This window comes from Lontra canadensis, unplaced genomic scaffold, assembly GCF_010015895.1.
Source record: "Lontra canadensis isolate GAN:19392208 unplaced genomic scaffold, GSC_riverotter_1.0 scaffold2, whole genome shotgun sequence".
Classification (NCBI taxonomy): domain Eukaryota; kingdom Metazoa; phylum Chordata; class Mammalia; order Carnivora; family Mustelidae; genus Lontra; species Lontra canadensis.
The window spans coordinates 60,554,550-60,623,232 of record NW_022630996.1 but is presented as its reverse complement, the minus strand read 5'-3'; the positions used below and the strand labels follow the sequence as shown (position 1 = coordinate 60,623,232).

Here is a 68,683-nt window from a genome sequence, read left to right as displayed (position 1 = left end):
TTGAGTTCAACTGAGTAAATACTGTTTAGGGAAAAGAATTTGCCAGACCTGGAAATATTAAGACAAGAAAAACTGGACTCTGACTTATGGGACGCATGATTACAGCATGAATACATAATTATAGCATGAATAACAATGCCTACCACCTACACAGCACCTACCATGGGCCTTGCATTGTGCTTAGTACTTTGCCTAGGTTAACTCTCTTCTAATTCTCAGAACCACCTCTGAGGCAGTTAACATTATCCCAGTTTTATAGGTGAGAAAAACTGCGGCACAGAGTGGCTGTGTAACTTCCCCTAGGTCACACAGGTGGTGAGTGGCAGGTCAGGGCGTGGGCTCCAGAGCCTCTGCCTTCACCATACTGCTTCTGTGAGGGCTGGGCAGGAAGGAAAGCTGTACTCAAGGAGCGCTGTAACATCTAGAGTTGTACTGAAAATTATTTTTAAGATGACTAATTCTAAGAATTCAAACAGGAAGAATTGAATGCTGTTTTCATAAGGCTTCCAGAAGAGAGAGATGAAGAAAGGAACCTTGCCAAAGGTGAAGGGTCCATACATGTGGTACAGGCTTGCATGCAGGGCCTGGGGCTCAAGCTGCCTGGGTTTGGATCCAGCAAGCCTTAGGTGCCCAGCTAACTTGTTTATGCTTCAGATTCCTCTTTGGTAGAAGAATATCTGCCTCATAGGTAGCTTAAAGCCAAATGTCATGATGAGTGCAAAGTGCCTAACACTATACGTTGTGAGGAGTCAATAAGCATTGACCATCAATTAAATCTGAGCCTCCACGTGAGAGCGTTGGCTCAGATCCCGGTCCCATTGATCACTGGGTCTTCCAGTGCCGGGCACAGAACTGTGTACTTAATAGATGCTCTATAAAATTGATTAGATGGATGAGTGCAAGATGTTGGACTTGGCGTAAGGAAAAATTGGGAACAGAGATACTGAGTGCATGATGAAATAGTAATAATACGTGCTACATATTTTTGCATGTTTTCTCATATTCCTTCTTGCCATCCTCGCTTTATGAATAAGTAAAGTGAGGCCTAGAGACTGAGTAATAACTTGCTTACATAACTAAGAAGTGTCAGGTACCCCATTTGGACTCAGGTCAAGAGACTCTAGAGTACACGTTCCTTATCAGTGTGTTCCCTGCCTCATAACATAGCAGGAAAGCAGGGACAAGGGAAGAGGCAGATTCTTGGGCAATGTATTGCAGCTGTTGTGTCATCTATAACCTGGTTTAACATTCTTCACTTTAGGTAGAGGTAAGGATGTGTATGCGTGTGTGTGTGCACATGTACATACATAATTTTAAACCTTAGAGGTGGTTAGTTATCATTTGAAAACCATAATCAGTAATTCAAATCCCCAACCCTGGTAGTTAGCATTAAAAGATTCCCAACTTTGGAGACCACTGTATCAAGCATCACCATTTAAATCTGCACCTGGAGAGTTCACTCATTAGCTCAAGATACTAGAGATAATTATTCATGGGGAAGCCACTTAGCAAGACATAGTATATAAGCAGCTCCTGCTCTGTGTAGAGTAAGAATGAGAACAAGGTTCTCATACCAGTGGCGTGGGTTTTGGCTATCTTAGTCCACTCGAGTAGCTGTAACAAAAAAGCATGAGCTAAATGGCTTATAAACAACAGACTTTTTTATTTCTCATAGTTCTGAAGTCCAAGATCAAGGTGCCAGCAGATTCACTGTCAGGTAAGAGCCCACCACCCAGACACACCTTTGCTGTGTCCTAACCTGGCGGAGGGGGCAAGAGAGTTCTAGGGGGCCTTTCTGTAAGGGAGCCAGTTCCATTCATGAAGGCTGTACCCTCATAACCTAATCACCTCTCAAAGCCCCAACTTCTAATACCATCTCCTTTGGGGTTAGGCTTTCAACATAGGAAGTTTGGGGAGACACAAATGTTAAGACCATAGTGGCGACTCTAGAACACTCTTGTGTGCTGTGTCCACCTATTGACAAGGAATATTCTGCTTTTTGATCCAAGGTGAACTGAATCCTCCTTTCGAAACTTTGTCTCAGACCAAGGCTTTTCGTCACATGCCTGTTGAAATAGCTCGTTGAAATACGAAGGACAGAGCTAGATCTTCATTGAGTTTCCAGAACAATAGATCCTAGGACGATTTTCATACCTCCTCGGAAATAGACATTTGTGTGTGATGGATTTGGGTTTAAGCCTTGTGTTCACTGGACCCCTCTACTTAGCAGTGAGTGGGATTGACTGCATGACCAGAAGTGGATTTAATCAGGCAGAAGGAGTGTTGGTGAGGCCCAGAGAAAGGCAGCCTGGTTTCTGCACAGTCCTGGGGAATTAAAACCAGAATGAAGTAAGTCCGGTAAGGACAGAGCAGGAGTTCCCAAACCACGTGATAAGAATCACTTGGAAGACTTTTTAAAACACAGACTGCTAAACTTTAACCCCAGAGTTTGTGATTTGTTAGATTTGGGGTAGGTCTTGAGAATTTGCCTTGAATTTGTAATGTTGTTGGTACTGGTCCAGGAACCACACTTTGAGGACCACTGGGCTAGAGCATAAAAGACTATGAGGAAGATGGTGAGAATTGAATCCAGAGAGGCTGGTAGGGCCTTGTAGGCCAAGTGAGAAAAGTTGAATTATATCCCAGGGGTTCATGGGAAACCAAAGGAGTGACATGACCCAGCAGATGCTTTAGAAACATCACTCTGCAGTAAGAATGGATTAAGGAGGGGCTAGGGAGCTTGCCTCTCCCGGAGATGGGCAGAATGGTTGGTGGCCTTGGGGAACTAATTGGAGAAGCAATGGGGATTAATTAGTTCCTAACATCCTTAGAACTGAATGGCTTTGAGAAATATTTGGGAAGGGGGCTGATAGTTATCTGCAACTGGTCGGATGTGGACAGAGGAACAGCATAGAACAGGGACAAATTAAGGAAGGTGCTTAGGTGTGGAGAATCTGGTGGAGAGGGTTACCTATTCATGGATCTGGGGACCAGAGGGCAAGGAGCAATAGATAGAAAAGCAGGGGGTTCATTGAAAGCTCTGATTTCCATTAGGATATTTTTGGAAAAATCTTCATGTTTTCTTCAAAGTGGAACAACAAAAGTCACATTATCATGATCATCGCTTTCAGGCTCTGAACTGAGTCCACACAATAAATTTGTTATTGGCTTATTGTTAAAATAAATTTGTTTATTGTTACATTAGCTCTTTCTGGAGAAAAATCTGAGTAATGTCTCCTGCAGCTCAATACTGTGAGGGATGGGATAGCTGGCTTCCATGATTTTGGAGCTTGAAAACTGTGTACTGCTTTCTGCTCTAATAAGAAACATCATTTTCTTGTGCTTCCAAACCCTATCAAGAATTGCATAACTGATGATTTACAGTTATGAACTGGAAAAATAATTCCATCCTTTACACATGAAGAGCTCCTAGGAACTGATCTAAAAAAAAAGAAGCCAACATCCTCAAAGTTAAAAAAATAAAATTAAATTAAAAAGACAAGGAAGTTCACAGAAAAATAACCACAAATCTCTTTGAATATCTGAAAGTGTGCTTAAACACGGCTGTACTAACCGAAGGAAAGATAAAACACATTGGGATATCATGTTTGCAAACAAGTGAGAATTGAACAACAAAACCTGTTGGTGATGCTTTGGGGAATTCTTACCCATTGCAAAATGTTACAACTCCTGTAGTGAGTTATGACGTATCTGTCAAACATTCAAGTGAAATTACCTTGGACCCAGATTGAACCCCTTTTGATTCACTTCCAGGAATTTATCCCATAGATACACCTGCAAATATACAAAACAAGGTATGCACACAACTACTCACTGCAGCACTGTTTGTAACAGCGAGTAATTGGACTGGTTAAATAAACTAGGGCATCCTAGGCAGGTATAAAATAAGATTAGTGAAGATCTCTTTGTAATGATACAAAAACATGTCCACACATTATCCTTAGGTAAAGGGAATATGTGGAACTCTATGTAGTCTGCTACCTTCTGTGACATAACGGGAGAAAAGAAGCATATATATTCGTATCAGCTTGTTTTTATATACAAATATTGGAAAGAGGGGTGCCTGGCTGGCGCAGTTGGTGGAGTGTGCAACTGTTGATCTCGGGTTGTGAGTTTGAGCCCCACATGGGGTGTAGAGATTACTTAACAATAAAATCTTTAAAAAAGTTGAGAAGATATACACAAGAAACTAACAAACTAGTTTCCTATAAATAGGGCAAATGGAACAGGAGGAGACTTATTATAACAGGAGGAGACCTTATTATATCAGTGTGATCTTTGGAACATGTAAGAAGACATGCCTATGAAAACAATGACTCACATGGCGGATGAAAGTGCATAAATTCACACACACGATGTGGAGATGCTGCTGCTCTTGCTTCATGCGTCAGTGGGAACACTTGTTTCAAAGAACAACAGACTGCATGTAACACTTATGCTGTGGCAAGATACCAGATGTGATCACATCCCCTCACTAGACCCTGTGTTCTGGAACAGTGTGCGATGGGGCCGTGGGAAATGGAGGCGAGGGAAGGAACATTCCTTGTTGTTCACATTTAGTCATATCAGATGAGCACGGACAACTGCTTACTTGGCACGGAAGACCCATTACCAACAAGATACCCTCACCTTTAAGGAGCTTCCGTTTGGGGTGGGAGGGAGATATAGTTTTAGGAGGGGAAGGAAGGAGGACAGAAAAGAAGGAGATGAGGAAGGGAAAGAAAGACAGAGTAAACAAATTGTCTGCATTCTTTTATGGAGTGGTCAATCAGTTGTGGCCGCAAGAGAAGACAGAGAGGCTCTAGAAGAAACAGAGCCAGGACATGCAACATCCAGGTGGCTAGGGAGAAGAGTGGTGCCAGATGAAGTTGGAGAGGGAAGCAGAGCCCAGATCACACAACACTTTGCAGGCCTTCTCAAACAGATGGGATGAGCACAAAGGTTTCAAGCGGGCCATGATGTGATCTGAGTACTTTGCTACCAAGTAGGAAGTGGCTTAGAGAGGGCAAATCCCGGAAGAGAGGAGCCCACTAGAACACTTCCGGGTCAGAGGTAATGGAGGGCTCAGCCACAGAGCTGCTGGTGGAGTTGGCACAGAATGGATTGGAAACATCACTTGGAGCTAGAATGAGGTAGAGCCTCTGACGGCTAAGGACAAGGACAGAGTCAAGATGAAGGCAAAGTTCAAGCTGGCAATGTTAATTACGGGGCAATCAGTGCTCAGGTGGTATGTCAACCGATGGAATGAATGAGAAGAGATGAATGAGGACGAGCAACTGATTCTGGACCCTACGGAACCACTACACTTCTATTCTGAATGAGGTGCGGGAACCAGCAAAGGAGGCTGTTAAAAAAGAAACAACAGACCCTAAATTGAGTCATTTGTGCTAAGCGCACATGACCAGAGACCTCATACCTAACCTAACTGCCTCTCCCAGGAAAGTAATCTCAATCAGTCAGTCTGGAATTAACTAGTCAGCATGAGCAAGGTCATAGGCCTGGTAGACAACTGCCTTCCCCCAGAGAAAGGTGACCTTGCCTGAAAAATAGTCTCTTTGCTAGGATAACTTTCTGGTTCCACTGCCTTCTGCCTATCAAAGTCTTTCATTTCGTACAGCTCATGGGATCTGCTTTCTGTTTGCTAGATGGGATGCTGCCCACTTCATGATTCATTGAACAACTAAGCACATCTTTAAAATGTACTTAGTTGAATTTTGTTTTTTTAGCAAGACAAAAAAATTATTATATCCTTTAAATTCTTACAGAACGAGTATTATCCTGACTTTAGAGATAAAAGTGAAGACAGAAATCTGTGACAAAGAATAAACAGTATCTCTGTGATCTGTCAGCAAACGATTTCCAGAAAAAAAGAGAGACAATGCAGAAAAGTGCAAGTGGGAGACCAGAGCAGAGAATATTTTTAACAGACTGTAGCCTACCAATATCAGCACTAGCAATGATAGGAAAATCACCACTGTGCAACTCCGATATAATAATCATCCAGGCAAGAATCATTATTGGATGCTTCAACCGAACAGAGGAAATGTTTTAGGGACCAGAATATTCACATGGATTTACACATGGCGGGAAAAGATAACTAGGTAATCTGGTGGTCACCACCGGAGTCAGTTATTCATATCCAGCATCACAACCAGTGGAACGACCTGTCCGTATATTCCGATATACTGCAATGTGAAAAACACATTACTTGTTAAATATTCTTGTCAAAGTTGCTTAAATGAATCTAATCGAGCCTTGAGTAATTTTACAGGAAACTTCACAGGAAATACAAGTGATATTGACTGAATTAAGCCAAAGACTCCAGGGAGAAACAATCAAATAAATTCAGAATACAGGGCATTCCAGAGGATCTTGCCCGCACTGGAAACAAGTGTCATGAAGGAAGAAACAAGTGTCATGAAGGAACAAACAAGTGACAGAGCAATGGTTTCAGATTAAAAGGCAGCTAAGAGACGCAACAAGCAAATGAGAACCTTGACTGGATCCGATTGGGGGTGGGGTTGGGAGGGAAAGCAAGTATTAAAGGTATCTGGATTATGTACAGATAAGCAACTATTAAAGGAGATTTGAATTTGGATCAGACAGCAGGTGGCATGACAAATGCATCACTAATACTCTTAGGTGTGTGTCCGGATTACACAGTGGTTACGGAGGAGAATGGCCTCGTGTTGAAAGGAGGCGAGCTAAAACGGGCAGAGGTGAGGGTTTATCGTATCTCCAACCGGCTTTCAAACAGATTTGGAAAGATAGAGCAAATGTGGCAAAAAGGTCATTTGTGAACAAAACTGAAGGACATACATTAGGTCACCGAACTACTCTTTCGACTTTTCTCCACTTGTCAAAAGTTGTGTGTGGCAGGGGGAAAGTAGGTTTCTCCAAATTATTCCCTGACCACATTTCTTTGTTGAGTTCCTTCTAATCACTCCATCTATCTCTCTATCTATCACCTAGCTAGCTGGCTAGTAATTTTCTCATTTGCTGAATCTCCCACTAGAATACAGGCATTATGTCTAGTTCACGGCTGTATCATAATTCCTAGCTCAAGGCTGGCCACAGAAAAGTCCTTCAGTGTCCTTAAACTTTTTTTTAAGTGAACTGGAAGTTATTCTCTTTGCAATAATAAAAATTAGATGAGGCTCCCCCCTGCCCTTCTCTGCCTTCTGCTTTATGGAATAAAAATCCTGAAAACCAGGATCAGAAAACTAAGAGAGCTGTTGGGGTTCTCTCGACCCTGCTCCTTACACACTCAGGAATCCATTTGTGAAAAGGCAACTGAATAATGAAAATTATGAGTAGCCTAAGAGAAGTGGCTACTTCTCTTAAGTGGTATGGTAGTGGGTACTGTTTTAAGTCTTCATTGTTTTGCCAGGGAGACACTCACCAGCCTGGTTAAGTCTGAATCCAGAACAGGATTCCAAGTGAGCAGATCGAAATTAGTTTAGAAAAAGGATCAGCCTCAGAGTAGTTATCATTAATAATTAATCCACATACAAAATAAGAAAAAAATATTGTATTACAGCTTATATTTAATTTTCCTTATTCCATGTATTAGGAACTCATGTTCTCATTTAGCTGTTGTAAAAGAGCTGAGGTTTTGTGAAGAACCAAAAGTGTATTCAGATAAACCTACTGTCACTGAACAGGAAGTCAGGTTAAAAAGCAAGAAAACACTCACACCCTTGTGGGACCTGTATCCACCTAGTGGTGACATATCCCAATTGCAGTTTTAGTCCTTGAGTGACTTGACTTCCTAATAACCAACAATAAAACTCAATATTTGATCAAAATAAGATCATAATGTATAAATGCAGTCCTTATGCTTAGAGAAAACAAAATCCCTGACCCAGTGAGGCCAAAAGTATTTTAAAAATTCTTTTTGTATTTCTAAGATAACTAATACCTGAGCTCATTAAAATCATACTTACTTTTGTTCAAATAAAATTTCGAATAAATGCAATAGAAAACAAGTTTACTTTATACCTTCTGTATTCTGCTACTTTTCATGAATGTAGGTCTTTAGATAGTCACTATTATCATCCATTATCTAATACGCTTCTTGGATTTGGATCTCGGTGACTAATATTTAATCTTGCTTTATTCGTCTGTGACATATTTTTTCCTATGGACAAGGAAAACAGCAAAAAACAGTAATTATTTTAGCATGAAAGAGCTCCAATAGACATTAGTCAGAGACTATTTTAAAATGTAAATAAAAACACAAGTCAAGTAGACAGTGGCCAAGGTGAAGAACCATTCTTCAGTTTACATTTAAAAATCATTAAAGGATTCATTGGAAGAAGGAACTTAAATTGATACCTAAGAAAACTCTACAGTACGTAAACTAGTAAATAAGGAGACCTCATTAACTACACGGCAGTGCCTTCATGGGGGTGAACTTTCAGCCCATGGCATCAGAACTAGGTGGGGAGCCCCACTAGGTGTGACCTTGAACATCTGTGAAATGTTAACAGTTTGTACTATCAATACCTACTCCCTCAGGATTGTAATTAGGACTCCATGAGATAATGAATGTGCCATTTTTCATGCATTAACTGGCAAATTTAAGGAACTGGCAAATATTGTCCTGATGATGCCGAAAATGGAAAAAAAAAAAGTAGAAGAAGTGGAATGCCTTGGTAAGTTACAATGGAGAGAAACACATGCAAGCCTTTCCTCAGGGCTTCAGATGATTTTACAGGACATTTAATGAGTGGAAAGAACTCTCCTATGGGAGGCAGACACCTTTCACCATGATCCCAGCATTGCTAGGACTAACCCTACTGGATAGCTGACTTCATTTCTCCCGATGAAGTTCATGGTTGTGTTCAATGGGGAGGTGGCACGACCCGCCAGGTCCAACCTTTTATCTCCTCTTGGTAGGCAAGGTGGGCTGCCATTAAGAAAGAGAGCTGAAGGGAACACTCCATACTCACTGAGAACTGGAGTTGCTGTATTTAGCTGATGCTTTGTTCCATTTTATTCAAATAAAGAGCGCATTTACATTTAGCATTCAGTGAAAGAAATTAAGGTTCTCCTGCCTGCCTATCCCAAGGAGAACCCCATGAGGAAGGGGCCTGCTTTCCCATTCCCCTCCTGAGGGCATGCCTTGAGAATGAAGCGACAGGCCAAATTTGGATTTTTAGTTAGCCTTTAATAGAACTCCAACATATTAACAGTAAACAAAGATGTAAGTACAAAACATCCACATGTTACCTATCAGTAGTTCTGAACACACACAGTGGTCACACTGTTGGAGCTGAGGTCACTCACATTTTCAGGAAATGCAGCCTACCCTGTTTCAGTGGAATGCACGCTCTGGCAGTTGGAAGGCAGAGATGAGTTCCTTGTGTTCAGTGAATCCGCTTTACTGGAGGCAGCTGTCTTCTCTCTCCTTCATGCCACATATTTTAAAAACTGTCCCTTTGCCTTTTATGTTAAAAGTGCTATCAGAAAGGGCTTTTCCTTACTGAAATAAAATTAACTACACAGGTCCTACATTCCTGGGCCCATTTTGCCGGTTAAATTCCCACACAATTAGCAATTCGTAGAAAAGTAAGTGTTAAAAGAAGTTAGCACACTTGCATCCCAGAAGTACAATTCAGAGTTCACAATACAGGGCTCTGTGATATAGAGTGCCTATGAGCAGCTTCCTGTCATACACTGAGGCTACAGAACTTCCCTGGAGAACAGATCCGTTGTTGGCGTAAACTGTAGTCACAGTCGGCTTCTCAGACAGAATATTCTGGATGCGGAGAACCTATTCAGGGAATACAAAAGATTAACACCGAACCACCATACACCCATGTCACTCATTCACCAATATAATCCCTGCCTTCCACAACGACGCAATGATTCAGAGGACATGCTGTTGAAAACAGCAGTTACCAATCTTTTTAATGTTTAAATGAAAGTACTTTTTTAAGCCTTCAAAGAAAGTACTTTCTTCAACCATCTAGCTACTACTGCATGCCAACCCAGGATTTCGGGTTATTATAGTAATTGAGCATTAATGGAAATACTTCCACACTATGCTAGCATGAACAGAAGTCATGTCATGTAGGGAGCTGACAATAAGCCAGGTATTTAAAAACATTGCCAGTCTACCACACAAGGAGGGCACACGTCTTTATAGAAAATGCCTTTTGACTAGTTTCCACCGTAATTTAATATATCAAAAGATTATCTTTCTAAAAGTATTTGAATGAGTGAAATTCTGCCAATTATTGGCTTAAAGCACTTACAAAATCACTGCATAAGTTTATCGCATTGTTGGTTTAAAATGACTAAACAAACCATCCCTGTGACAGTTTACTGTGTTTTTAGTTCAAAAGGACTTGAACAATTAAAGTTGAAAAATGAAGGCTTAAAAAAAAAAACAAAACAGAAAAACCTCTGATGATGGAGGATTGTTCGGGTCATAAATGAAGAGCTTCTGGCCATTAGGATGACAGCCTACCAAGATGTCCCCCGAGGAAGGATCGATAGACAAATTGTCCACCAGTGTATCCAACTTGAGTACCTTCCAAATGAAAAAATGTCAATATCTAAATGACTTGAGAAACTTGATTAAATAATTTAGGACTAAGCATTCTTGCCTCTCAACACATGGGAAAATTACACACAGCTCCCGGCTTCCACCCTTTTAACACCAATATGGTGTAAACTAAATTTAATAAACTGGGTTAGGGCCACTTTTCATCTTCCCTGAAATTAAGAGAGTTAGGGTGATGATCAATGTCTCTAAAAAATGAACTCCTTTTCCTTTAAAAGATGCACAATGATCAGTTAGCTCAAGGAACTCATTTGAAGCAAAATAGGAAATTCTTAATCAATCTAAAATATGTGTTGTCAAGCAGGAAAAAAATAATAATGGTGTGGAACCCAATTTCTACCTTCATTTATTATTGAAAGAGCTGACAATGTGCATAAATCTTCATTTCAGAATTCATCTATTAGTCTTTTCAATTGTGAAAATTCCTATTGGAATTCATTGGGTACCATCAGTACGTCATGGAATGGGCTCTAAATCTGATGCAAATATCACTCCCAGCCCTTTGCTGTATGTCATCAGTCAGTCCTCATGAAGACTGGGGACAGGAGGCTTAGCCTGTTGTAGAGAGGTGATATTTAAAAACGCAGAATAGCAACCCTGGCATCATATTCTGTTCTAAGGGAGGTACTGTGGTGATAGAGTGTAACTACAAAATTACCAAGTTTAATACGTTAAGGTCTACTTGATATAAGAAAATAAGTATTTTACCTTCAACTGAGTTAAATTCATATTAGGGTGTCTTTCCAAAACATGAATTTCGTGAGCCAGGATATCAGCAACATAGATGTACCTTCACAGAAAGGACACACTGGTTAGAGCTCCACGCCAACATAAAGCTTCATTAATACCATATGGAAGAATAAGTCTTAATAACCTGCCAAGAAGTTAATCAATGATGGGCCCTCAAGGAATGCTTGATAAAGGTCAATTTTTATTTAAAAAGCAAGCTTTCAAAATCAATTCATTGTTGCTACAAATAATCACGGAATTGTTAAATGATTTCTCAAGAGGTTTGTAAGGAGGAAAGTAATATAGAACATTATTTTGAACATAAAGTCTGTGATATTTGCCACCGAAAGGACAAAACAAATGTCTGGCTTCCAAAAAAAAGTTTACATATCCCACGATATAATTTGATATTTCTATGTATCATGTTCACACAGAAATACAAAGTAGCAAACAGAACACACTTTATTATTTATTAATAATCATTCATTCTTAATAAAATTTTATTACCATATTGAGAATTTTCAGAGTAAGAGATAAGAATCTATTTAGAACAATCTGCCTACATCTAAGCAGGGTGAATTAATGGACTGCTTTACGGTAATTTTACTCATTGAATTGACCATTCCATGGCAACAGTTCTATTGAGCAATTATCACGTGTGAAGCCATGAGCTCAGTATTGTGACGGACATAAAGAAGAGAAAGCCTTCTCCTACAGAGTTTCTGGTGCGTTGGGATGATCAGACTGGTTTGTACACATGAAACAAATAATACAGCATGATTGGTTACACGAGAAAGAGTTTAGGCCTAGAGACTGAAGAAATACCTAACTCCTGAGAACACAGAAGGCTTCACAAAGGAAGGGCATCTGCTGCGGCTATGGAAGGAGAGACTGCATTTGAGGAAATGAGGACAAAGCACCTTCTAGGCAGAAAAAAACTTGTAAGCAAAGGCACAGGGGCAAGAATGAGAGAGGCATATTTGCAAAATAATGAGTTCTTTGTCTAAAGCAGGGAAAGTATGAAAAGGGTCAAAAAGGGAGGTTGAAGCTCCCCTATTAAAGCAAGTCCAACCCTTTAGCTTGCCCTGATTTGATAAGCAATTGGGTCCCACTGAATTTGCAGAATAACAAAGTGGCATAATAACAAACGGCCAGTTCCATTCAACAAGTCCTGAGCATTTGCTTTTGCACCAGGAAGGGCTCAGCAGGAGGAGTCCAAGAAGAAGCTGGCCGGGCCCCCTCTTTCAGAGAGCCTTAAGGGCTCATGGAATACAGAAAGACAGAACTGGCAACAAGGCAAAAAATGTCAGCAGACTGAAAACAAGTTGGCTACTACCGGCTACTACTCTAGCCAGAGAGGGTGAGAACCTAAAGCGGGCAGGCGTCAGTGGGAAAGGAAAGGGGGGCGAGGATGGCTTGCTCCTGGGGTGGCCGGGGAGGGCAAAAGAGGAGTTAGAGCTGAATCCTCTCTCATTATTCTTGTTTGCAGCTCAGGTGCTGGAAAGTTTGAGTCTCATAATTGAAAGATGAGAGTTGGGGGAGAAAAACAGATTTGGCAGGAGAGTTACAGACAATTTAAATGATTCTACATTCGTCTTCTATAATCAACAAGAAAGAAGAAATTGTGTCATGAAAAAAGACATTGAGTTGTCAAGGAATGCCAAATTTATTTCACGTTATGTTTGCAGGAGTTTAAATTGTTCAATGTGCTAAGGTAGTATAAAGGGAAGTTAATAAAATTTAATTTCCTTTCTATATGCTATGGTTGGATGTAGAGAAACAGTGGGATAATTTAGGAGGGGCGTCACTGGGCAATATCTATTAAAGTTACCATTTAAAGGAGTCACTCTTCAAGTAAGTGGTTCTACTTTGAGGGATCTGTTCTATAGAAACAGTTGTACAAACGTGCAGATAGGGCTCAGAGCATCACTGTCAACCCGCGCCCAGGTGGCATTCACACCCAGGTCTGTCTTATCATCCCGAAACCTGAAGATGGATTACACTGCAATGCTCCCTTCAGGAGCTATTCCTTAAAAATATCTGGAGAAGCTTCAGTGGTAAATGAAAAATACATTTTTTATATTAAAAAAATATATATGTGTGTGTATATATATATATATATATATATATATATATATATGAAAACCAACCTATGCATCCATTAACAGAGAATTGTTTAAATTACTTTAAGATCATCCCTATCATAGAATAATATGCAGCCAATGAAACAAAGATATCTTTATTTAAAAGGAAACACCTACCTCACCCTTTAATAGGTATATGTAAATAACCCAGTTCATAAAAATTCACATTTACAAAATTAAATTCTACAATGATATTTAGATATATGTAAATATATATATGTGCTTAGTATATATTAAATATTACATATAAACATATATATTTAATACAAATATAGCAATGTATATATTTTACATATGTGTGTGTGTGTGTGTGTGTATACACATATATATATATATATATCATAGACAAAAACATATCAAGGAAGCTTTTTACATTGGAAAAAACCAGCAAAGTGAGGAATCTGACCCAGCACCACTACTAAGGAGAAGAGAAGATACTCTTATGAGGAGTCATACTTTTTATCAGGTGAAATATTGATCCCATTTGCTGCATCAAATCCTTCTGCTACCACTTTGACTTCATTTGGACTGTAGTAAACAACATTTGCCCAGTGTAAGTTCAAGTATGTTTCCAAATACTTTAAGAAAGGATCAGAGAAATAGTGGTCGTTGGTCGCGTAGAAATGTGCTGGTCCCACAGCTATGATATCGTTCACACTGAAAGAGAAAAAATAATCCATGAGAGAAAAGAAGCAGCCAGCGTCTCCATATTAAAGATTAAGTCTCTGGAAGGACGGCATATACAATCTGTGCTTTACATTTTTGGTACGAGGTTTCCCAGGAAAAGCTCAGCTGAAAGTCACACGGCTATGGTCATAGGTAATCTACTATAATATCGTTTTTCAGAGAACAATTTTGCAAGATAACGGGTAATCCGAAGACAGGTCATTTAGCAATTACGGCAGGTCTATTATAAAAGAAAAAAAGAACTTCATGCCAACAGGCTATGTTTTTTGACAGCCAGAAATGTCGGGTTTAACAAAACATGAAAGGGTACGACAGAGCTGGCTAGAGCCGCACTGGCTGCTGAGCCGGTCAGGCCGTCAATAACATTTATCTAGCCTTCATTTACTCAGTTGCCAGATTTTCCCAAGTTCCTCTGGTTGGTTATTAGTCAAACTAAGGTTGCCTGTTCAATTTCTACCTGACTCACAAAGACGACCTGCCGAGAATGAATGGGCGCTCCACAGACACGTGCAGAGAGATGGATGATGAAATTGCCATAGTGCAATGATTCAGATGAGAGATTTATATGCTGAAAACAATTACATTTTTAAAACCAGTTAGGCAAGGGCGTTATTAAATTTAAATTCCAATTACCCTATGCAACACTTTCTGAAAGAGCTGCTTTCTTCTTTGTTCAGTGAAAAACAGAGCTACGGGGAAGGTGGGTCCCCTCTTTCTGAAAGGGACCATGATGCAGAGGCTGCCTGGACGGTATTTATGCTCCTATTTATTATGAAGTGCATTTTTTGGGAAGAACAATTGGAAGTTACATGCGGAAGCCCTAGATAGGGATGGAGAAATTAAAAATATTCATCAAAGTTCAAACTTAAAAGAAGCAGTAGGCTAACGCAAGCGGAGCCAGGGAGATACACATGAGTCTCCTTTAGCCACATTATCAACGGCGGCATGTTCTGGAAGGAAGAGTGACCAGCTTCCAGTCTGAATCCCTCCAACTCTGTGTGGCCATCAGCCCCCAGCTACCAGGACCCCAGTGGAAGCACTCTGTAGTAGTCCCACACAAAGCACACCAGCATCATTTAAAGGAGGCTACTCTTCCTTGGCAGGACAAAGTATTATGGTTCGGGTGATGAGTCATCTGAGATGGAAGGTGACAGCAGGAAAAACAGGGAGGCTTGTCTCCTGTTCCCTAGATGGACCTGAGGAGCAACGCCCCTGTAATCCAGTGTTTTATCATTTCTCAGGGGAGTCCTCAGAGAACACTGGTTTTATTATGAATGACATTGACTTTCCCTGCTCTACAAGGAAACCACACACACACACACACACACACACTCACACACACGCGCGCGCGTTTTTACATATGTGTCTACATACGCGTATTTCAGCTCTTATCGAAGCTGAGAGGACCATCATGGGGAATACATGGAAACGCCAGAGACAGACTGGAGAATGAACAAAAGGGCTGAGTACCTTGGAAGAAGTTCATGTTTGATTGTTTTTAGATGCAAAAGGGAATTTTCTTCTTCTTCAAATTTAAAAATTTCCACTGTATTCTTGAATTCTGGGTGGTTTACAACGAAGAGATAAACTGTGTCGTCTAAAGAATTGAAAGAACAGAGTTAATTTACAAGACAGAACCACAGGACCTCTGAGCAGACACTGACATTTAAATACCACAGGCGGGGAAAGGTTGAATGTATGAGCTGTTAGGCGACCTAACAGCTCATTCTTCTTCCCCGTCTTTCCCATCACTGTCTGGCTGGCATCATTTCTGATCATCGGTCCGCTGACCTTTAAGAAAGAGTGTTTTCCACTCCATATACAGAATTCATGAATAATCTGTTTATAGTTTAATTCAGAACCACAGCTCTTTTTTAATGCAATAATCATAGGTATATGAAAAAAGGTTATGAAATCTAAACATTCTCCCAGGTATTATTACCTGTTAGAAATTCCAAATGTGGCCTAAGTTGCTGCTAGCTGGAGTGGCAAGTGATCAACTTATTTGTATGAAGAATACAGTAATAATTCATGAGTTAATTGTTCTTCTGTTACTATAGATATGATCCAAATCTGTTTTCCACAGTCATTTGCAAACCATGAGAAGCTTCTCCATGTGAAGAGCTAGCTCATCAGCCCTTACCGTTGTCTATGAAGGTGCTGATACCATGTGGATTGAATGAAGCCAAATTGAACCCACGGCTGATTCTTAATTCCAGGGCCCTCGGGTTTTCTTTTTTTAGATCCATCATTAGTATCCCGCCAGGCTTATCTGGGGAAAAGCTGTGGAGTCCTGGACATTTCAAACCCTTTTCAAAACAGAGGAAAGAGTTAAATATAGAGGCTTCCAGGTGTTTATGGGCTAAAATGGGCTGTATAAATAAATGATAAATAGACTTTGGTTAAAGGCGGCAGCATTACAGCTACAAACAGCAAGAAAGCAGAGAGGAGAGGATGGAAAAAAAATAGGAATTGGGGGCTGGAGAGCTTCGAGATGAACGGGAACGGATTCTTCTGAGTCGAAGCACAAGCCTAGGGGTGTGGTCTCTTAAGGGGCTAACCAGAAGGTTGGTGGATGGGGAGATACCAAGCAGAGTTGGGGGATGGGAAGAAGTGAAGTTTACACGTGGGCTGTTGACCCTCAAGCTCTTGGCTTGCCCTTCGCTCGTACAGAGCTCAAAATCTTGGTGAACAGTATTAAGTCAAGACTCCCCTCCTTGCCTCACTCCCCAGATCCAATCCACCAGCAAATCCTGTTGACTTGACCTTGAAAAATATATCCCTTCATAAGGATGTGAACCTTTCTCACCACTTTGGCCATGACTGCCCTGACCCAAACCACACCCCCAATGACGGCAACGGCTCACAACTAACTGTCCTTTTTATTTTTTCTGGCCTTTCCCTATGGAAGACTGGTCTCCCACCAGCGTCCAAATTAAGTCAGATGATGTCACGCCTCTGGATCAAAACTCCATCTCGCTCAGATTATGAAGTGAAAGTTCTTCGGGTTCCCCGTATGGTCTGCCCTGCTCACCCTCCTGCACCTTCCCCACCCCAAACACTCCAGATCTCGGCCCTCATCTCCTACTGGCCACATGGCTTCCTAAAGCTCTTCAAACATACCAGGCACATTCTCACCTCAGCACCTTTATACACACTGTTCCCTCTGCCTAGGAATGCTCCCCACCCCACCCCACCCTGCCCCAAGATCTAGGGCTCCCAGATGCTTTGTATCTGTGTCAAATGGCACTTATCGCCATTTGGCACAGATGCATACGTAGACATACAGAAATGGAAGCCTGACCACACCCTCAGCACAGCTCTCCCGAGTCTCCACTGCCCTACCTTTCTTTACTTCTCATTAAAGTGCTGCAAGCATCTGACACAGCTTCATCCTCATCCCACTGGAACAAGAGTCAGGACTTTGTCTCCTTCGCTCACTGCTAGGTCCCAGGGCCTGGGGCTGTGCCTGGCATATAGTTTGTCCTTTCCCCACTGACTGCAAATATCACCTCTATGTACATGTACATGTATGAGATCCCTCTGCATTCTGATCTGTCTGGGGACTCCGGCCTATCCTTGTACCAATACACCACTCTTTAATTACCATAGCTTTATTTCTAATTACAGCCACTCTATTTATGGTGAGTCCCCATATCCCACACCTCATCGTTTTATTGTCACAAACTAGTCTTAGATATTTTTGCTCATTGATTTTTCTGTACAAATTTTGAGAATTAAGTTGCTGCTCTGAATGGAACATTATTACTTTTATTTTTATGATTCTTACAGCTCCTACCTGGCTCTTCCTTGTGCATGGGAAAGCTAGTGAGTTTTACATTTTCGTTTTGAATCCAACCACTTCACTGAACTCTCCCCGCGGATGAAACAGTCTACTGGTTGAATGTCTTGGATTGTCTAAAAAGCAGGTAACGATGATGTCTGAAAACTATGGCAGTTTTGACTTTTCTCCCCACCTCGTATTTCTCTTTCTTGTTTTACTGGGTTATTAAGAACTCTAGTAGAGGGGCCCCTGGGTGGTTCAGTGGGTTAAAGCCTCTGCCTTTGGCTCAGGTCATGATCCCAGGGTCCTGGGATCGAGCCCTGCATCGGGCCCTCTGCTTGGCAGGGAGCCTGTTTCCTCCTCTCTCTCTGCCTGCCTCTCTGCCTACCTGTGACCTCTGTCTGTCAAATAAATAAATAAATAAAAATCTTAAAAAAAAAAAAAACAAAACTCTAGTAGATTACTGATGATCGTAATATTTGGGGGCATTTTCTTCCTTTTCTAAACATTTATGGGAAGGTGGCTAATGTTTTACCACTAAGAAGGACATCGGCTGTAGGTTTCAGAGAAATTACCTTCCATTTCTAGTTTTCTTGGAGCTTTCAACCAGGAATGAAAGGTTGCATTTTATTTCATGTTTTCTCAGGACTCACCGAAATAATCTAGGTCTTTTCTCTTTGAGGTCTTTTAAGTCAAATTTTATGCAAATCTAAAAGAATATACCAAAATTAAGTCTCACTTTATGCACAAAGTTGAGCATAATAGAAATTATCTCCAATTTTAAAAAACCTATCAAAATGATAAAACTTCAAGGCTGGTAGGCTCAGTAAGCAGAATAAACTAGAATTACATTATCCCTTCATGGCAGGGTCACTTCACAGGCTGATAATCTCTATTTTATATCACTGTCCCATCAACAAGAGCATGGCTTCAAGAAAGAAAACTCTACCAGAGATGGTGGATCACTATTCATGGTTATTTTAATGCTCCCTACCATTTAACCATGTTTTTTCTCTTTGCAAAAGTTTGATTTATTTGTACTTTCCGTAAAATACACATACCAAAATTTACCACCTTCACCATTTTAAGCATACCTTTCAGTGGTGTTAAGTACACTCCTATTGCCATTTAAATCTTTCTTATATTCTATTTTCTGTCATCCAATTCTTCACGAAGAGGGATGCAGGTTTTGGGCTGACCCTCATACCCATAACCACAAAAGAAGATGTGTCAGATGGGCTACCATGTTTGGAAGAGGAAGAGACAGCTGCTGTGAGATACCCACTACTGGTTTAGAAAGAAGTGAATTCTGGGAAACAGGAGAGACAGTGCTGAGTATTTTAAAAATTAGCAGTACAGTGGGATTGTTTCTAAATTTCAAAAAAAAAAAAAGACAGTCAGATAACCAAGGAAGGACAAACAAGCTGAGGAAATTGTATAGACACGGCTACAAGATCATTGTGACTGTCATTAGCCCCTCAGTGGAAATGACTATAGATTTATGTGCGTGGAGACCTCAGTTCTCCCAATTCAGGTTTATTCCTATGGGGGCTGAGATCTTGAAACATGTGATTTCTGGATTACAAAAATCTCTGAAAATACCTCTTTTGAGAAAAAAAAAAAAGCAGGTGATTTCTACTTTCCTCAGGATTTTTGCATCTCTAGTTACGAACGATTCTGACAAGGGGTCCCAGTGTTTTCTCCTAAGCCTATAGACACGTGTAAGCATGTGCTTCCTAACAAACCTATAATACTAGAAATATCATTTTACTCATTCTGTGTAGGTAAGTACATAACCTTGTCTTTTGAGACTGTATTTTTAAAATTTAACATAAATTTTAGTGTTCTTGCCAAAGCCCACAATATTTCTTTTTTTCCTCTTCAGTGGTAAAAACCAGCTGCTCAGTGTTCCACCTAAAAACCACCAGGAACCTGACCAGTATCCTAACCCTCATCCTCCAAGCCGAGTTCTCTGACCCTTCCCAGAGGTCGGACAACTGTTTATTTGTGCCGTGACTCTTCAAAAGCAACCCTATGCTTGTCAGAGCTGAATCTCAGAGCCTGAAAATAATGGATGCTGAGCGGGAACAGAATCATCACAGGCCGCCTTCCTCAAGGAAAACCGAAGCCGTGATGACGCCAAGGACACTCATGGGGGCCCTCGCCATGGAAGAAAGGTGGTCAGAACTTCCTCATCGCCCATTCACACAGTTTTCCAATTAGATGGCGACTGGTGTAGGCCAGCACGCGGGCCAATCAGTTTTACAGTCTTCCCAATCTGCCCAGGGAAGCGGTTATTTTTCAGCTTCTAAGAATTAAGGCAAAAGCGAAAGCTATCAATAAACTCAGTTGATGACTTTGACGAGAAGCGATTCGGGGGAGAAAGAAAGAAAGAGAAAGGCTTGGTCTGGGAAAGTTGGTATATTGTTTGAAAATAAACGACTGCAGCAAGAATATGAGCTTAAAATTGAGTAGCTAATGGAAGGAGAGATAGATGCTTTATGTAAAAGAGTATAATGTAGTACGGAATAGCCACAACAATGCCCAAAGTATGCTTTTTAATAAGAAACTTTTGAAACACAGATTGTGTTGGAATATTTTAGCACAATGTGGTGGGGAATAAAGAGCAATTAATCAATTGGCAAAGATATTTTCATCTCTACATTTAGATAAGCTTGAGGACATTTTCCAAAATTCTGCTCAAACTGTCTTTTTTTTTTTTTTTTTCTTCCAGAGCATATTTTTGAAAGTGAGGAATTTTAAGAACAAGTGACTGCTCTGCAGGCCTTCATCAAACACTCCTGTCCCTCCTCCACCGGGACTGGTGAACGAAGGAGCTACTCACCACGCTAAGGAAAGCCAGACCGTTGGGAAGTATGTCAATATCATCTGCGCCAGCTTCTGTAAGTTCAAGAGATAGATAAATGTCATGTTCAAATTCTATTATTTGTTAGGTCTAACTGGGACTTAGTTTACTTTGTCGGTGCCTGCATTTTTAGGAATGGTTCTAATTTTTTCCAAGGAACCTACCTACCACTCTCTTTAATACATGTCAGTCCAAATCCCTTCCTGCAGTGAACCTCTGACTTTAAATGTTAGATATTTTATGTTTACTCAAATCAAAGTCAAGTAATCACTACATTTCCAGCTATAATACAGGAAAAGTTGACATCTGTACACTCTTCTGATAAACATCCAGATGTCTCTACAAAAGTAATTGACATCAGGGGAATATTAACTTTCAGAGAGAAAGGCTCATAGTCATTTAACCATGCAAATATCCTTGTCCCTTTCTCTGCTCATTCAATCTGAAGCAAACACAGACATTTCTCTCATTAACAGAGATGAAACACCTGGGATTATATATGCCCTCTTTAAAAAACAATGTCTGCTTGTTCTCATAAGCAAAGAAAGCCTTCCATTTAATCTTTAAATTTAGGCTTTAAACTACAGAAAACAACCAGCAAAAGAAAATTAATGAAAAATACCATGCACCTAAGCCAGCTGAATCTTCTAACGCTTGTCTCTGAGCAGGCTACAATTACTATTGATTGTTTATTGATTGTCTGCAGTCCACTCCACACAGAACAGCAAATAATTAGACACAAGATCTTCCCAGTGGTCTCACTGTGTAAATTCCGCAGACAGATAATAGACCCAAACACAAGAAAAGAGGAATAAAAATGGCTTAGATTAAGCCAAATCATGACACATTCTTTGAGTCCACAAAATCCAATCTTCCCCTTTAAGGCCTCTCCAAAGACTTTCTCCAAGATTATTTCTAGGTTGTCAAAACCAAACAGCATCTACGCAGCCATTTTGGTTTTGATTCATGAGTTTGCATTTGGCCGGTTGCCTCCAGTGTCACTGGCTCTATCAAAGTGGAGAAAAGCAGAAGAAAATACAAATGCCAAGAACTTCACTTTGCAAAGACAACTGCAATCATGAACACCTGCAAAGTCTGTTCCTTGGTAAGAAGATATATACATATATATGCTTACACATGGCATAATGGAGGAATTCTTCACCTGGGCCTGTGGATTCCTAAGGAGCCACAAATGGGTTCTATAGTCTGTGAACTTGTTAAAATTCTATGCAATGCAAAATGTCATCTGTATGCTCAGCTGGCAAATTGTCTATGAAAAGGATCCTTGGCTTTCAGCAGTTTTAAAAAAGGGTCAGTAATACCTCAAAACAAGTTAAGAATCCCTAGTCTCTAGACCCATGGTGGTTCTCAACTGGTGATGCGCAGGGATGGGGGGAATTCGACCCCACATGTGTGTATATGCAGCCACAAACATACAAACACACACACACTCAGAGGCACAGGTCAGTCTGAAGTTTTACTTTTTGGATCCACTGAATAGGAAGTCAATTAAGTAAAATTGGTTGCTCCTGAAAAATTACTTAAAACAATTTAATTTCAATGTGTACATGCTAATACATAAAGTACAAGAAAAGGTATATAGAAACAAATTAAGATTTTATTTATTTATCTGACAGACAGAGATCACAAGTAGGCAGAGAGGCAGGCAGAAAGAGAGAGGGAGAAGCAGGCTCCCTGCTGAGCAGAGAGCCCAATGTGGGGCTCGATCCCAGGACCCTGAGCATGACCTGAGCTGAAGGCAGAGGCTTTAACCCACTGAGCCACCCAGGAACCCCAGATATATTGAAACAAATAACCAGGTTTCTTTGGGTGGTAGGATTATGAATGATTTTCATTTTCTTCTTTATACTTTTCTTTGTTTAAAATTTTCTACAAACAACGGTACCATTTTAGTAATCAAGAGAAGAACGTTTTTAAAAAGATATTTGCATTTCAACCACGCTGTAACTTCTTTGTTTAACCCCATTGCCTAATTCCAAGGGGAAAAAAAGTCTTATCTGCAGTTTTCTTTAGAATATTTTCCAGATCTACCCCCCACCGCATCTTCATTTCTATATCCATGACTACAAGAGAATGTTACCATTTCTTATCACTGCTGCGGTGTGATTACTGCAAGAGTAGTCAATGCTGGAGAAATTTTTTCTCCTCTAATTTAATAATAGGAGTAGTACCAGCAGTAATAGTAATAGCTATTAAGGTGTAGAGTTTACTGAGGGCCACACTCCTTGTAAACACTTTACATACATTATTTCACATAATTCCTATACTCTAAGAAGCACTATTATCTGTTACTTCAGAGTTAAGAATATAGGGCCTTTGAGTAGTTGGGCAAATTGCTCAAGGTCTGGGACTTTGAGTCCTTTTGTCCTTCTTGAGTCCCAAGAAGCTGGGACTCAAATCCTTTTGTTCTGACTTCAAAGCACACAGAAAAAAGACAACCTAGCATAGTATGAATTCTCTGTCAGAACCATCACTGCTTCCTCTCTGAAGACACTTGACTTTGTAAATTTGACTGTGGTCAATTCCATAGGTTGGCTTCCCCTGTAAAAGTTTTGCTTCCATGCCTCCTCCCAAGATCTTCACCAATCCATACTCTGCACTTTTCTGTACAAGCTCATTCAAAACCCTCTTGGTGAGAAAGCCTTCTAGCTTAACACATCTGATTTTTTATTTTTTCTTATTCCTTTGGTAATGATCTGTGTCTGAGATGGCTAACTGCTCCCCACTATCCATACTCCTCTTTCTCCTTTCCAGCCACAGGTGCCTGGCAGCACACCACAGACATATTCTGCACCTTCTCCCAAGAATTGTGGCCATTTGCCTCGGTTCAGGTTAATGGCATGTGAGAGCATAGTATGCATGTAATTTCTGGGTAAAATAACTAAAAATAATAGCCACATCAATGTTCTTTCTACCTTTCCTGCTGGGAACTGGCCATAACTGGAGTTCTAGTCCTTGACCAAGAAGCAGCGTGTTGAAGACAATGGTGTTGATCCATCAGCCTTTGTACCAGATCGGCCACACCAAGCATAGTCATCTTATTACCCTAGGCCATTTGCTTATCTTTAGACAGCCAAGTAAAGGAAGATAAATTTCTCTCTCCTCTAGGTGTAACTTTACAACAGCAAATCAGCCCTTGCCATTCCCAATAGAGTATCTGAGATATAATGTACCTTTTACTGTCCACTCTTGGCATACTGGGGAGGTATGTGTGTTAATTACTCTGGGAGGAGATACTATATTAGAAAGATAATTTGCAAAAGGTACTAAACCTTTCTGAGCTTTGAGTCCTTCTGTCATAAGAAAAAAAAAAAAGAAAGAAAAAAAAGAAATAAATCTAAATCTCACAGTAGTGTGTATTTTGTTTTCCTTTCATAGGTAGAGTGTAAAGTAACAAACTGATCACAAGGGCTGCAAACTTCAATGCCTCTTTTTTTTTTTTTTTTAATCTCCCCAGCAGCAGTTTTTGTAAAGGTCTTGATTGCCAAGTGTATAAAACCACTAATTAACTCAAAGAGACAATCCATTGAAAATTTTATTTTAGTCCAGTACTCTGAATGCCTGCATTAAGCTTTTAAGCCTCAAATAGACTTAACTAGCTCCTGTCATTATAATTTTTATTATTTAGATGTCGATATTAGGCCAGATTCTGGGTAAGAGCTTGGTTTCCATCTGTAAGAGACGAGGGGAAGGAATACAGAAAATGGGACAGTGAGCCTACTCTGTGCCCCTACGGAAGGCACACATCCTGTATGCTGTGTGGCAGATGATTATCACTTATTAAAACAGAAAGACATGAGATGATATGTATAAAGCACCAGAATGGCTAAGAGTTCATTTCTAGTCATGGTGAATACAGCACTGGAGAGAGAGAGACAGAGAGAAAGTGTGTGTGTGTGGGTGTGTTGGTATGTGCTTATGGGTTCTGATGGGGATGGAAGGATAGGGGAAAGTGGTCTTACCTCTTAACATGGACTGCGGGCCTCAAGTGCATGGCTACTACTGTTTCCAAAGAGAAGACTACCCTTGTTGCCTACCATAATAAGTCGCTTTGGCCTGTATGGGAATGTACACACCCCACACACTATTTTTCCTCATAATCAAAAGACCACTGAATAGGTGACTGTTATTAAACACATATAACCCCATGCTATTATTAGCCAGTAGGCATCACTAACATAGCATTCAACAAATGTTCATACAGTGCATGCTAACCACAGAGCAAAAACAAAAAGAAAGAAAGAAAGAAAAAAGCACAATTCTAATTAGCTCTAAAAATGTATCCCAAATGGGCTTCTAATCACTCATCGTCTTCGCTCTGTTGCCTTTTGAAGTGCCTCAGAGGCATTAAACACTTCACGAGAAGGGCCATAGGTGACATATTTCCTCATTCTTTCCAATTCCAGACAGTAGCTCACACACATCACAACATAAAGGTCACAAACACAGACAGACGTCTGTTCAGAATACAAATGTCTTTGGGCTTGTTTTTCTCCGAGGAGCCCTTCATCCCAGTGAGTTGTAACAGCAATCCACTTGGTGGTTCATCCGGTAATGTGTCTGGCTATGCCCTATTGTCTACTCTGAGACTCGAATTCACAGAAGGTGGGCTCCACAGGGCCCAGGGCTGTTTAATAATTTGACAATTATTAACTCAGTAGCCACAGTAACCTTCGAGAGCATGGACTCAACCTCCCAACCTTGTACAACATCCCTCACAGACGCCATCGGGCTCTTGCTTAGCGGCCAGTTCTGAGGGGCTCCTCGTGATGGCAGTCAGAAGGCAGGGAATAGCAGCTGAGTTTCCTGGGACTCCCAACAAGCTTATTTCTAGGACCGGCTGCCTTATCTGGCACAGATCTAGCCAGTCTGCTATTTGATCCTGAGTTTGTATCTCCCTGCTAAGTGCAACAGTAACAAAGAGGAGAAGCTCCAGGAGAAAGAAGTCAAGGAGTCTAGACCTAGGGAGATGGGACTGGGAAAAAGTACCAAAGTAGTGATGGCAACTAGGAGACAGGGCATATAAGAAACAAATGTGTGAGGGAAAGGCAAATAACAGAACCAGAAGGTTCTACCTGAAGTAGAGAAGGCTGCCCTGAAAACTGATAGGTTCCATGAAAATGAAGCCTTCTTGTGTGTGATCCAGCAAAGGATCACTACTCTGTTTTTGCTCAAAGAGCATTCTGAGCTCTGTCTGCAGTGAATGTGCTTGTAAGTATGATGTACTGAGTTTATTACCATTGCCAACTCCAGGGCAATTCAGCAATGACAAAATTTTAAACATTAAAAAAAAAAAATATATATATATATATAATATGTATAATATATAGTTATAATATTTATAAAAAGAAAAAATCTATATATAATACACACATATATATATTTTTTAGAGAGAGAAAGGGTGAGAGTGTGAGCATGTGTGCACGTCCACGTGCACGCACACACACACACAGGGCAGAGGGGAGAGAATCTTCACACATCCAGAGTGGAGCCTGATGCAAGGCTTGATCCCACAAGCCCGAGATCACGACCTGAGCTAAAACCAAGAGTTGGATACTTAACTGACTGAGCCAGCCAGGCAACCCCGACTATCAAAACTTTAACACACCCACTAACTGAACAACAGTCTCATTGTTAAAAGAATTTATCCTACCAATATACAAGACCTCTATGTATAATGATGTTCACTGACTGGTTTGTAGTTGCAAAAAAACTAAAGCCATCCAAATGTGCATTAAGACGGAAATAATTAAATCCACCACAGTACCTGCAAACATGAAAAAGAATGAGGCAGACCTACATGTGTTGACGGGGGAAGCTGTCCACATTGCATTTGGAATAAAGCGGGTTGTAGAAGGTCATCTCATACTAAGACTCCACTTGTGAATAATACATACATATGCGTGTATTCGTTTACATTTGAGCTGGAAATGTCAGGAAAGAGAAGAAAAACTTTCTCTCTGGAGTTACTTCTTTGGGGAATGGAGATTTTCTTGAGAGGTTTTTACTTTCCGTTTTGTGACTCCTCTTCCTTCTGACACCTTCACCAGCCAGCTGCTAGGCTGACAGCACACAGGGGCCACACACAGGGAAGAGCACAGACTTTACAAAACTAGTTCAGAAAAGTCATGCAACAGGTATGAAATGAAACTATAAACATAGGATTACACAAATAATTGACAAATTGCAGTGAGCATGAGAGAGAGAAGTAATACAGGTGCAGGAGATCCAAAAAAGATTGACTGAAGAGGTTTTTGTTGATTTAATGTGATTTTTCCTCTGATCAACATTAGTGGCATGCCAAAATACTGTTAATGAGTTTTTTCGTGTTGGTGGCAAACAATATAAGGTGTATAACAAGCGTTTTCTCATACTTACCAATTCCTTTAATGAGGTGGCAGTTTGGAAGGTCTACGGATTCTACTTCTCTGGAGGCTTTAAGTCGATTCCTGTTTAAAAAAAGAAAAAAATCTATCTGTTTATGTATTCCCTGCTTTGTTGCAGACAGGGTTTAAAGAGGCTTATAGCAATACATAAAACACAGCATAAATCTAAAGCAGATAAAAGAGAAGATAGAAAAACAAGGGTAGGAACATAAAATAGCACCAGAAATGAAGTTAAAATAAAAATGCATATCACAAAGTTCTAGATGTGAATGTGGGTCATAAAAGAAAGCCAGTAACTCAACAAATAAACTTGTAAAGCAAGTTCCCAAGCAAATGGGAACACGGCAGCAGGTCACACTTCTCCCAGCTCTGGTGTGGTGGGAAGAGCTCCAGATGGAGACCCGGAAGCTGAGGGCCCAGCGGAGCTGAACAGCGCTCAGACCCTCTGCGAAATGACAGGGGGCCTGATGGGAGGCCAGGAGAAGAGGCAGTTTTGCAGAGCCAGGTGCACAGAAGCTGTTATGAAACAACGTGGAGGCGGTCTCATCCCCATCCCAATATTTACTGCGTGAGGACATTGGAGAACACCAAGTAAGTGTAACAAAAGTACCCTGTGCTGTTGTTTCATAGAAAGTAAAGATGAAGAAATCATGAGGAAATGGTGAACTGTAAGGAAATGCCTTCTCCAGCATCCTGCCCGGGGAGAGGGCCACAGAGCAGTTTGGCCAAACACATCTGGGACCTCTTCTTCTGAAGCCCCATGCTGTAGGCTTTCCCTTCACTTCCCTTGCTGTCTCTCACCTTCTCTTTCTGTTTTCTATGGTCATAAGTCATAATAGGGTTTTCAGAGTCATTTACATTTTTTCCAAAGTGTGTCACACACACCACACATTTAAGAGAGAAAAATGACCATTTGCCATTTGTCCCTCTCCTATTTGAGTCCTTGACAGCGTCTGACTTCTAGACACTGAATTTGGGGAAGGTTACTGGTCTCAGCAACATGGAAGAAGGCCAAGGCCTACCTGACCCAGAAATTACCAACAGGTAGTAGCAACTCTATAATGTGGCAACTCATATCATATATCAAGCTTCTAATTAAAATGTTAATCAGTATGTTATTTTGAGGGGTGCCTGGGTGGCTCAGCCAGGTAAGCACCTGCCTTTGGCTCAGGTCATGAGCCCAGGGTCCTGGGATAGAGTCCCATGTTGGGCTCCCAGCTGTCTGTTTCTCCCTCTCCCTCTAACCCTCAGCCCTGCTTGTGCTCTCTCTCTTGCTCTACTTCAAGCAAATAAAGAAAGAAATCAGTATGTTATTGCAAATCGTATAATTCAAATAGTGTCAAAATTTTTTGAAACAATATAGTGATAAGGCAATAAAATAAAATTAAAGTGAATAAAATAAATATATGAAATATAGAGATGTAGTCAAAATTTAAAATAATACAAAATTTACAGTAAAGCAATAAAAAAGACAATGAATCTCATATTTACCAGTCCCAGGTGATTTAAAGGAAGGAAATATGTACATTTGGCCTAGTGTGGTAGCAGTAACACTAGTGATGATGAGATTACTATGGCTGATGACCATGGGGGGCAAAAGGAAATGAGTAATAAAAACAGCTAAAACTCACTGAGTCTACCACTGTTCTATGCGATTTACCTGAACGACTTCATTTAATTGTTAAAACAATCTTAAGAAGTAGGTACCATTGTCCCTGGTTTAGGGATGAGGGAAGTGACTCAGAGATGAAGGAATTTTGCTGAGGTTTGGCACCTGCTGGGAAGAACCTTCCAGAGGCAGTACTCTAACCCGCTATGGTATGTTTCTCAAAATGGGTGACGGGATCTGTGTTTCTGTCTTAGCAGCAAGCCTGCCTGACCATTAGCAAGTGAATCTCTGTAGGCCTCAATCTTCTTCATGCAAAAAGTGAGGATGAGGTTAGATGACCTCCCAGGTTCAGTGGACACTGCATGATTCCAGAAACAGATGGAACTATGTCAGTAGGTCCCAGCTGCAGTTTCATCAAGTTTCTGTATCATGGAATGGTTTGGGTGACAGTTTTATGCAACTTCCTATTGCGCTCATTTAGCTATACAAAAATAAGGGTCATGAGGATTGTCATCTACCTTTTTCAAAGATAAATTATATGGATAAAATAAGATTCAGTTGCGTTTGAACACTCTAATATGGGTTAATTTTTTAGAATCAACAATTGACGACAATTGGCAACAATTTTAGATCAACAATTGGCAATTACACATTGCCAATAGGGCAATCTTCCATCAGCTAGTTTAGCTGTACAATATCATCTCTAAATATGCAGACTGCCTGCTATTAAAACTCGAGTTATAGGGCGCCTGGGTGGCTCAGTTGGTTAAGCAACTGCCTTCAGCTCAGGTCATGATCCCGGAGTCTCGGATCAAGTCCTGCATCGAACTCCCAGCTCCATGGGGAGTCTTGCCTCTCTCTGACCTTCTACCCCCTTCATGTTCTCTCTCACACTCTCTCTCAAATAAATAAATAAATCTTTAAAAAAAAAAAAAAACTCGAGTTATACAAAGGGCTGTGCATAACTTCTGGTTAATCAAATAATTTTTTCTTATCTCTCTCTTATAATAAGAGAAAGATGGGATTTTGTTTCCAACTTCTGTGGCCCATCAAGACTTTCAAATTCCTTCAGCAGAAAACTGCTAGGCTTTTTACCTGGTAGAAGCACCGGTTCCCTACCCTTTAGTGAACTTCTGTTTTCCGGGGTGGCAGGCCCTGTTCTCTGACAAACCTAAAGCCACCGTCACCCCCTTCCTTCTCCCTCCTTTCCACTGCAGAGACAGAAAGGCCAAACATTTGCTTTCCCAGAGTCCTTTGTATTTAGGGATATTCATATGACTCAGGCTTTGGAGAAAGACATTTTTGTTTCTGATAGAAAAGGCAGACACAAGAAGAGAGCTAACTGGCATCCTCCCTTTCTCCCTTCTTCATAATCTGACCATACATACGGTGCTTAGGACTATAACAACCATTCGGTATTCTTAACATGACAAGAATGAGGACATAATGCCAAAAAGTGAAGGACTGAAGGACAAAAATATAAGAATCTAATTTTTTATATGATTATGCGCTCAAGGGACAAGTTATAGAATGACTCACCTACAAAGTTTTAATCACGTGAGAAAAATAAGCCTTTATTTGCATATGTTACAATTAATTTGATGTATGTTACTTGCAACTGAAAGCACTCCTAACTGTTAAGAGATTGAAGAAGTTTGGGGGAATATACAAAGAGAAAGCTATACAAACCTCTTTGGACTAGCAGATCAAAAAGCCTAAATGCATTCGTGCCAAATTAAAAATAAACAAATGGTACAGACACAGATAATTCTGGTATAGCCTCTCTGCTGCCTAGCACCTTATGTCCTAGCACACTTACGAATGTATGAGGTCAGAAATAGCAGACATGGCCAGTCAATCACAGCACTCCTTCCCCTTAACCCACAGCCAGCCTCATACACAATGTACCAGGCAACCACTACTGATCTAGGTTTCTTTTGTTTTCCTCACTTTCCTCTTCTTTTTCATTAAAATTGGGTTATTTTCCTTTGAGTTACAACTATATCATAGGTATAACACAGCAAAGAAAATACACTGCCTTCCTTCAACTGAGTCAAAAATCATTTGCCCAATGACACCCACTGTAAACATGTACATCGAGACTCTTAGTCTGGAGTCCAGTGACCTTTAAGGAGTCCATGGGGATGGAAATTCAGGGATCCATGAATAGGGATGGGGAAAAAAATACATCTTTATTTAAACCTAACTGAAACTAAATATTTCCTTTGATGATGAGTACAGGCAAGAAACCACAGAACTTTCTCCTAGCGGTACCTGTGTCTCTCTGTCAATAAAAGAAATCACAGACATTGCAGATATCTCAAAATAATGTTTAGTTGTAATATCTCAGTTATTCAGTTGTAGACATCAAAATAATGTTTATACTCACTGCTACGTCAAAATATCTGTTGCTACATATTCAACTACCTTTATATCTATTTAAGGCTTTAATTAAGAAGCCTATGTTAGGGGTGCTTAGGTGGCTCATTTGTTAAGTGTCCACCTTTAGCTGAGGTTATGATCCCAGGGTCCTGGGATCGAACCCTGTGTTAGAGAGAGAGAGAGAAAGAGAGAAGCCCATGTTATTACATCATATATTAGATTTTAAAAACAGGTTGGTAATAGTATTTAAGTATTCAAATTAGTATTAACTTACATAGTATTTAATTTTGTTTTGGAATCCTATGTGTTTCATTTTATGCATTTAAAAACATGATGCTGACCAAGGGTCTATCAATTGATGAATGGCTAAAGAAGATGTGGTATGTACATATACAATGGAACAGTATTCAGCCATAAAAAAGAATGAGATCTTGCCATTTGCAATGACATGGATGGAGCTAGAGGGTATCATGCTAAGTGAAGTAAGTCAGAGAAAGACAAATACCATATGATTTCACTTATATGTGGAATTTAAGAAAAAAACAAATGAGCATAGGGTAAAAAAGAGAGAGACAAATGAAGAAACAGACTGTTAACTATAGAGAACAAATTGATGGTTACCAGAGGGGAGGTGGGTGGGGGGATTCATGAGATAGGTGATGGGGATTAAGGAGGGCACTTGTGATAAGCACATGGTAATGTATGGAATTGCTAATTTACTATATTGTACACCTGAAACTAATATAACACTGTGTGTTAAATGGAATTAAAATAAAAACTAAAAAAAAAAAAAAAAAAAAAAAAAAAAAAGAGAGGCACTACACACACAAACACAAAATAAATAAAAACATAATGCTGAGGAGTCAAGACTTTACTAGACTGCCAAATGGATCGAGGCACAAAAGTCTAAGAACTCCTGCCTGAACACTGTAATTACAGGTAATCTTCCTCAGGCACCTACTATGGAGTTGGTGTTGCTTTAGCACTTTACAAGAATGAACTCCTCTGGGGCACCTGGGTGGCTCAGTGGGTTAAGCCACTGCCTTCAGCTCGGGTCATGATCTCAGGGTCCAAAGAATGAACTCCTTTATCTTTTATAGCCCCACTATGGAGCAGGTAGTATTACTATCCCCATCCTACAGATTAGGACCCTGAGGCACAGAAGGTGAAGTAAAAAGCCAAGAAGCCAGGTAAATAGTGGAGCTAAGAAATGAATTCAGGCTATCTGGCCACAGAGCTTGAACCCTTAACCAACAGTCATTACCATGAAATCAATTTCCATTTCCTTTTTTTTTTTTTTTTTTTTCTTTTTTTTTTTTTAGTTGCCTTTTTTTTTTTTTTTTTTTTTTTTTTTTTTTTTTATTTGAGAGAGTGAGAGCAGGAGCGGGGTGGGCGGGTGGGGGCACAGGAAGAGGGAGAAGCAGACTCCCCGCTGAGCAGGGAGCCCAACACAGGGCTTGATCCCAGAACCCCAGGATCATGACCTGAGCCAAAGGCAGATGTTTAACCCAATGAGCCATCCAGGTGCCCCTCAATTTCTATTTCTTTCACTCAGGAGAGAGCATTACCCACCAGGAGTGGGATGAGATGGTGCAATTAGTTATTAGGTTGCCTTATCTCCAGCAAACTAGAAACACAGTGTTACTACCTGGCGTTACTTTGTTCCATATTTCATGGCCTTTGAATTTACCAACTCCTGAAAGGGCTTTATCTTTTAAGTACAGGCTTAAATACAAACAAACAGGGGCTTTATCTTTTAAGTACAGACTGGTAACACCCCTTGGAATTCACCCCTTGGGCCCCTGTAATGCCTGTAGTACTTATTAACCAAGAATTTGTAATTAGGCATCTTACGCTGGAAGTAATTCGCTCCAAAGGCAGAAAAGCTAGGAGGCAGTGGGGGAGCTGCGGCAAACTGTATTTGGAATCAGAAGACCTGGCTTGGAGTACAGGTTCAGCATTAATTACCTGCTGAACGAATTAGCTGACCCCCTCCAGCCTCAATTTTAACATGTCTAATGCAGAAAGGAAGACATACATGAAGACTGAATGAAGGCATATAAGGGTAAAAAGGGCTTTTTTTCCAAATGTCCGTAAATGTATTTTTTCGTGTAGAGGCCCCTGTATATTAGATTTAGGGTGGCTCAGTCGGTTAAACGTCTGACTCTTGATTGTGGCTCAAATCATGGTCTCAGGGTCATGGGATTGAGCCCCGTGTCGGGCTCCACACTCAGCAGGAGTCGGCTTGAGATTCTCTCTCTTCCTCTGCTCCTCTTCTCTCACCTCTTGAAATAAATAGATAAAATCTTTTTTAAAAATGTACATTTTGGCTTAATATAAAGAACTTCTGACACTTATGACACAGTGACTAGAACACAGTAGTCACACAATAAATGACAAGAAGAGTAGTTTAAAAATAAAGCCTGACCTTGCAGAAGTGTTCGAAAGCAGACTGGATAGCTTTCTGGTACAGCTGTCATAAAATCTATCAGGCAACAAGCAGAATGTTCAGATGCTTGTTTTAAGGATTCCTGCTCATTGCATAGGCCTCTGGTGTACTCAAGTCTCATGACTTATCCAAGGTTGTGGACTTTGCAACAGGTAGCGACTGGCCTGGGGATATATGTGTACTTCTAGTCCCCCCTTTATTGCTCAACTAGGGAGGAGTAGAAAAGTTGGTATAATATGCCACCCTCCCCTGGGAAATTTACCCAGTTATAGTTCAGAAGGAAAGAGACAGCTTTGATTCCACTTATCCATCTGGGACATACCTACACTAAAAAAGTATTCATTATTTATCTGAAATTCAAGTTGAAATTTAAGTGGGCGCGCTGGGGGACAGAAATAACTTGAGTGCCAAAGTGCCATCTCTAAAAATAGGATAACGAAATAGCAGACACCAGATGACAGCAAAAAACGAACAAAAAACAAAACAAAACAAAACAAAAAAATAAGTCTGTGTTTTGAAGAGCCTTTCCTTATGGGGAGGTAAGAACATGCTGCTTTTCAAGACAGACTCTAAGGGTCTAAAAGGAGAGATGCTACACATTTGAGCACTCCACGTGCCATAAACAGCATGTACTTGATATTCCACAAGCACAGGGTGGCCAGATAAAATACAAGAGGTCCAAATTTGAATTCCAAGTGAAGAATGATATTTTAGTATAATTATGTCCCAATATTGCAATGGGATATGCTAATACCACAAAATGATTCGCTGGTCATCTGAAATTCAAATTTAACTGGGAATCCTGCATTTTTATTTGCTAAATCTAGCCACCTATCAAGTATTAACTTTCTTCCACCAGCTGATTTGGGAGTTCAATTATCCAATGAAGTTACCAACTTAGAAAGTCACTGCTTAGTAAAATTTACGACAGTCAAATTTTTATAAAGAAAAGATGCATTGGGGTGCCTGGGTGGCTCAGTGGGTTAAGCCTCTGCCTTTAGCTCAGGTCATGATCTCAGGGTCTGGGATCAAGCCCCACATGGGGGGGGGGGGTCTCTGCTCAGCGGGGAGCCTGCTTCCTCCTCTCTCTGTCTGCCTCTCTGCCTACTTGAGATCTCTCTGTCAAATAAATAAATAAACAAAATCTTAAAAAAACAAAAAACAAAACACCTGTTTAAGAAAAGATGCATTAAGTTGTGAATTACCTATAAGGTACATTCTGTGCACATAAGCTTTATTTACTTTTTCTTAGGTTTGCAACTATAACATCATTTAAAGGGACTTAAATTTAAAATGTTAAGATTAGTAAGAAGAAAAAACTATTATTTGTGGGAACCCTGGTGGTTTGAACTTTAGGACAGTTTAACGAGCTTGTGAATTTAGTGCTACTGCCTTTGAAACGGAGAGCCTGAGAGATCCTACAAAATCATCCAACTCAAGAATGTTCTGCAGAGCAGGTTGGGTATTTACATAACATGAAAATTAAGGTCAACATGTCCATTTCCTCCCTCCGCCACGCACCGTTCCTCCTGCTTGCATCCCTTTATCAGCAGATGAGCTCCAGATACAGGACAATAGAGACAGAAACCCTGGTATCACCTTAGTCTCCCCACCCTGATCAATGAGGCTCCAGAGTCTGGGCCCCTGTCCTGTTATTCTCTCCAAACTACAGTAATACCTTAACTAGGTTCCCCATGTCACCCACTCTCTGTTCTACTACTTCTCAACCGTAACTGCATACTAGAATTATAAGGAGAATTTTTTAAAAATAAAAACCACTCATGCCTGGGCCCCACGCAGAGCAGCTGAATCAGTCTCTGGGAGTGCAGCCCAGACATCAGCCCGCCAGCAGATTCTACTGTCCAGCCAGGATCCAGAGCTACTGCTCTCCTCCAATCCAACCTTCAAGCTTCATCTCTACAATAGCACAATTAATCATGCTTTACAGCACAGCAACAGATTGTTTTATATGGTTTTAAACAGATTCCTGTTTAAACACACACACTAACATCAACAGTTCTCCTTTGCCTCTCAAAGCAGGCCCCCACTTTTGAACCTGGAGTTAACCATCTCAAAACCTATCCTTCCCCCCAACCCCTACTATTCTCATCCCGGAAATTTATGCTCCCCTCAAGTTGGCCTACTGCTAGTCTCTGAACTTCCCCACCCTTTCCCCTCTGTTCAACCTGCACTTTTCAACCTGGATGGCCCTGTAGGTGCTACACTCATCTGTCAAGGCCAACAGTCAAAGAGTCTCTCTCTCCTGAACTCCCCCTTCAGGAGCTGTAATCTTACCCCCTTAAGCCTGCAGGGGTTTGTTTGGCACCTGGTCTGGACATCCTAATGGCTATATTTGCTTCATTTCTCTCCTCCCCCTGTAAGAAAGGGAACTTCTTAAAGGTTAAGGACTGCGCCTCACTCCATTACAGGAGCCTAGGATGGCACACGGGACACGGTAGGGAATCCGTATTTCTGGAATCCTTTTTCATGAAGCTTCTAAAATTGGAGTTGGTAATTTAGAAACTATGATGTCGACCCATCCGCGGTTTTCATTATAATTAAACTGGGAGATGGACCAGGCTTGTGCTGTTGGACATGCCGCCTTCAGGGTTCCTGAGTGACGATAAATAAGGAAGTGATGTAAGAACAGTAAGAGAGTATCTCAAGTTGTCTTCGATCTACAGCGCCAAGATTAGAAAGCTGAACAATTTCGCAAACTATGCAGGCAAGGGACGGTACGCAACTTTATTAAGATTGAAAGACTGCGGCTGGCTCGGGCACCAACGAGAAGCGGCACCAAAGACGTGAAATAAAACTTTGTAATTAAGGGTTCCGTGCATGAGTAATAGTTTTGCTCTCAGTTAAAGCAAAAGTTAAAGCGCTGGACTTGCCTGTGAGTAACTACAAAGCCCTCGCTGGGCAGACTGGGAGGCAAGGAACTCGGTAAGCAGCAAAGGCTTCCCGACTTCCCAGAAAGCCTCCAGACTGAGCCCAAACTGCGTCGGGTTTTGCTGGAGGCTGGCGGCGGGGGCGGAGGTGCTCCACCGAGCTGCGGAACCGAGAACAATCAGCTCTCCCGCCGCAGCCCGAGAGTCCCTGCACGGCCTGCGCCCGCGGCCACCCGGGCCCCGGGCCCTCGCTCGGGGAGGGCGGCCCCCAGCCAGGCCGCGCGCCGACCGCCGGGTGCCAGCGGGCCCACCTACCTGAGCGCCAGGAGCCTCTCGCCCAGGAGCGCCAGCGCGATCCCCAGCAGGCTCAGAGCCACCAGCCGCCCCATGGCGCGGGACCCGGCGCCGCCTCGCTCGCGCCGGTCGGGGAGCTCGGTGGGCGGCGCCCGCCTGCCCGCTCCGGCCGCGCTCCGCCCCGGCTCCGCCCTCGGCCCGGCCCTTGGCCTTTGTCACCGCCGGCCTCCCGGGACGCCTTCCCAGGGACGCTTTCCCGGGACGCCCCAGTTTAGGTTGAGGGCGTGAAACGTGGCCTCCTCCACCTGGTTTCGCAAACGCAGACACCCCCAGCCCCCAAAGGTCGAGCCCCCGCGCACCTTTCTCACCCTCGTCCTCACAGACGTTCCTTACTCCATAGACCGGCAAGAAACTTCTAGATAAAGTTTGAAAGATCCTTTCTCATTCCAGGAAAAGATTCTGGATTCTTTCTTGCAAATCATTTATGTTAGAATCAACTACTTTCTGTAACACTGTGTAGACGGAAGGAAAGAGACGTTCTGCCCCAGTCGTGCTTCGTCCGTGCGAGAGACCTCAGGACTTGGACGCAGTTTTGGATCTAGCTCGGTTTACGGGAACAAGAATGAATATATATATATATACACACACACACACACACACACACACACACACACATGTATATGTATATATATATATGTATATACATATATATATATATATTTTTTTTTTTGGATTTTCCTTTTTACTTTAACAGCCATAACATGAGGGAAGGAAAGGGGTGGGGGGAGAAGGGGAGGAAGGAAGGCGGGGAGGGAGGGAGGAAGGAAGGAAAAGAAAGAGTAAAAGGGAAACTTACCCATTGAGATTGAGACAGTTCAAACAAGTGAGTACGCCTGGAATAAGCTTTCACTGGTTTCCAGGGTGTGCCGTCCTACAGCATGTAGGCAGAAGCCATGACAATTGCTAATTTTCAGCAAACATCATTTTCATAAACAATCAGTAAATAAAAGCAGATTCTGATTTCTCATCTGCTGCCCCCGCCACCCCAAAATAAAGATCCCTCTGTTTCTGTGTGTATGTCTGATTCAGTCCTAAGGGTATTAGGTTATGCTGAACGGTAGGTAGATAAATAGTTGTTTTTTGAAAGAACAAGAGGCTTAACCTTTCTTCGTGTCATGGGTCCCTCTGGCAGGGACAAATCTCAATTAAGGACAAAGCCTAGTTCAAATCTGGTGCGGGGCCACCCAGGGAACAACAGCCCAGAGTTTAGAGCAGAGGTGTTTGTGGTGAATAATGGGGCCTTTAAGGGCAGCAAAATCAACGTCTGCTCAGTCTCAGAGAATCTTGGAGAAACTTTAGTTTAATGTTAACACAGCCAGTGAGTTCCCTCAAACTCCGTCTCGAAATTCCCTCATCACTCTCTGTGAAGGGTACTGCAGCTCCATACTCTCTTCCCTTCTGCGTGTTGCTGTTGGAACAGTTCCTGCAGAAGTAGCCCCCATTCTTACCCCATCCCCACCACCATGCTAGGGCAACCACTCGCCATTGCACCCAGGCAGATGGGGAAGGGAGACGTTTTCTGATTTGGAAATCAGAACTCTATTTTCTCCATTGTAGGAGGATGGAGAAGACCAGTTATTAAGGCTATAGTATATACCTGTTATTAAATTTTATGGTATAGTTTAGCAATCTTTTGAGATCACTGGGATTTCTGGACTACACCAAGAACATAACCCCAGGTTTATGATATTTTGTGGGAAATGGTTTCTAACTCTCAACTATCCAAGTTACCCAACACAAAACAAAACCTGTTCTGGAACTTGTTTGTATGCTTGCAACTCTTTACACTTGGTATAAAACAGAGTTTCTCAAATAATGACATGTAACTAGTTTATAATTAGAAATTTAATGGTTCTTCAGGAAAATTTCAGAAATAATAATACCTTTTATCAATGCTTCTCAAACTATGTGTAGTGAAGGACAGGTTTTTCTTTGCCTTTGTGAAGTACAATGAAAATAATTACTAGAAATGAAGTAAAAAATCAGACATACAGAATACAAGCCCAAATCTTTTATTACTTGATTCATCAGACATAAAATTACTTTGTCAAATTTCTATAACAGTTTCTAAAGGCTTGCTTTCCAATTTTCATATTTATCTCACCATGGACTAGAAACAAAGAGTTCACAGATTGAAAATGGTCTTTGGAGTACACTCCAAAAGTGGACTGCGTCTCATGATTGCACTTTTAACTCTTTAAAGTTTTTTGCCTGTATTATCATGTGTAATGTCCCTGGTAATTTGCAAAACAGGTGGCTCATGATTGTTGTCATTTTATGTGCTATCTGATCCCTCCGTATGCCTTTTATTTTTCTTCCTCTCCTTTCCTCTCTTTTAAGAGGGGGGGCAGATCTTTTAACACAAAAATACATTGAGGAGATGTTATAAAGCATAATTATTGGGGGTGCCTGGGTGGCTCAGTGGGTTAAAGCCTCCGCCTTCAGCTCAGGTCATGATCCCAGGGCCCTGGGATCGAACCCCGCATCGGGCTGTCTGCTCCCCAGGAAGCCTGTTTCTCCCTCTCTCTCTCTCTGCCTGTCTCTCTGCCTACTTGTGATCTCTGTCTGTCAAATAAATAAATAAAATCCTTTTTAAAAAAAAGATAATTATTGTCTGTAAGAGAAAGAATTTTTCTATAGAAGGCTTCACTCAATGGCTTCTCAGAGAATAAAGGAGATACCCCCACAACCCAAGTCATTTTTTGGAGAATCCAATATGTTAAAAAAATGAAAAAAAATGCAATAACAGAGAAATGGTTGTATATACATATTTTAATATTTACAGTTAACAAATTATCATTCTTTAGTGATTAGTTGGACAATATGAACTTAGTTTGTTGTTGTTGTTGTTTTGGAAAGGTCAAAAACACCCTGATACAAAATACAATGTAATTTGTGGTCCAGTAATGGAACTCAAGTTTAAAATGAATGAGTTTATTCAATTGGGTCAAGGTATCGTTGAGACATATGGACAGACAAATTCGAAGATAATATTGAAAGCCAAAAATATAGCTCACCTATCCCCACTATACCCAAGCCTATTTCTACAGAGAGCTGTAGGATTTACTGCCTTTCTTCCAGGAATAGTAGGGCCCTGGAGGGAGAAGACAGAGGGGTAGAAAATATTGGGAGAGAAGAAAGTTCAGAAGCCCAGAGACAAAAACTCCCAATCTCCTTCAGAAGATAACTCTGTATGGCCTGAACACTATGGAAAAAGTAAAGACACAATTCCTTCATTCTAGGAAATGCCTGCATGTTTCTTGTCTAACTAACAGCAATAATGTTTCCAGTTATCTATGAATGAAGCGTGCAGCCAACCTCTTTCAACCTCTTTCAGAATACCAAACACAACTATTATCTACTGAACATTTCTCATTCCACACACTTTATACACACTGCTTCACTGAATTCCCATAAGAACCATCTGAATCAGGTACTATTAGTACAGAGGTTATCAGGTTACAGAGTTTAAGTATCTTGCCCAAAGTTGTACATCTGGGAAATGGTGAAGCCAGAATCCAATATTAGAAAATTCATATCAACACCCCATTTCTACCCTTGGTATATCTTTTATTAATTGTCAAATAAAAAGAATTTCTATACCTCTGCTATTCATGGTAAGAAGAGAGATGAAGGAGCTGGTGGTGAGAGCTAGTGGAAAATGATCTCATGTCAACCAGCATCAGAGTGAGTCTTTAAAACTCGGTTTTTTATACTTCTCCTCTACCTGCTTGCATTACTTCACTTAACTTTGAGTACGTTCCACATCTCCAAGCCATGCGTGGGAATTCAAGCTAAAAGAGGTGCTCATTCCTGCCCTGGTGGCGGTCACAGTCAAGCAAGAGTGAGAGGCACCTGGACAAACATATGCAGTGTTGTGTGTCCAGGATTAAGAACTTTGATCTTTATCTTGTCTGTGACGTAAAGCCATGAAGCCTTTAAGAAAGGTCGCTCTGATGGCTGTGGGAAGAGGAGGTGACAGGTACTTCCCAAGTCTGCTTGGAAGGAGAGACAGATGTGAACAAGATAGCGGAGAGGATGGAGAGGGAACAGGTTAAAGGATAGTCAGAGGCTAGATGCATAGAAACCAGGGACTGGTGAGCTGAGGGAAAGGGAGAGTTGAAGATGACTTGGGTTGTTTAGAAGGGCAAATAGGAGTACACCAACTGTGATGGGAGAGGACCCTTTGGGGTGGTGAGGACAGGACAGTTTGAAGAACATGTCTGAGGTGCCCAAAGCCCTGGAGACACTCATAGACAAGTGCTCAGGGATGAGGCCTTGACTGGACATGGTGACTTGGGAGTCCTTAGCAGCCAGAGCAGCAGGCTGAGATCACCCAGGGGTGGAGGTTGTAGCCCACCGTGAAATAGTATGTATTAAAGTCCTAAAAGCTTTATGAGTGTCCAAGTGACTAGCAAGTGGGTTACAAAGTGAGAAGTGGGATGGAAAATTGGGAACGGAATTGAACTTTAGGGAATTACCTTAAACTAGGGAACACAGACGCTGGCACATTATGTGGCTGTTTGCCTGCTCTCCTGAATCTGGACATGGTCTTGAAGTTGTTCATGCCATGGTGCTCCGGGTGGTCACTCCCTATCCATGAAAAATGAGACCTATTTGTTATCCCTTTATAGGGCCTAGGACACACGTGGAAGATGAAGGTAGAGGGAGATTGGAAAGAAATTTTCAGAGTTATTCCTGCTTGGCATAAGACCGCCCCTCTCCTGACTTTTCTACATCCACTGGCAGGAGTTATAAAAGAGCTTGTTACAAGAGTTGTTAGTGGGAGTTACAATAACGTGCTTCTGGTAAGACTTTATTCTTCAACATTCACTGCCTTAGCTTCAGTATCTATGTAATCTCACTAGGTCCTTTATCCCTCTGTTCTATGGTCATCCTGTGAAACCCGGTCTCCCTAGTCAATCTTTGTCCTTCAGATTCCCTTTCCATTTGGCTGAGTACTTTCTCCCATGTCTCTATTCCCCCCAAACTTCCAAATCCCTTTTATTGTGTGCTCTGGAACTCATAGTCTTAACAAAATCCCCTGTGTCCTCACTGTCTTCTCTAAATAATCTCTTCCACTTTCTGCATTATCTTCGGACCCCCAACTGGGACACTGTCACACTGGTCCTAGAATGTTCTAGCTCCTGGCTCACAATCACTCCCTTTTATACTACCTGTATTCAATTCTTGGTGATCTTAACATCCACATCTGTAACTTTTTCAGACCCAACTTTTCAGTTCTATGACCTCCTTTCCTTCCCTGGCCTTATTGCTACCCTAATCTGCCACCCACTCCTATGGCTATATTTTAAGACTTCACCATTACCAATAATGACAATACCTCCAAAACTTCAACTTTAAGATCTCATTTTTACCACTATCACCTCTTACCTTTTTAGTTCATTCTCTCACTCCACTTCTGAAAATTTTTTGACCTTGTTTTGGTGTTTTACTTCTTCTTCAAAGTTATTGCCTCTCACTCATATGTACTCCATTTAATTTCACTTCTCACAGTGCTGATTCTTTATAAAGTGGCTTTTCACTGAAATCGCATGTATAAATTTAGAGTAGTGGTTCTAAGTTTTGAGGGTGACTGTATACATTTATCTAATAAGAACTAATTGGGCTAATTTCTTCAAGGGCGTAAGTTTTCTGGAAAAAAAAAAAAAGGCATTATTTCTTCCTTTGAGGCCCCTTTCCTGCCATTTCTTCTTTGTTCTGGTGAACAGCTTTGACCCAACCAGGCTGACCAAAGCAGTGCCAGAGATAGAACTGGGCCTGCTGCAGAAAACAAAACAAAAAAATGAGTGTCACAGCAGATTTCAGTTTTAGGTGGGAAACTCAAAGTCCATTCAAGGAAACATCTGAGGAACAGAGTAAAGATTAGCTATCCGACTATCCAGTTCTGGGGCTAGTCCTTGACATTGTCGGGGACATCATGAACCTGATTGCAGCTTGGAAGGACGAGATAGCATGTTAACACGTGGAAGTGGAAGGCAACCAGTGCTGGGGTCAGTGAAGGGACAGTGATGGGCGGTGGAGAGGCCAAGCACTACTTCAATGGGGCAATGTGATATAGGCCAGGAAAACACTCACTCGGTTCATGGCCCCATTTCCAGGAACCCCATCTCCTCTGTGAATGAACTATGTGTGTACAGCACAGATAAGCAGGAGGAATTTAGATTTTATTTGGTAGGTATTATTTTAGGAGCATAGACATGAAATTCTTAAGGAATTACTTTAGAGACCTATTTCATTTTCTGCCTTTCATTTATTATCCCTGCAAGCAGTGTTTTATTATTATTATTAGCATTATTTCTTTTTAAGCCTGTACATTTTCCTTTCATTATTTTATATTTCACAGAAGCTGTGGAGTTTGAATTTGCCTGGGTGCCTTAGGGGGAAGATGAGCTCGGGGGCAGGCTGATTTCTCATTTCAGACATAGATAGTGGATATCATATATGTTGACTTAACATTTCCCGACTTAAAAACATAATGGATGTTTACATGAAGTATGATTAATTACAGAGATGGAGGGAAGGGATACTAAAGTCTTCTGTATTATTGATAAACTAATGTTTCATTTCTTTCTCTTTTTTTTAGGTTTCAATTTTTTTTTTCCCATTTTTGGCTAGAACAGTCAGAGAAAGTGATATCTTTTTTTTGTTTGTTTCTTAAATAAACATATAATGTATTTTTATCCCCAGGGGTACAGGTCTGTGAATCGCCAGGTTTACACACTTCACAGCACTGACCATAGCACATACCCCCTCAATGTCTATAACCTCACCCTCCTCTCCCGACCCCCTTCCCCCCAACAACTCTCAGTTTGTTTTGTGAGATTAAGAGTCACTTATGGTTTGTCTCCCTCCCGATCCCATCTTGTTTCATTTATTCTTTTCTTACCCCTCAAACCCCCCACGTTGCATCTCCACTTCCTCATATCAGGGAGATCATATGACAGTTGTCTTTCTCTGATTGACTTATTTCGCTAAGCATAATACCTTCTAGTTCCATCCACGTTGTCGCAAATGGCAAGATTTCATTTCTTTTGATGGCTGCATAGTATTCCATTATATATATATACAACTTCTTCTTTATCCATTCATCTGTGGATGGACATCTAGGTTCTTTCCGTAGTTTTGACTATTGTGGACATTGCTGTTATAAACATTCGGGTGCATGTGCCCCTTCGGATCACTACATTTGTATCTTTAGGGTAAATACCCAGTAGTGCCATCGCTGGGTCATAGGGCAGTTCTATTTTCAACTTTTTGAGGAACCTCCATGCTGTTTTCCAGAGTGGTTGCACCAGCTTGCATTCCCACCAACAGTGTAGGAGGGTTCCCCTTTCTCCGCATCTTCGCCAGCATCTGTCATTTCCTGACTTGTTAATTTTAGCCATTCTGACTGGTGTGAGGTGGTATCTCATTGTGTTTTTTATTTGTATTTCCCTGATGCAGAGTGATGTGGAGCACTTTTTCATGTTTCTGTTGGCCATCTGGATTTCTTCTTTGCAGAGATGTCTGTTCATGTCCTCTGCCCATTTCTTGATTGGATTAGTTGTTCTTTGGGTGTTGAGTTTGCTAAGCTCTTTATAGATTTTGGACAGTAGCCCTTTATCTGATATGTCATTTGCAAATATCTCCTCCCATTCTGTCAGCTGTCATTTGGTATTGTTAACTGTTTCCTTTGCTGTGCAAAAGCTTTTGATCTTGATGAAGTCCCAATAGTTCATTTTTGCCCTTGCTTCCCTTGCCTTTGGCGATGTTCCTAGGAAGAAGTTGCTGCGGCTGAGGTCGAAGAGGTTGCTGCCTGTGTTCTCCTCAAGGATTTTGATGGATTCCTTTCTCACATTGAGGTCCTTCATCCATTTTGAGTCTATTTTCATGTGTGGTGTAAGGAAATGGTCCAATTTCATTTTTCTGCATGTGGCTGTCCATTTTCCCAACACCATTTATTGAAGAGGCTGTCTTTTTTCCATTGGACATTCTTTCCTGCTTTGTCAAAGATTAGTTGACCATAGAGTTGAGGGTCTATTTCTGGGCTCTCTATTCTCTATCCATTGATCTATATGTCTGTTTTTGTGCCAGTACCATGCTGTCTTGATGATGACAGCTTTGTAATAGAGCTTGAAGTCCGGAATTGTGATGTCACCAACTTTGGCTTTCTTTTTCAATATTCATTTGGCTATTTGAGGTTTTTTCTGGTTCCATATAAATTTTAGGATTATTTGTTCCATTTCTTTGAAAAAAATGGATGGGATTTTGATAGGGATTGCATTAAACGTGTAGATTGCTTTAGGTAACATAGACATTTTCACAATATTTGTTCTTCCAATCCAGGAGCATGGAACATTTTTCCATTTCTTTGTGTCTTCCTCAATTTCTTTCATGAGTACTTTACAGTTTTCTGAGTATAGATTCTTTGCCTCTTTGGTTGGGTTTATTCCTAGTTATCTTATGGTTTGGGGTGCAATTGTAAATGGGATTGACTCCTTAATTTCTCTTTCTTCTGTCTTGTTGTTGGTGTAGAGAAATGCAACAGATTTCTGTGCATTAATTTTATATCCTGACACTCTACTGAATTCCAGTACAAGTTCTAGCAGTTTTGGAGTGGAGTCTTTTGGGTTTTCCACATATGGTATCATATCATCTGCAAAGAGTGATAGTTTGACTTCTTCTTTGCCGATTTGGATGCCTTTAATTTCTTTTTGTTGTCTGAATGTTTCATTTCTAATAAACTTTTTTACATCCCTTGACACTAGTGTGTATACACACACACACACACACACACACACACACACACATATGTAAATCTTAAAAGAAAGTCTTGTGACTCTTCTATGTGAGAGGAAATCAAAGTTACTTGAGATTTCTAAGAATGGAAAATGAAGCCAATTCTACCACTGTGAGGCACTGCCGACAGGCCTGTAAGCCACAAGCAGTTGCAGGAGTATGTCCAGGCAGGCCAGTGGAATAATGGAGAATTCCTAGTGGAGGAAACTGGACAGAATTGGACAGTGAGCAACACACAGGAAGAAGACCTAAAATGGGGGCTGTAGTGTGTGAGGGCCAGAGACATCTGCTCAGACCTGGCTGGTGATTGTCTCTGAGCGCTGACTGCTGACCTCCATCAAGCCCAAGGACAGCTATGGAGCTACCTGGGATTCGTAGTTGTCCCAGGGGCACCGCAGGGGACACAGAAAAACTCACCCAGGTGATCTCCTAAATCTCTGGTATGCCACTCCTGCCACCAAAGAGGAAAATTGCAAGAAAAAGTCCTTTTTCCTCGCTCCGCCCAGTTTTCCTGCTTGCATGCATTTTGCGTTTTGTTTGATTTAGGTTGGTGTGGCCGCAGACTGGGAAATACAAAATGTTATCGAGGAAAACTGGGGCTGGGCATGTTGATAGATAAAATCAGAGATAGATGGATGGGCAGATAGATGGTTAAAGTGATGAATCTGAGTCCGCTGGAGTGCAGAGAACCATTCTTTGAGCTTTTTGTTTCTCCATGTCCGCTGTCAATGATCATGTAATCCACTTGATAGAGTCCTGGATGGTCCCCAGACCACCAAAGTTTGGGATTATCTTTCCCTTTAATACATTTTTTACACTCACTCCAGCCCCAGCTCACATAGTCTGCACACTAAATCTCTACAAAGATTCCTCAGCATGAAGTTCTGGGGCTTAGAGCACTCTTCTTTCTTGTTTACTTAGAATTCCATCTCTGCTCTGTCTTGTACCTTGTGGTTCTTCTCTTCCCTACCTCCTGTGGTATGCAGGTGCTTTTCATTTCCTTTAATTATCGCCGAAGAACGACTAAGACAATTAATGCATATGGTGCTGAAGATTTGGGTAGGTAGGGGATGGAGTAAAGTAGCCTGACAGCAGAGCCAAATCAACCGTATGAAAGCTACTATTACTTTACCTTAGTCTACCTATCCCTGTTCTAGCTCTCAATCATCTTCATCACTGCACTTTTCTCTCTGGTCCTTATTTCTCCTTGAGCCTGGCTGTCCTGCCATTTTGCTGGCCCATCAAGCCATTTCTCCAGCATGTCTTTCTTCCTCTTGGGTTTCCAAGGGCAAAGACAACATTCTTTGTGTTTTCTTATTGTCCCAGGAAAGCAGTGAAGGATGTTTCTCTGTAAATAATTCCAACTGGCCTTTCATTGATTAATTGTACCTAACATTCTGACTATGTAGGAACAGAAATGATCTTTATTGCCGTCATCCCTAGAGACTGCCCTTTGGCAGAGGGGAGAGCCACTACTTACCTGGGATAGGGAGGCATGGTTCTGGACCCAGGAGCTGGGTGTCTCACCTGTATATGTGTATATATATATATATACACATACACATATATATATACAGTGTATATGTATACACTACACTATACATACTATATATATATATACACACACACACATATATATATATATATATATACATACACTATACAGCATCTCACCTGTATAGCCTGGGACTTGCTCTTCTAAGAACAAACATGTAGGAGCAAAGGAAGTCTGGCAGATCTTTCGGCTCCTGGCTCTAGGTTCCAGATCAGGGTGGGGCCATCTCCTGTGCTAGGCAAATTTTTACATAAAATTTTACTGAGGAGTTTTGTAATCCTATCAGATATAACTAAAGCCTCAGCCAGGCAAAACAATATGCACCCCTGATCTTTTTCTTAAGAAAAAAATAAATAAATAAACATTAAAACCCCATAATTTTACAAACTAATAAAATTTCTAAGCACAAGGTTTAAGTAAACATCCCATTTTCCAAAAACCTCTGTATCTGAGCTCTTTATTTTGCTTTTTTGCTCTTCAAGACAGGATCATAGGTGATAATTTTAAAAGGACTTCGATCCAAGGACGCTCGGCTTCAATATTAGGACCTTTCATTTTTGCCCTAGGATGAAATCTTTATGCCACGGATTTCAGTCGTCCCTTTGTTCTGCCTTCTCTTCCAGACCTTGCCTAAAGCCTATCATTTCACACCCAACCTGGCTGCAGGTTCTTTTGCTAGCAAACAGACAAAAGTCTTAGCCCCTCAAGAGGAATTCTACCTCTAGCTCTCCGATATAAGTGTTTTCTCCAGGCTATGCTTGGAAAATAAGGTCCTGTATGTCAATAACTCCGCACCCGTTTCCCCTTTTGAGTAAGCTTTTCTATTTCTTTCATTGATATTCCGTAAACCATTATAGGATATTTTATCCTTGCCATGATAATATTGACAAATACCACTAAATTCTCAGCATTAGTGCCAAAATTACACTCTGAGTCTTCTTTGTATTGTTTAGTTATACACATTATATAAAGCTCCTCAAGCAGGAAGGTGGTTGGAAATATCAGGGCTGGGAGAGTGGCTTTATGTTGCTATAAAAGGAACAAGGATAACTTTGTCTTACACAGACTTATTCTGAAAGAACGTGGAGAGTCGTAAGTATATTGACTCTGATTATTGAACCCAAAATGGATACACATGACCTGACAAAAAACTTTTTCTTTATTTTTACTTACACATGCAATACATGAATGCTTTTGCATTGCAAAATATTCAGCAGTTACTGATAAAATCTCCCTGACCTTTTTTCTGAGGGAAAACACTATTCTTAGTTTCATATGTATTCTTTTCTTTGTGTATTATTTGTACTTATAAAAACATATGGTACTATTGTATGAATATATGTTTCCTAAACAATATTGCCAACTAATTTTTTTTTGGTGCCTTGAAAATGGCTTTTTTGGCTACAGAAACCACTCTTCAGAGGTTTTTTTGGTTTTAAAATGTAATAGTTTTTTAAAGTTACAGATTATGAAACCCATTTATTATATTTAACGTAGTGCTTACAATATCTGTTCATAGCAAATTTTAACAATCACTTGTAAGAGGTCCTTGTTAATATTAAAACCAATTTATAAAATTATTTAAATTTTTAACTTCAACCTGTACTCATGAAACTAGTATATTTTATTTCCCTTTAAAGTTCTACATTGTTGGGGCACCTGGGTGGCTCAGTGGGTTAAGCCTCTGCCTTCGGCTCAGGTCATGATCTCAGGATCCTGGGATCGAGCCCCGCATCGGGTTCTCTGCTAGGCAGTGAGCCTGCTTCCCCCTCTCTCTGCCTGCCTCTCTGTCTACTTGTGCTCTCTCTCTCTCTGTCAAATAAATAAATAAATAAAATCTTTAAAAAAAAAAAAAAGAAAAAGAAAAAAAAAGTTCTACATTGTTTAATCTAACCAACAAAAATTTTCCAAGTGCTTAAATAGCTCATATATCAAAACAATTATAAATAAGCGATTTTTAAGTTCTCTTAATGTTTCATTAATGAATATGAAGTACAAATATTAAATTATCTCATTTTCCTTTTTATTTGTATTCTTAAGAATCTTTGTGAGGCTAAATATCTTTTTGGGTATTCATTTGTCAATTGCAATACTTCTAGAATTTGGCTTTCTTATACATTCGTGGGTCTGTTTCTGGAATCTATTCTTATAAAAAGAATAGATTTTTAGTGTGCCAATAACACATTTTAATCACTATAAATCTATAATATGATTACATATTAGACTGAACAAATTTTATTTCTCCAGCCCAGTTATTTTTTTTAAACAAAAATATCTTGGTTATTCTTAAAATTTTATACTTCGATATAAACTTTGTAATTAACATGTAAAAATTTATGAAAAATCCTATTGATCTCAGGCATCAGACATACTGAATTTATAGATTAATTTTTGGAGAATTGATGTCAAAATGGTGAATCATCCCATCCATGAACTTGATATTTACCCACATGTTTAGGTCTTCTTTTTGTTTTTCTGTAAAAATATATGATTTTTTTTTTTTCATGAAGATTGTATACATTTATAATTGGAATTATTCCTAGGGATTTTATAGGATTGTGTGTGTGTGCGTGTGTGTGTGTGTGTGTTATCATGAATTGTTATACTAGTTTCCTAGGACTGTCATAAAAAATTACCACAAACGTGGTGGCTTAAGACAATAAGAATCTATTCTCTCAATGTTCTGGAGTCTTGAAGTTTGAAATCAAGGTGTGGATGGGACCACACTTCTTCCAAAGGCTTGAGGAGAGGATTCTTCCTGACTTCTTCAGCTCATCTGGTCCCTGGCATTCCTTGGCTTGTGGCAACCCAATTCCAATCTCTGCCTCAGTCTTCATGTAGCCTTCTTCCTTGTGTCTCCAAAACCTCCCCCTCCCTTCTCTTATAAAGACACCACTCATCAGTCATCAGTTGTAGGACCTATCCTAAGTTCACGATGATTTCATCTTGAGAGCCTTAACTAATTATATCTGCAAAAATCAATTTCTAAATAAAGTCATATTCTGAGGTTCTGGATAGACATGAATTTTAGGAGGACATGATTCAACCCACTACAAATGGGAATTCAATTTTTTCTAACATATTTTTTGATTAGTTTCTAAGTGGATATAGAGAGGATATTAATTTTTGCATGTAGATCATATTTCTATCCTTGCTGAAAATCCAAGAAAATGTCTTGCCAATTTCTAGGATACACTTTAATTTTCTGAACAATCAGTATCAGTGACTGCAAAAAAGACCAATTTTAAATCTTCCTTTCCATCATTTATGATGAAGTTCTAGAATATGGGTGAGGTTCGATGGGGTGAGGTCTGGAGCTGATGACCAAGAAAGAATTCTTGAGACATCTTTGGTCCAAAATGGTGGGTTTATTAAAGCACGGGGACAGGGCCCGTGGGCAGGAAGAGCTGTTGCCCCGCTATCCTGAGGAGTGGCTGATTATATATATACAAAGGAGTTGGGTAGGTGAGGACAAAGGGGATGATGTTAGTCTCTAAAGAATTTTGGAAGCAAGGTCTCCAGGATCTTGTGGGGCTAGCTATTGTTGGGAGAGTAAGTAGTAAAAAATCTTCTTGTGAGACCCTTTAGATGTATATCAGTGGGCCATATGCTTGGGAATGATTCTCGACACTATCTTGGAGATCTAGAGATAAAGTTTCACATTTCTCCTATCAAGTGTCCTTGTTAGTGAGATTTGGGTTTAGAAGAAATTTAACTTTATTTACATTTCCTTCTACCTCAGCCTCCTTCAGTTTTGTTTATGGAGGGGAGGGTGACATTAGGGCTTGAGGAACTGAGTTATTTGTCTCTGGAAATTGGGCTATTGAAAAGATAGCTTCTTTGTTGTAAATCTCTAGGACATTGGTAAACCAAGGGAGACTCCCACCTTGCAGGATTGTGATCTCTGCAAGTTAACTATTTGTTTCTCTTTTAGGGCAGTCAGGGGTGCCTGAGGAATGTCACACATATTATGGAGGGGAGCGGTGGAGAGGATGTGCAAGATGCCAGCTTTTGCTTTGTCCTAAGCCAGCCTTCTGCTCCCTCATCAATTTATATGTTGTTTTTCTATCTCTTTCATTGCCTAAGACTTCTAATAAAATGCTGAATTCTTTTCAATATATTCAAGTTTTCTTTTATGTTTTTCAATAAAGTTTCAAAGTTTCTCCACAAAGGTCTTATACAAATTTTAAATCAACTTTATTTCAAGTACTTTATGATTTTGTTGCTTATGTGAAAGGGTCTTTTAAAAAACTATCTTTTCTACTTTATTTTTACTGATATATGGAAATATTTTAACAATTAATCTTGTGTTTTATGCCTAACTAAACTTCCTTTGTAATTCTAAAAGTTTGTTAGTTTATTGCTCTGGATTTTCTAGTAGAAAATAATGTTCTTTGCAAAGAAAGAGTTTTGTTTCACCTTTTCTAGTATTTATAAATGGTAAAGCCTCCAAGATACATTGAATAATATTAAAAAGGGAGAAAATGACTTTAACTAAAGTGTTTCTAAAGTTCTATCATTAAATATGGTTTAGGTTTTGGTAGGTACTTTTTTCAAGTTAAGGAAGCTGAGAAATCACCATTCCATCCTTATAACAAGTAAAAAGCTGAACAAACTGAAAAATAAACAACTGTTTAGATCTATCGCAGAAATGAGATCACTGCGTGAACCGTTACCTCCCAAGTTGGAGAGACAAACAGGGGGCTACAGAGATTTACAACTTACTGGAACAGAAATTGGTGCTGTGGTAGGAAAACCTGAACTATAATTAGTAGATTGATGTAGGCTCCATCTGGACCAGTTTGAGTGTTAAAAACTCCAGGAGGATCCAGTCCGGGGTGGGGTAGGGGACATCCGCACACTTTTTTGTTATTTCCCTTGGTAGGAGTTCAACCAGTTTCTTACTGTAACTATGAAAGAAATGTCCCTGGTGCTTCTGGCAGAAGAGGAGACAAGTAACCATTGTAAATTATGCCATTGTACTCTTTTCTTCTTAACAAAGCCTGCCCTCAGGAGAAACAATTTTACCAGAGTTTAACTTGCTGGGGTTTTATCAGAGCTTCACTGACTAGAGGGAGGGAAATATCCAACGCCAGCCCCCTAGAGCCACGGTGTCTCACCTAAGAGGGGAAAAAGCTAGGAAGCATTGAAGTTCATTCATAGTCAAGGACTCTGGCTTACTAAATGACGGAAACCTAATTATGGGGCTATAGAACATTTCCTCTCCTCCCATACCTTACCACAACATTACTAAAGGCCTTCTCACAACAGTGTCTTTTGTCCAGTATGTTATATCTGGCTATCAGGCCAAAATTTACAAGACATACTAAAAAGCAAAAACAAACAAACAAACAAAAAAACTAAAAACCAAAAAACAAAAACCAAAAAACACATTTTTAAAAATATTTTAATTTTTTTAGATTTTTTTAATTTATTCATTTGAAAGAGAAAGAGAGAGAGCATGAGCAGGGGTGAGGAGGGTCAGAGGGAGAGGGAGAAGCAGACTCCCTGTTGAGCAAGGAGCCCAACTCGGGGCTTGATCCCAGGACCCCAGGATCATGACCTGGGCTGAAGGCCCAAATTACTGAGCCACCCAGGTGCCCCAAAAAACGCATGTTAAAGAGACTAAACAAGCACCAGACATTGTAAAGATGTTGGAATGATCTGACCAGAAATTTAAAGCAACTATGATTAATATGTTAAGGGATCAAATGGGAAAAGTAGACAACATGCAAGAACAGACAGATAAGGTAAGCAGAAAGATGGCAATCCAAGAAAGAATCAAAAAGAAATACTAGGGATCAAAAACACTATAACAGAAATGAGGAATACTTTTGGTGGCCTCATTAGCAGACTAGACACAGTGAGGAAAAGATCTCCAAGCTTGAGGATATGACCATAGAAACTTCCAAAACGGGAAAGCAAAAAGAAAAAAAGACTGGAAAAATCCAAGAACTGTGGGACAACTATAAAAGGCATAGAGATGTAAAATAGAAATACAAGAAGAAGAGAGAAAGGAATAGAAACAGTATTTGAAGCAATAATTGTTACCGGTGGGGAGAATCGGCATTGTGTGACTGGAGGTCTTGGTTCTTGGATTCCCCACGAAAGATTTATGTGGGAATCCAGAATCAAGTAAAGACAGCCAAAAGGAGTGTGACAAGCACAAGGCAGCTGATGAAGGACAATAAACTCTCAAGCTGGGAGAGCAGGCGGACCCAGAGGTGGCAATTCTTTTCATGTTTGCATAGGTTATGGGTCATAGCTAAGGCTGGGCTCCAACTGACGTTGTGTCCAGTCATCTGAGGGACTCCCCCTACTGGTTGTGGGAGGCAGTTTTTGGCCCTACAATAATAGTCTTGCCAGAATCTTGTCATGGCCATCTTCCCCTGTGGGTTTAGGGGGAGGGGGGGGGGGGGGGGGGGGGGGGGTGGTGGTCCCAAAGCACAACATAAATATATTATAATGGAGCTCTAGGTTACCCTGGGGCAGAGGTTGAAGAGGACAGCTCTGGCTCTTGGTCTGTGAGCCCCAGGGTGTTGGAAGCCACAAGTCCAGGATGTTAAAAACGGCAAAGTCTGTGGTATTGTGATAGGCCATCATTTTTCATAGAGCTAGAATAAACAATCCTAAAATTTGTATGAAATCACAAAAGAGCTCCAATAGCCAAACTAATCTTTCTTTCTTTCTTTCTTTCTTTTTTAAGATTTTATTTATTTATTTGACAGACAGAGATCACAAGTAGGCAGAGAGGCAGGCAGAGAGAGAGGAAGGGAAGCAGGGCTCGATCCCAGGACCCTGGGATCATGACCTGAGCCGAAGGCAGAGGCTTAACCCACTGAGCCACCCAGGCACCCCGATATCAAAGACTTTTAATGAAATTATTCAAGTATATATTTACACTTGTATTGTTTTGAATATCATCTTTCCTTCATTTTTCCTATAACGACTTTCTAATAGTATCTTCTAACATTATATTAGATAAAATTTGAATCTTCTGGATAGATTTTTTGAGTCTCTACCTTCCTTGTCTTATTTTGCATCTTTTAATTGTATGTTTGTCCTGTATTCTGGGGAAGAAAAAATATTTGGGTTTTTCCTCCAACTTACTAATTCGCTCCTTTTTTGTGTCCCATCTGCTATCCTACTCCTCCATTGAATGATTCATTTCAAAGGCGAAGCCTTTAATTTACATGACTACTAGTTGATTCTTTTTAAAGATTTGCTGTTTAAAATACTGTCTTGTATCTTTTGGTACAGAGTATTAATTAAGCTTTGCATAAAATCACTAGTTCTTATAATGACCTGGAATGTCCTAGATGATCAGGCTCCTGTGGATCTCTGAACTCTCCCCGCCTTGCCCATTCTGCTGAAGACGTTTTGATCTCCCTGCTGTTGCCAACATTTCAAACCCTGCAAGTACCTATACCTGTTGCTCCTCCCTGTTTGGCCCCTGACCCCTGCGTCTTCTCAGGATGTGATAAGTGTTGCTCGCACACATTCAGATCTGTGCTCAGAGATCTTCATCAGGGAGATAGTCCCGGACCCCTTGAGCCAAAGCTTGACGTAATGCGCTCACACACACATTCACTTTCTCTCTCCCCCACCCTTTAACTCTGCTCTTGCTCTTTGATATTTTATTCAGTTTGTTTTTTCTCCATCAGCATATGGGAATGTCCCTGATGGTAGTGACCTTGCCTGGTAGTGTTTACCATAGTATTTCTGGTAGTTAAAATAGTGCCCAGTACATATTGGTGAGACCAAGATATATTTAAATGAGCAAATGATGGTGTTTTTCAAATCCTGGGCTGCTTGCTCTGTTAATTCTTTCTGTGCATGTGCATTCTTCCATGCTTCGTGTCTCTCTTTTGTGACACTGGCTTCTCTCAACGCACAGATGATCTGATGTGTGTCTTATGTTGGTGACGCCCTCCCTATTAGGCCATCTTGGATGACGCCCTATTAGGCCATCTTAGAAGAGCTCTATGAATTTACTCCAGGCTGTACAAGGAGGAGGTTCTTGAAGCGATCCTGGCAGTGGACTGGCAGACCGCCCCCAGTCCCCTTGGGAGGAGGGAAGGGTTGTGGCAGAATGGACTACTGATTCGGTCTACCGATGGTAGCTAGTTCTGAGATGGGCACTCATTCCTCCTGACTGTGACCATTACTCTAAGACCCTAGCCTTGCCTTTTCAATATAGGCACCCCCGCTATTTGCATTGTTGTGACCTAAAGTCTGGTGCCACTCTTGCTTGTTTCTCAACAAGAGAACCAGGGAGTGCTTGACCCATTTGGCTGCTCCCACTGGAGCCACCCCATTATCTTGCTATCACTGCCCCCGGGCCTCCCTCCTCCCCCAGATTTCTTTCATCCATTGCATGGAGAAGCAATCTTTTCTTTTCTTTCTTTCTTTCTTTTTTTTTTTTTTAAGATTTTATTCATTTACTTGAGAGAGAGAGAATGAGAGAGAGAGAGAGAGCATGAGAGGGGAGAGGTCAGCGGGAGAAGCAGACTTCCTGCTCAGCAGAGATCCTGATGTGGGACTTGATACTGGAACTCCAGGATCGTGACCTGAGCTGAAGATAGTTGCTTAACCAAATGAGCCACCCAGGCACCTGCAACCTCTTCTTAAAATTATTTTGAAACCATTTCAACCTCAGAGGCTGTTGCAAAACAGCCCAAAGAATTCCTGTATTCCCTGCACTCAGTATGATGTCTGTAGTATAATGCCAGAGCCCAGCAACTCATGTTGCTACAATAATGTGAACTCGAGGACGGAACGGACCTCATTCAGATTTCACCAGTTTTTGCAGGCACTCCTTTAAGAAAAAAAAAAAGAAAACTTTTATTGAGGTATGATTCACGTGCCATATGCCATACAATTCATATATGGCAAATTTTGCTGATTTAAAGTTTTCAATTCAGTGATTTTTACCATAGTCACAGAGTTGTGCAACCATCAACAGAATCTAATTTTAGGACTTTTTCATTACCTCCAAAAAGGGAAACCGTATCCATTAGCAGTCACTCTTGATTCTCCTCCCTCTGGTCCTAGGCAATCACTAATTTACCTTCTGTCTATGTAGATTTGCCTAATGTTTTCATCCATGTTATAGCACGTATCAGTACTTCATTCCTTTTTATTGTCAAATAATATCCCATTGTATTCATATACCACATTTTGTTTATCTATTCATCAGTTGATGGCCATTTGGGTTGTTTCCACTTTTTGGCTATTACGAACGCTGTTGCTTAACACTGGGTATTTGGGGAGGGGGTTAGTTCTATGAAATTTCATCACATGGATTCAATAATTATCATCACAATCAGAATACAGAACTGTTTCATCATCACAAATAAAGTCCCTCGTGTTATCTCTTAATGATCACACGCTTTCTGCAGCCCTAATCCCTGGCTATCACTGATCTGTTATCCATCACTAGAGTCTGACACTTGGAGAATGTTATGCAAATGGAGTCATACAGTATTTAACCCCTTGAGACTGACTGTTTTTCTCCACTCAGAACAATGCTCTTGCCTGTATCAAGTTGTATTTTGTTTCTATTTATTGCTGAGAATTATTCCATAGTATGGACGTACAATTATGGCTTAATTATTCATCCATTGAAAGACATATGGATTATTTCCAGCTTGGGGCTATTACAAATAAACCTTCAATGAATACTACCATATAGATTTTTGTGTGAACACACGTTTTCATTTCTTTAAGATAAAGGCCCAAGAGTGCAATGTCTGGATCATGTGATAATTAAATGTTTAGTTTTTTTGAGAAACTTTTGAACTGTTTCGTAGAGTAGCTGTACCATTTTACATTCCTATTAGCAATTCATGAGATCCAGTTCCCTCCGGATCCTCTCCAGTGGCTGCTATTGTCAGTAATTTTTATTTTAGCGATTCCAATAGGTGGGTACATGGTCATGGTTTTAATTTGCATTTCCATAATGACTATTTGCATTTGTCTTTGATTGCTGCCATAACAAATCATCACGACTTTGGCATCTTAAAGCAACAAAAGGTTTATTGTTTTAAAGTTCCTTATGTCAGAGGTCTGCCTTAAAATCATGGTGTAGGGCTTCATTCCTTTCTGGAAGGTCTAGGGGAGAATCTCTTCCCTTTTAGAGGCCACCAGCATTCCTTGTCTTGTGGCTCTCCTTTCATCTTCAAAGCCAGCAACATGTGGTATTTCTCTGATCCTTTTTCTGTTGTTGCCTTTTTGGGACTGCAACCAGGAGAGGTTCTCACTGTCTTTTTTTTTTTTTTTTTTTTAAGATTTTATTTAGAGATCACAAGTAGGCAGAGAGGCAGGCAGAGAGAGAGGGGGAAGCAGGCTCCCTGCTGAGCAGAGAGCCCGATGGGGGGTTCGATCCCAGGACCCTGGGATCATGACCTGAGCCGAAAGCAGAGGCTTTAACCCACTGAGCCACCCAGGTGCCCCGAGGTTCTCACTGTCTTATGCTCAAAGGATTAGACTGAGATAACCTACCTGGGTAACCCAGGATAATCTCCTCATCTCAAGGTCTTTAACCTTAATTGCATCAGCAAGGTCCTTTTGGACAAGCAAGGTAATATATTGACAGGTTCCAGGGATTAGGAGCTAGTAAGAAGCCCATATATTTTCCTCTAAGCACTGCTCTAGCCACACAGGACAGATACTTTTAAGTGAAATTTTTCTTGAAAAAATTGTAGGTTCACATGCAGTGGTAAGAAACCATACAGAGAGATCCCCATACATGTTGCCCAGTTACCCTCAATGATATTTGAAAAATTATAGTAGAATATCACAACTTGGATATTGACATTGAGAAAATCCATTGATTTTATTCATTTTCTCAGTTTTACTTGTACTCATTTGGGTGGGTATGTAAGGACTACACAATTTTATCACCTCTATGTGTTCCTGCATCCCCCACCCCAGTCAAGTTGAAGTCCAACACCACTGCCAACAGGGTCCCTCATGTTGTCCATTTATAGCAATACCTCTCTTCTGCCACCCTTCCTTTCTCTAATCCACTGGCTTGCCTTCTTTTTCTAAAATCATCCTTGCAAAATAAATAAATAAATAAATAAATAAATAATAAAATCATCCTTGCAAAATTGGTATATCAAAGTGGCATCATACCATATGTAATCTTAAGGGCTTTACTTTTTTTGACCGACAGAATTTTCTGAAGTCATCCAAGTTGTTGCAGAGTTCATTCTTAAGTAATTCCTAGTAGTTTTCCATGGTCAGTGAATACCACAGTTTGTTAAACCATTCACCTGTTGAAGAAAGCTGGACTGATTCCAGTTTTTGGTTGTAACAAATAAAGCTTCTGTGAACATTCATTTGTCAGTTTTTGTGTGAACATGAGTTTTCATTTTTCCCAGATAAATGCCCAGGAGTGCAATTGCTGGGTAGTATAATAGTTGCATGTTTAGTTTTTAAAAAAAACTGCCAGACTGTTTCCCAGAGTAGTTACACCATTTGACATTCCAATCAGAAATGTGTGAAAGATTTAGTTTCTTCAGATTTTCACCAGAATTTGGTGTTGTCACTTTTTTTTTTTTTCAGCCTTCCTGGTAAGGGATGCAGTGGTATCTCATTATAGTTTTCCGTAATATTGTGTTTTCATTTTAACTCAATTGATTTTTCAAAAAAATCTCAAGACTACTTATTTGACACAGGGATAATATAAAAGTAGGTTGTCTGATTTTTAAGTGCTTAGTGATTTTTCTCCTCTCTTTCTTTTATTGAATTCTAGTTTGATTCCATTATGGTCAGATAGGATACTTTACATGAGACCAATTCTTTCATATTTGTTAAGGTTTATTTTATGATCTAAGAAACAGTCTCTGGTGAATGCCCCATGAACAGTTAAAAAGAATGCTGAGTCTGCTGTTTGGGGGTGAACTGTTCTCATGAACATCATTTAGATTTCACTGGCTGATAATATTTTTCAATTCTTTAAAATCTTTGCTGAGGGGCACCTGGGTGGCTCAGTCAGTTAAGCGGCTGCCTTCGGCTCAGGTCATGATCCCAGGGTCCTGGGATCAAGCCCCGAATTAGGATCCCTGCTCAGCGGGAAGCCTGCTTCTCCCTCTCCCGCTTCCCTGCTTGTGTTCCCTCTCTCTCTGTCAGATAAATAAATAAAATCTTTTAAAAAAATAAAAAATAAAAAAATAAAATCCTTGCTGATATTTTTTCTACTGTTTTTACAAATTTCTAACAAAAGGGTATTAAAGTTCCCAACTACAATTGTGGATTTCACTATTTCTCTGTTCATTTCCATTTTGGCTTTGTGTACTTTGTAGCTCTCTGATTTGCTGAATACACATTTACAATTGTTATGTGTCTTCGGTGAACTGACCCTTGTAGCATTGCCTAACGTCCTGTTCTGTCTCTGATAATTTCTTTGTTCCGAAGTCCATCTCATCAGATATTAGCATAACCACTTCAACTTTCTTTTGATGAGTGCTTGGCATGCTATCCCTTTTCTTGCTTTTTACCTTTAAGCTGCATCATATATGCCGTATATTCTAGCATGACATTTGAGGCATACTTGGTAGAGATCATGTAGTCAGTCATGTTGCTTTTTAAACTCTCCCTGCCAATCTTTGTCTTTTAATTGATGTGTTTAGGTCTTTTAGATTACAGGCAATTATCGACATTTAAGAATTTATGTCGGCTCTTTTATTATTTGTTTTGTTTTTTCCCTGTTTTTTGTTTTTGCTTTTGCTTTTTAATTCCTCGGTTCCCCCTTGTCTTTTTCTGGGTGACTTGAATACTTTTTTAGTATTCCATTCTGATGATCTTTGGTGTTATTTATTGAGTCTGTCTCTTCACATAATTGTTCTATGGATTATGATGTTCTATGGATTATAATAACTATAGCTTATTCTAGTCTTACTGGTAGGAGTAGTTGGCCATTTCAAGTGGGATGTGGATACATAGCCACCATTTAGATTATTCTACCTCCCCCTTTGTAATACAGTTGTCCTACAATATTATTTCTATGTACATTGAGAACTGTATCAGGCATTGTTATAATTTTTACTTTTAATTGTTAAACACAATTTTTTAAAAAAATTGCAAGGAGAAACTATTCCATGGGACTTACCTTTATGATGTTTTTTCCTCATTTCTGATGTTCTTAGTTTTCATCTGGAGTCATTTTGTTTCTGTATGAAGTGTTTCCTTCAACTATTCTTTTATTTTGCTGGTGACAAATTTTCTTAGCCTTTGTTTTCAACATTGAATGTGCTGATTTTTCTTATTTCTGAAACATATATTTACTGGCTATAGAACTTTGGATTGACAATTCTTTTCTTTCAGCACTTGCAAAATTTTGTACCACTTTCTCTAACCTCCATAATTTGTAATTAGTGATCAGATAGTATTTGATTTATTATTCCTTTTTAGGTAATTTTTTTTTCTAACAACTTTTAAAAGTTTTTCTCTTGTCTTCAGTTTTCATAATTTGGATTGTGATATATTTAGGTATGGATTTTGGGGGGGTGTTATTTTGTTTCTTGTTCACTCAACTTTTTGAATCTGTAGGTTTATACCATTCATCAAACTGGGAAAGTTTTTAGCCATTATTTCTTTAAATATTTTTTCAGCCCTGTATTCTTTTTCTTTTCCTCCTGGGACTTTGATGGCATGAATGTTATATTTCTTGTTATTATCCCATAGGCCCCTAGGGCTCAATTTATTTAAAAGAATTTCTTTCTTTCTTTCTTTCTTTTCTTCTTCTTCTTTGTTTGAGTAATTTCTGTTGACTTATCTTAAAGTTCACTAATTCTTTCCTTGGGATTTCCATTCTGTTCTCGAGCCCATCCACTGAGTTGTTTTACTTAGATTGTTGTATTTTCAGTTCTAGAACTCCCATTTAGATTTTTTTAAATCTTCTAACTCTTCGATATTTTCTAATTTTTATTTGTTCCAAAAGTTTCCACAATTGGTTGTTTAGACATTTTTTGACAGCTTCTTGAAAATCCTGTTCAGACAATTCTAACATCTGTGTCATATAAGTATTGCCAAATGTTACTTGTCTTTTCTCATTTAAGTCTATGTTTTCTTGGTTCTTCACATTACAAAATTCTGTACTGTATCTTGGACATTTTGACAGTTATGTTATAAGACTCTGCTTCCTACTAGATCTTCTTTAGCAACATGTTTATGTTCAGAATGCATATTTGAAGCTCCTTTTGTGTGCTGTACTTCAAATGTCAGGGAGTTCGTCAAGTCTCTGCCAAGGTATTCTGCTCTGCTCTGCCCATGTTCCTCAGATGACAGCACTGCATGCCAGTCTCTCAGTGCTATCTGAGTAGGTGAAGGGATACCACCTCTCTATTGCATGGCGGAGTTCAGGAGAAAAGCTTTTATCTTCTGACTCATGTGGGGAAGTACCTTCCCAGTAACTGAAGTGAGGTTATAAGTCAGAGTTCTACACACAGGCTCTCTGGGCAAAGAGTACCATCTTGTTAGTAGAAAGAGATCAAAGTCAGAATTATGCCTCAAGATTCTGCAGGGAAGGGCACTACCTGTTACTAACAAAGTTTATGTGGAAGTCAGAGTTCTGCCCACAGGTTCTTTGGGGAGGGGCACCTTCCCCCATCACAGAGAGACGGGCAAAAAACATAGCTCTTCCCACTGGGCCTGGACTGGAATGTCCATTGTGGTGGGAGAGGCATGTAGTGTTTTTCCTGGTATTTACTTTAGGAACAGGGAGGTATGGTTAAAGTGTTTCTGTCTTTTTGGACCACCCTTTTCCTGATCCTCTAGCTAGAGAAAGCAGACCTTTTTATTTTCTGTCTTTGACTCTTGTTGTTTCTAGATTATGGACTTGTCTAGCTTTCAGGCTGTAGTATTTATGAGGCAAGAAAAAAATTCAAGGAACTCACTGTCAGGTTGTTCCTTAAGTCCCAAGGTCCATAGCCATTCCACCTTATTTTCTGTGTCTTACATTCATTTTCTAAGATTTTGTTTTACTGTGATTAGTGGAAAGAACAAAATAAAATGTGTTTCCTCCATTTTGTCTGGAACCACCAGGCTCCAGAGCAGCACTCTTTTTAGTAGCTTGTGTGTTAGCTTATTTACATTTTAGTAGTCTTTATCCTCATATTTAATTCTATATGTTCTATTAAAAATTTCTAGGATTCCTTCCTGGGATTCCTCCAAGGTTATTCATTCATGTGGTAGTAGATATTTAACTCACACATCTTTTCTGTTATTTCTAGATATTCACTATGGAAGATAGAGGTTTCCACATGGGATCAGCCTGCCATCTAGAACTAGAGTATAAAGAACATTGATTTTTGTGAATTTATGTTTTTTTGTCATTTAACAAATCATGCTTCTTGAGGATAACAAAATTCTATGCAAAGAAATAGAAACCAGAAAAAAACATATGCATCAATTAATAATGTGTTTGAATATTTAAAATTGGGATTCTGCTGGGTTTACATATATAAATGAAAATTGCTTACATATATAAATGAATACCCACCGGGCTACTGCAATGAGGTGCTTCTGAGAAATCAGACAGCTGTTGATTGGGAATCATTGCTACAGTGGATTCCATCATAACTATTGAGATTAAAAGGCAAATAAAAAGGGGAAAGAGACAGAATTTAAGTGGGAATCCCAAGGGAAACCCACAGAAAAGTGAAAGGAGGGTCTCACCGTGACTTCTAAAAAGATTTGTAAGAGGTTTAAGAAGAAGATTAGAAGATCAGTGAGGTCTATAAAACTACTTATAGGAAAAAAAAAAAAAAGCACCATTTGGAAAGCAACCATAGACTGATATAAGTTGGGTTTAACTTTATCACCCATTATAACAATTACTGTTTCTTACTATTTTGTCACTGAAATTAACATGGGCAGTTTGAGAAACAGAAGTAAATGATGACAGTTGTGGGCATGTAAGGGTTTTAATTAAAGTGGAAAGATGTCCTATTGCATTAGAAAGCTGAAACAAATGATTTTATCCGATGAGTGTGCATTTAAGACAGTTAAAAATTTTGCAACTTAGTAAAAAGAAATAATTGACGGGCTTTTAACATATTAGTAAGAATGTTTTATTTACTTACTTCTTCATAGCAGTTCAATTCTTCACTGTGCAGTTGAGAGCAAGAATTTAGAGGTTGTCTGTTAAGTCTTTTTGAGTAAATTGAAAGCGAACACAAAGCCTATACCAGCAAATGAAGTTTAATTGCCTTAAAAATTCTGGATTATATTATTTGAACATAAATGCATTTATACAATTTTTAAGTAATTACAATAACATTAGTAATGAATAATAAGGCCTTACTAGAGATTCTGTTAGACTTAGATTAATAAATGAATTACAATTATAATTAGCAGCTTGTGAGCAAATGGTTCTTGAATACAACAATGCAAATAGTGCTTGAAAACAATGCCTTAAATATCTCCCATATTTTGTAATTATTAATTAGCAAACTACTCTTTTACAGATTGGATCAAGGAAAGCTTCAATGCAGCTAATGAAATTATCATAAATTTGAAATTAGTCTGGCCTGAATGATACTCTGTTCTAAAGCTTGATTTACATTTTAAAATTTAAATGCTTTTCATTTTCTTTCTCTGAAACCTTTCCTCAAGTCTGACTATTTTGTTAATAGTCAACCTTTCTCTCCATGAGACACATCAATAGTAAATTGAATGAAATCAGGACTCTTTTCAAGTCTTTGAGAATTCATTTAAATTACTGGTACAGGAGTGCTGTGCACCAGCTTTGAAGACATTTTATGTTAGCAGTCCTGACTTACACTGATCTCCATTTATACAAACTGGGGAAAGGCAAGAAGTTTTATGTTTTGTCAATGATATGTTATTTTTCTCATATTAAATTCTAAATCTAAATATTAAATTCTAAATCAAATCTCAAAGGACATCTAACAAAATCTTTAGTGCACTTGATAGTTGGATGCATGTTGTCTTTAGGAATACTGTTATCTTCCATGTTTTCTCTTAGCATAGAAAATTAAATGACACCCCAGGAGAATCAGGAAAAAGATTAATACTTTATAGGTCAATTCTATCTCAATAAAGCAGGGGGAGAACGTTAATACAAGGTGAGAAAATATTTGAAAATACAGAACTTTATTCTTTGCTATTCCATTTCCAATATGATTTCATGCCTAATATTCCAACACAGAGAACGATTATTATTAGAGCCATATTTTATTCTGGGCATACCCAGGTCACAGCAAGGTATAATTGTCGAGGGCAAGCATCTTTTACAATGAATACAATGTCAGTGGTTCCCCTGGAGGCTCTGGTCTGAGTGCTCCTGTCCTAGATACTGAGATGTCAAATATCAACATGACATTAACTCCAGTCTAGTTAGGGAAAACAGATACACGAAAATACAACTTTTATGGACTCTAAAACACAGCAATGAAATATGTTCAAAATACTCTGGGTAGTGCCAAAGAAGAATTTACAAGCTTAAAGGAGTCACAGAAGACCTCTCAGACCCACAGCCTGTTTATAAACAAACAAATATCAACCGAGGGCAAGTCTTCACAATTAGAATAGTGCGGCTTAATTACAATAACGAGCTGCGGTTTATTGAACTCTTACCACATCCTAGGCTCTAGGCCAAGTAATTAATGTGCCCAGCTTTTTGTATAATTTACACAACAATCTCTTAGCATAGGTATTTTTACCATCCCCAATTTTCTGATAAGGAATCTCGAGTCCTGAGAGGCAAAACAGGCAGTGAGGGCCACGCGGTCTTTTGAGGAGGTGTGCTGGGGTTCTGGGACTATCTGGGGATGGGAGGCAGTGAGGACCTCTTTTCACATGTCATAGTATGAACAGTGACTGATTTCTGGATGGGGATTTGCACTGGGTCTATTATGACTTGGTTCAGGGTTGTGTCTTATTAAAGTTTTGTTGTTTCTTATTTGTTTGTTTGTTTCTTTTTTTGTTTTTGTTTTTTTAGGAGACTAAGTAAGAATTAGGAGAAATAAAATCTAGTCCTGAGGGTGGCATCTTCGTGCAATGACTTTAGCGGCAACACCGTAACTTAACTGCTACCCCATGTTTGTGGATTCAGATCCTGCCTCTCATCGATACAGCTGTGCGACCTTCAGAAATTTATTTAACCTTTCAACCCTTACTTCTCTTCATGAAAAATACATGAGTTATTCTTTGTTAAGACTCAATAGTAAGCGCTTAATAAATGTTAAAATTCTTACTATGGAACTCAGAGGGTGAGGTAGGATGGGATGGGAGATGAGGGTCATAAATCCTTGGAAATACTGTTTAAAATGGTGTGGGAACACCCAATTATAAAGAGGATGGGAACTTACATCTACACACAAGGGTGCAAAAATACCACATTATTTATTAAACTTCAAATCAAATTAAACTTGACCTCAAGCCCCTATTCTGCCTCGGACGGCAGGAAAGCCAAGCTCGGTCATTACTGATCGTTGGCCAGCCCCATCCTTGGGCGGTACACAAAGGCTCCTGACCTTTTCAGGAGGCCTCCCATGAATGGACTGGCAGGTTGTGCTCTGTACAACTTTAGGGACATCATTCACATCTCAAGAGGCTTGACCACATTCTTGGAACAGGAAGGAGGGGGAAAATAGAGCATGAAACAACCCACCAATTAACATTTCAATAAATTATCCAGCCACATGCATTTTTTTTTTGAAGGGAGAGTCCATACCTTTCATTAGATTCTCAAAGCAAAGAGGGAGTGTGATTTGATCCAGCAAAAGAGATGGGTGTCAAACCCCTGTGCTCCACAAAGCAGGAAAACATCACATTTGCATTGATTATAGACCCTTTTCATAGTGCTGACACATCTATGAGCTTTGAGTGGCCTCATTATTTTTTTATTAAATTGGGTCAGGGTGGGGGCCCCCCATTCAACCTAAATGCAGATGGGGTCATTGTGACTGAACAGCAAATACACAATAGGTAATAAATTCTGGGAAATGAAATCTGTCATTGGACCACTCTTTCACACAACAACAACAAAAAAAACAAAAACAAGATGGGGTATAACATTGGGACTTGAGGCAAAAAAGTCTCAGAGATAAAGAGGCAGAATTGCATTCACTGAGTTACAAAGCACTTTGGCGGGGGGGGGGGGGGGCTCTTCTTTGGACAGAACAGGAGAGGGCCAGTATTGATGCAGAAAAAGTATACAAAACTCCTGAAAAGAAAAACCATGTATGTAATAGAGGGAGTGTGCAGAATCCACAATGGTTTTGCAAACAAATGTAGACACCTGAATGGTAGCATCATTATCAGCCCCCTCTTCAAACATGGGGAGAGAGCAAGTGCTTTCAGGGCAGTAGTAGGAAAAACACTCCAGTTGATGAAGTAAGCCTGTAGTAAGTCATATCCATCATGTTAAGTGCTCATTACAATAATTCTTTTTATCGGTATTTAATTTTTATAAAATTCAGTTGATCAGACCTCAATCCATGATTACTCCTTTGAGGAGGACTAAACTCAAGTGGGTACTAATTACCAGGAAGGGAATGTCCAAGTCCCAATTTTAGGATTGTTTTTGCCCTGCCTCACATTCAGTTTCTATATCCCTCTGCCTTTGGATGAATCTGGACATCCCTATTTCATGATAGTTCAATTTAGTCTTTTGTCGCTTTGATTCCAGAGCTCTATAATAGTTTTTTTTTTTTTAAAAAAAAGCAATGCTCTGAGAGTTTTTGAGATATACAATCATACCTTCTATTTCTTTATCGTCACACGAAATACTCCATCCATGGAGGTAGCTGTAGATTTTTCACTGGTGTGTGGGCAGCATGGTGCAGTGCAGGGTGCATGAAATTTAAGTTGGACAGATTAGAGTCATATGAACTCTCTCTTCACCTGTTGAGTGGGAATACAGTACCTTCATCACAGTGCCATACGTAACATAAACAAAATGTCTGGCTCAGTGTCAGGCTCTGGTTTTCTTCCTTCAGAAGAAAAGTTCTAAATGACTATTATACAGACTATTTTATTGCGTGAGTTCTGGGACAATGAAATGTTTGAGCTGGAAAGGCCCTTGGTACGAACTCATTTCACAGGTGAGGAAACTGAAGTGAAAAAATTTGTTCAAGGTGAAATGTCTAGTTTTCTTATTAAATAAGTATCTGTTGAGTGAAGAAATAATATTACATCATCCCCAGAACCCAGTTTCCTATTGGTCAAGTAATTATCTATCTCTTAGAAGCACGGTGTATGACATGTGACGAGGTGAACTGTAAAATGTGAAAAAGAATGAGAAAATGTGTATGAATTCCTCTTCTTCATTAGATGTTTCATTGGGAAATATGTATTAATTACACTTCATGCTTAACCAATTTAACTTGTTTATTTAGTTAGGAAAGGCATTGATTTATTGTTCTAAGCCCTTACCTGCCTATAGCTTCATACTTATTCTATATCACATATGAAAGAAGAGGACTAAATCGTATGTGGCATATGATGAGAAACAAGAAGGCACTCATTTGCTGGTCCTGTGTCCATTTCTAACAAAAATAGAATTGTTGGAAACAAATTCTCAACAGGATACAATATGGTTCATTTGGCTTACTTCTGATGTTCAGAATTTGGCTAAGTTTCAGGGTTCACTCTGTCCATCTTATCAGATTTAAATACAAAAAAATACTAAAATGGTGGATTTCCATATAAAAGAAGAAGGCATTATGAGGTATGAATTCTAAAATCGTGGCTTCCTAGAAACTGCACTGCGGCAGTCCTGCCTTCCTGGGGTTATTCAGCAGCATGTTAGTTTATATAATTACCACCCCAGCCTCCCTTATGGAGCCCACGGAGCCCACGAGGCACCCAGGTCGGTCACCATGGCAACAGATTCTGAATAGTAGCCCCATCCTAAACTGTACACAGAGCCTCCTCTTGGAAAAAGTTTTTTTTTTTTTTTTTAATTTGAACACATTTCCCCCAAATTACAGGTATACAATTTCTGAGTATTTGTTCTAGTTTTCTTATAAGTGTAATCTGACCACTCAATGCCTGGGCACATACCATTGCTTGAATAGAAAAGAAATATAATGCAATCATTTAAATACAGATTGGTTTTTCATTCTGGGCACCATTTGGAAAAGATGAAGAAGAAAATCACATTTCATAATAATAATAATAATAAAACACCTGAAGAAATAGCTATGGGAGGAAATCAACTCTCTTTGATCTTTGTGCTGTAAGAAGAGCTCTTTTGCGATTTTTAAAAGACTCAAAATGCACAGATCTAAAGCAAAGAAAACACAATTTCCCATTAAAAGTTTTAAAAAAATGAACAAACACGTGTTGCAAAGGCCACAGTGATCAAGCTTGTGCAATAACATTCTCTTTATCTATAAAGCAGAGAGAACACACATTTGCTCAAGATGGGCTGTCTTGCCCTGGTCGTCCCCCCCCC

At 40.0% G+C, this 68,683-nt stretch overlaps 1 protein-coding gene across 1 annotated transcript; it reads right to left on the bottom strand.

The window, feature by feature from the left end:
• Positions 1-9,172: 9,172 nt before the first annotated feature.
• Positions 9,173-36,987, bottom strand: PON2 (paraoxonase 2). The gene is made up of 9 exons (XM_032874738.1): positions 36,855-36,987; positions 27,204-27,274; positions 20,784-20,839; positions 16,298-16,463; positions 15,625-15,751; positions 13,924-14,124; positions 11,303-11,384; positions 10,433-10,561; positions 9,173-9,799 (listed from the first exon to the last, which is right to left on the bottom strand). The coding sequence occupies exons 1-9, from the start codon at positions 36,926-36,928 to the stop codon at positions 9,641-9,643; spliced, it is 1,065 nt and encodes a 354-aa protein (XP_032730629.1). The 5' UTR covers positions 36,929-36,987; the 3' UTR covers positions 9,173-9,640.
• Positions 36,988-68,683: the final 31,696 nt, after the last annotated feature.

Excerpts from the sequence above, each read along its gene's own strand:
- PON2 (XM_032874738.1), bottom strand. The coding sequence starts at position 36,928 with ATGGGGCGGCTGGTGGCTCTGAGCCTGCTGGGGATCGCGCTGGCGCTC. Across the intron at positions 15,752-16,297 it reads CAGCACCTTCATAGACAACG|ACGACACAGTTTATCTCTTC; the intron begins GTAAGGGCTGAT and ends TCAATTCTTTAG. Across the intron at positions 14,125-15,624 it reads AAACATGAACTTCTTCCAAG|TGTGAACGATATCATAGCTG; the intron begins GTACTCAGCCCT and ends TTTCTCTTTCAG.